The 72,089-nt window shown below is 34.2% G+C and overlaps 1 long non-coding RNA gene across 4 annotated transcripts; it reads left to right on the top strand.

The window, feature by feature from the left end:
• The first annotated feature begins 33,910 nt into the window (after positions 1-33,910).
• Positions 33,911-61,952, top strand: LOC112678410 (uncharacterized). 4 transcript variants are annotated; one of them, XR_003147553.2, is made up of 7 exons: positions 33,912-34,011; positions 34,098-34,122; positions 44,346-44,475; positions 45,761-45,938; positions 49,782-49,885; positions 50,461-50,540; positions 61,636-61,952. It is a non-coding gene; the product is annotated as an uncharacterized LOC112678410 (long non-coding RNA). The 4 variants fall into 4 exon arrangements; XR_003147556.2 differs by lacking the exon at positions 34,098-34,122 and having other exon boundaries at positions 33,911-34,011; XR_003147555.2 differs by lacking the exon at positions 50,461-50,540.
• The last annotated feature ends 10,137 nt before the right edge of the window (positions 61,953-72,089 follow it).

Here is a 72,089-nt window from a genome sequence, read left to right as displayed (position 1 = left end):
AATAAACTAAGTGGGGCTTCCTTCCGTGTAACCTCTTATACAGTAAGGACATACATGTTTTATTAAAGTAGATAATATTAAAGAAAAATAGTCTCAGAGAACACATGCATTTCAGCTAATATCACTGCCTATCAGACTGCCCTAAAACTTAATGGCTGAAATAGCAGTGATTTTATTTGCTGACAATTCTGGGGAGTTAAAAGTTTAGACACAGTTAGTTGGGTGGATCTTGTATACCATATGGCATCACCAGGGGATCTCCCATTAGGTTTAAATCAGAGCACAGATTTCAGAACTGGCAAACCTGGTAAAAATTCTAGCTTCTCTACCTCTGTACCTTTTGTCAAATCACTTGGCTTCTCTAAACTTCACCTATTCATCTGTAAAATAATAATATCAACTCTTTAGAGAAAGGATCTTCTAGCCTATTTTGGCCAGATTATCAAGCACTGATAAGCCAAAAATATCGCTGGTTAGAGACACTGTGTTAAGAGAAAAGCTCCCATTCCTCCTTTTAGATATTTCTACCTCAGATTCTTAGATGTATGTCTTCTACTCCAAATGCAATGGTAGAATCAACTAGTTAAGACAGGGCTCCAGAGGAATCCTTGTCTGGGCTGGTTCCTTACAATTGGAGGCTTAATGGACCCAGGGATTCTCTTGTGATCTGTTTCATCTCCCTCTCTCTGCAAGCATATGTAAGTGTGTGGATCCCAAGGTTTATTTTTATTTTTATTTTTATTTTTTTTTAAATTTTATTTATTTATTCATGAGAGAGACAGAGAGAGAAAGAGAGAGGCAAAGACACAGGCAGATGGAGACCAAGGTTTATTTTTAGATGGATGTTTGAAACTCCATTTAGGGCTTGGGCCTAGGCCACATTCATTGGTTTGACTATTTTTTTTTAATTCAATTAATTAGCATATAGTGTATTAATAGTTTCAGAGGTAGAATTCAGTGACGCATCAGTCTTAAATAATACCCAATGCTCATTACATCATGTGCCCTCCTTAATGTCCATCATCCAGTTACCCCCTTGTCCCTACCCCCCTCCCTTCCAGCAACCCTCAGTTTGTTTCCTATGATTAAGAGTCTCTTATAATTTGTCTACCTTTCTGATTTTTGTCTTATTTTATTTTTTCCTCCATTCTCCTATGATCCTCTGTTTTGTTATTAAATTCCACATATGAGTAAGATCATGTGATAATTGTCTTTCTCTGATTGACTTATTTTGCTTAGCATAATACCCTCTAGTTCCATCCATTTCATTGCAAATGGCAAGATATCATCTTTTTGATGGCTAAGTAGTATTTCACTGTGTGTGTATGTATACATACACACAGTGGAATATATATATTATATATATATATGACATATCATATATATATATATATATATGACATCTTCTTTATCCATTCATCTGTCAGTGAACATCTGGTCTCTTTCTATAGTTTGGCTATTGTGAATATTGCTGCTATAAACATTAAGGTGCAAATGCCCCTTTGGATCACTACATTTATTTCTCTGGGATAAATACCTGATAACACCATTCCTGGGTCATAGGGTAGCTCTATTTTCAACTTTTTGAGGAACCTCCATACTGTTTTCCTGAGGGGTTGTACCAGCTTCTATTCCCACCAGCAGTGTAAGAGGGTTCCCCTTTCTCCTCATCCTCACCAACATCTATCATTTCCTGACTTGTTAATTTTAGCCATTCTGACTGGTGTGAGGTGGTATCTCATTGTGGTTTTGATTTGTATTTCCTTGATGCTGAGTGATGTTGAGTATTTTTTCATGTGTCTTTTGACCATTTGTATGTCTTCTTTGTAGAAATGTCCATTCATGTGTTCTTCCTATTTCTTCATCTGATTATTTGTTCTTTAGGTATTGAGTTCGATAAATTCTTTATAGATTTTGGATACTAGCCTTTTACCTGATAAGACATTTGCAAATATATTCTTCCATTCCTCATCAGTTTGACTTTCACTTAAGCTTTGCTTATATTCTTTTTTTTTTTTTTGCTTTGCTTATATTCTCAGCAACTTGTGTGACTCTTACTAAAGTCATTTCTTCTTTCTCAGTAAGCTATTAAAAAATAATTTAAAATTACTCTACTAGGAATTCTATTAGAAGGAGAGGTGATTCAGACATTTCTGAACCTCTAGCTATTACTCCTTAATAATAACCCCAAAATAGCTCCATAAGCCTTTAAAGTATTACTTTGCAGTGTTTTGAGAATCAGAAAGTACTCATTCAACTTAAGTTGCCTTCCTCTTTTGTAAGTCAATTTTTTAAAGTATTTATTGTATGAAAGAGAAAGTTTATGAACTTTTGTATATGAGACTTAATGGGAACTAAATATAAAATTCTATTCTTACACAATTTTCATAAGTTTAATAGGTATCTAAACTACTAAGAAAGATGTAGCTGATTACAAGTTGTAGCAATAGCTAAAAACAACACAGGCACAAGGTCACACAGTGAGTTTTTAATTTTCTTTTTTTTCAAAGATTTTATTTATTTATTCATAAAAGACACACATAGAGAAAGGCAGAGACATAGGCAGAGAGAGAGAAGCAGGCTCCATGCAGGGATCCTTATGTGGGTCGATCCCAGGACTCCAGGACCAAGCCCTGAGTCGAAGGCAGGCACTAAACCACTGAGCCATCCAGGCTTCCCCAGCTTTTAATTTTCAATACAATTCTTGTTTTTTCAAACATTTATTGAGCCCCACTGCATACCACACTGCATTTTGCATGATATGTAGAGAAGAATGCAAACTTTACATTTAATGAGTTTATTGTCTAGTTAGTGGGTTAGGGGCTGGGAAGGATAGTGAATTATGACATAGATGGGCACCAATACTCTAAATGTGATGACTTCTTTGATAGTGGTAAGTAGATGGCACTGTGGACGCACCAAGAACTGTCTAAATTTAGATAGGGTGAAGGAAAAGCTTCAGAGAATAGCCTTGTTGTCTATCATTCTGGCTTGACACCACAGGCATGTTGCATGATATCGTCAGGCCTGATCTTCACAGATAAAGTGAAAAATTATTAGAACAATTATCAGAGAACATTAGGATTGTACGGCAGTGAAAATACTCTAGAGGATACTGTAATGGACACACATCATTGTACATTTGCCCAGACCCATAGAATGTACAACACTAAGAGTGAACTCTAATTCACCTATGGACTTTATAATGCGTCAATGTAGGTTCATCAGTGATAACCATGTACCAGTCTAGTGAGGGGTGTTGATAATGGAGAAGGCTAAGCAAGTGTGGAGGCAAGGTATAGGGAGTATATGGGAATTCCCTGTACCTTTCCCTCAATTTTGCTGTGAACTTAAACCAGCTCTAAAACTATATATTTTTTTAAAGTTTTTTTTTTTTAAATGAACTATTCATCATTTCATCTCAGTTAACAAAATCAGGCCTCGTTCTTAATTTTTCTTAGAAACCTTCATAAAAGCAGTTCTCCCCATTTTGTTATTGTTGTTGTGTGGTTGTTCATTGTTATTCATGTTGTGTCATGTTTATTATCATAAGGAAAGGGACTCTGATCTGCCTGGTTGGCTTAGAAAATTCAGTGTTATTTCTTCCTAATCTTTTTCACATATATTATTGCTCAGTTACTATTCCATTAACTTCAGGGAAGCAGAATCTCAAGCCCATAAACCATAGTATTAAAGTCTAAATTTCAATTGCGCTAATTTAGTAGGCTGTTGAAATTATGTGTTGAAATTTTTTGCAAAACTTCATACAGTTCTTGCAGTTTTTCAAACTGACATGTAGACCTTCTGGCAAAAGGTAGAAATGAGGATTTGGAGGGTATTCACTGACATTTCAAACTCTTTAGGAATATGAAATTACAAATATGAAAGCTTAAGCAGGTAATTTGGATGTTCAACCCAAAATAGAATGATTGATTTGTATATGCAAATTCTATCTTTTGAGCTCATTTGAAGTCCACACTTTTTGTATTCCAGAGAAACTCCTCAGAAGCTTCATTTACAGGAAAGGATGGTTTCCTTTGAGGGCAACATTTCTTAGAGAGACCTCTTCACCGAAGTGCAACTGACTGAAACACAGAGCTTTGACCACTTGAGACCCTGGTCTGAAAATACCGTTTTGGGGTGATATGTATACCAGAACTTTTTAAAAATAAAAAATGGCCAGAAAGCACACCCCGATATTTTGTGAGAGCAAAAAACAAAAGTGCACAGAGTTGATACAGGGCTATTCCCTGTAATAGGAGATTTGATAAAATGCCTGGCCGGTTCCATTTGTATAAATGGTCTGGAAAGGTTTATGTGCTCACATCAGTTCAGTCATTTAAATGCCGGAGTCTAGTTCTCATAGTTGAGCCTATATGAATCCGGAATCAGGCAACTAATCATTTGTATTGCCCTGAGCTGCAATAGTAGGAACAGCAGCATATAAACCAGATGAAACAGCTTCATTTACAATTACAAAAGCAAGGGCTTTCACAGAACAAAAAGCGGTTTTACTGTAGCAATTCCATTTGCTAGATGCCATCTTCTTTATTTGAGAAATATGCAAAAGCATTGAAAATGATTATTTTTTTGAGTGTATACTAATGTTTGAGTTCTTTGATATAGAAACTGGAGAGGAGCGGAGAACATTTAATTACTTTCAGCATAATTTCATTCTCACTTCCTAGTTGTGTAATCTGAAGCCACACTGCTTCCTTTGACTTAGAAAATAATGGTCCAAAATATTTGTCCACAATACTCCCGTATGCCCTAATGCCACAAGTGCTGTATTCTTTTATACTATGAGATGGTGTCCACAGCAGATGAGAGTGTATTGCAAGATATGACCATAAAATAATGATTATTTTATGACTAAAGTGATTTCTGATTATAGTCTTTTGCATATTTGAAATGATACAGACTTTCCACAACAAGATATGATTTTTCACACCAAATAAACAGTGTGTGCTGTGTCTGTGATGCTGATAGAGAAAAATCACAACAAAGAGAGTGTGTGTGTGTGTCTGTGTGTGTGTGTTTCTGACATCGACATAATTTCAGCGGTGCATGTTTTTTAGGTCAATGACCATAGGATGATGACATCCATAATAAACTGGAAATAAAAGGCAAAAAGGTCTACCATGGCATAGAATACCTTTAGAGAGAGAAAATACTGCAAGATTTTGTTTGGGGATTTTTATTTTTTCACTTGGAAAAAGGTTCTTAAATGTAGCTTTAAGGTAAGTATCTTAGAAAGTTGACTCTGTAGTCAGATTTTGACATCTGTTAACTGGTTTTATAGAACAGTTTTTAAAGCTGGCTTCGGAATCATTATGTAACTATATACAAGAACCAATAATGTCAGCATGCCATAACAACAAGTCACTGCGGTTCGATTTCAAATACTGCTGTGCATTTAATAGCTTCCTGAATGCATTGTGTTTTTGTCCCAACAATATGATTGCATTTTGGGGCACAAATTAACAGATTAGTATTGATAGTTCTTGTATTCGATTAAAAAAATTGTGTATCTTGCTCTACATTTTCAATGAGAATTTTTCTTTTCCCTGGAAAGCCATCACATTCTTAGAACAAATAATGAGAAAATGGTTTTATTGTACGGTGGTTCAATTCTCAAGATATTTGACTTATCATTATTTTTGTCTCTGTTTCCGTGAGTCTTGACTGTCAGCCTGTTTTCTCAAATGAAAGAATTTCTGATTTGAGATTTCCAAACTGAATATGAAAAACAACCACTTAAATTAAGTAAGAATAAATACTCTGGGTATTTCAAAATTTATTTTGATTTTACATGTATTTTTTTCCTCATGAACAAGTACCAAGGAATACTATTTTTCTTAGCAGTAAACATGCATTCCATTGTGATATGAAATGATGTATTTCACCCCAAAATGTACTTTGAGACATAAAACTAATTATGCTCTTTTTATGGATCCAGTATTTTAGCTTTATAGAAGGTGTTCATCAAACTTTGGTTATGATTTGTGTTCACCAAACCCCGGGCTCACACATACAGAAAGTAGTTGATAAGTCACATTATGCAATGGGAATGTAAAATTCAATTTTATCCATGTAAAAAGCCCTCAAGAAATATTTGCTGGGTGAGAAAAATACAGACAGCATTTTTTTTATACTGCTCGGGTGGTGCATCTGAATATCATAATACACTGTAATCTGCTACATACATTACAAATCCAGCCATAAGAACACACTTAAGATCTCCAAAGTTAACCTCTGAAAGGAACACAAGGCCAAATACTGCTTAGATTTTCATTTCACTACATTAGCAAAAGTGTCCTGGGGGAATGTAAAGGCCCCAGCTCATTTTGCATTTCCAATTGTCATACATAAACACATAAAATAGGATATGGACGATTTGATCCATGGTGCATATGGATTACAAATAAATATGAAAGCTTTAATTTTTCCAGGTCCTGTTCATTTTTAAAATGTCTTCTCTATTACACTGATAGGTGATTTTACCTTCTCTTAACCATGCAAAAGCTATAGTGTTTCAAAGCTGCAGATTAGTGATGGTGGCAGCTTATTTCTTTTGGTTATCTACAGCACCATCTTAGTGTCTTGGGGCATAAAAGAATATTATCTGTGTGACAGTTATGGCTGGAGCCATCTATACTGTTCATGGTATCAGCACTCAAAGTGCTCTGAATAGAAATCATTCAGTTTAAGACATTTTCTGTAGTTTCATTAAAACTTAAAATCACAAAGTGCTGCAAGTTATGACGAAGGTTATACAAAATTTTCAGGGAGTCTCTTATGTGGAAAGCATATAAGTGGTTGGATTTCTTTCTTTTTTTCTTTTTAATGTTTTATTTTGATTTGGTCTTGATGGGCTTGTTCATGTAGATTTGCTAATCTTTTGTAGAGGTATTGACCATAGCAAAGCAATCTATAAATCTGCTTTGTTTCTTTACTTAATTTTCATAACAAATAATGTGCCTCTCTGATTGCATGAAATCATCAGGAGTGTCTTCAATTACCATTGCATGCAGCCTCTGATCACAACCCCTTCCTCCATTCTGAATCTGGAGGATTTTGTGGAGAAAGGAGACAGGGTGAGTGGCAAGAGAGCAAATGCACAGCTAGTTATGTATTGCAAATGTCAGGTTACAGAGGAAGTGTATATATTCATATAAGATAATTTTGAAGCTAGAGTTGTGATTGCAATAATGGCTCATTCATATCTGCATTTCATTTAAATGCACTGTTTTGACTCACTGAACATTTGTCAAAGACAGTACAGCTAAACTTTTTCACATGACCACTGAGGTAATGACAGCATTACATTACCAGGAAACTGCATGACTTGCTGATACTTCCATTTTCCACAGCAGCTTATGAAATAATCAAAATGTGTGCATGAAATGGCGGCCTGCTCTGAATTTATTTTAATACAGATGGGCTTATGCCGCGAGAAGAAAAGTGTTGGACCCCCGACACAAGAGACAATGACTTTGCACAAAGCTGAATTTTACTAGCAGAGAAGATGGATATATGAGTATTAGACTTTTCATAGCTATAGGAAGGATAATCTTTCAATCAGATTAATGAGAAAATATATTGCATGGGCCCTACAGCACTTTTTGCTTTCCAGGCTAATGCGTGATTTAAATCCCCAAAGTACATTTGCAGCATTACAATATCCTTTGATAATAATGTCGCTTGCACAAAGACAGATAAAAATAAAACAGTCCCCCTTGATTTGCCATTTTAGATTTGAAGTATATTTTCTGTTCTTTGCTGGCAATGAAGGGAATTCTATTGAAAAGAGTCACATTTAATAAGACAAAGAGAATTTTCTAATTATGCTACCTGTCAAGATTGGAATCTATGGGATTGCAACTGCAATTGAAGAAACGAAGGGAGCAATTGCGTATAGTCCCGTTTACTTTGGTGTATGATTACTATTTGCACTTAGATATTGCTAAATGTAAATCAAGCAAACACACACAAGCACACTTTGAGGTAAACACCAAAAGGCAGGTTTCAGAATGGATCCTACCAATCCCATTTCAATTTCTGTAACCAATTTTCTGGGGTTTCCTAATTCATTTATGGAAAATAACGTAAACCACTGGAAATTTTTAACAAAGGACAACATGGCACACTGTGTTACATAACCAGCTAATATGAAAACTTGTAAAGCCAAACATACTTATGCAGCAAATATATAAAGACATAATTATGCATAGTATGTATCTACTAGAGGAAAGTAACTTTCAAAAGAATACATAGTGGGGAAAATAGATGCAATGAGTCTAGATTGCATTTATACATTTTGTTATTTTTAGCTAATTTGTATTACAGCTGTGCAGACATTAAAGAAAATGTCGCTACTATTCAAATGCTTCCTTGGAACTTATCACACGCTATTCTATGTGAGTCTCTGGGGAACAGTTAGTTCCCTGTGCCCCATCAAACATTACTCTCTCTCTCCTTTTTTTTTTTTTTTTTCTTTTTTAGCATTGCAATTGTTGAATTGTTGAAACACTATGGCACATTAGACAAGGAAAATAAATATTGTGCTTTCAATGACTTCCTCATATGTTATGTATACATAGCTGGCACATAATCAATTATTATAAATATTATCATCTGCTAAAAAATAATTCTACTGGTACTCAGATGATAATAATTATGATAAATAGGAATTTACCTAAATCACATTTTCAGAGATGCAATAAAAAGAGAAGAAAAAGTTAAGCAAAAAATATACAATAGCAGCAAGCTTATGATTAGAAATTTAGTTAAAAAAATTAACCTTTAATCTTAAAGAGAATAAATGATAGATTCCATAAGGTTCTACAAATACATAGACAAGGCATTCAAATGTTCTCAGCCTTGCATAAATTTCAAATTAGGTTTCTCTAACTACCTAAGCCATACTTTTGAATTTGTTATCCATTTTGTGACCAAGCAAAGAGAATAAGAAATTCCCAAAGCATTCATTTAAAAACTAAGTTTGGCAGATGATTTTCAAAATAAACTATTAGTGGGGCACCTGGGTGGCTCAGGGGCTGAGCATCTGCCTTTGGTTCAGGTTGTGATGCCAGGGGTCCTGGGATCGAGTCCCACATCAGGCTCCCTGCAGGGAGCCTGCTTCTCTCTCTGCCTAGGTCTCTTCCTCTCTCTGTGTGTCTCTCATGAATGTTTATTCATAAATAAAATCTTAAAAAAAAACTATTAGATACGTTAAAAGGAAATCTATCAATTATTATGACACCATCTTTTTTTTATAATAAGAAAACCATTAGAATTAATATATGATTTAGTTCACTTAATGAAGTTCTGAACATATCAAGTTAGGAAATGTTCCATTCTGGATCCACTATTTCACAATCTAATACCCCCATGTTACAGGCTGAACTGCATCCTCCCAAAATTCATGTTGAAATCCTAACATTTAGATTTCAGAAAGTTATTGTATTTAGAGATAGGATCTTTAAAGAGATAACAAAATGACATCATAAAGGTGAGCCCTAATCCAATATGACTGATACGATTATCAGAAGAGATTAGAATGCAGAAATGTACAGAAAGAAACCCATGTGAAGACCTGTGAGGCATAGCCATCTCTAAGCCAAGGAGAAAGGCCTTATAAGAAATCGACCCAGCCAACACTTTGATCTCAGGTTTCTAAGATCACCTAATTTCAAAGACTATGAAAATAAATTTCCAGGGACACCTGGGTGGCTCAGTAGTTAGCACCTGCCTTCGTCCTGGGCATGATCCTGGAGTCCCGGGATCGAGTTCCACATCAGGCTCCCTGCATGGAACCTGCTTCGCCCTCTGCCTGTGTCTCTGCCTCTCTCTCTCTCCCTGTGTCCCTCATGAATAAATAAATAAAATATTAAAAAAGAAAAAAAAGAAATTTCCAATGTTGGAGCCACTCATCTGCAGTACTTTGTTATGCAACTAATATACAACATAACAACATGAAACTGTGAAATGTGGAAGGTTCAAACCTCTTTTTTTATGTTAATGCATCTACCTCTAAATGTTTTAGTAATACGTTAATAATTGGACTCCATATCAAGCTATTCAAATGGTCTATTGTTCAGTTCATGAAAACTAAATTCTTATCAAGTTTATGGAATCGTGTATTCACAAACTGAGCCAAATTAGTGGAAATTATATGCATGATCTAAATCCTATAAGTATATTGGTACCCACTGATTTACATATTATTTTGACCATGTCATCTATAATATGATTAATTGGATATTAATAAATATTCACTTCATATTGTGCTAAACAAAAGCAACTTTGTCTACATATATGTAAAGACGGGTTTTTTGTGGGTTAATCTAATTTTCACCAACTTGATTTTGGTGGTTAATACAAATTAAGAAAGTAATTTGAATTAACAGCATGCCACAATCTCAACTGCTGAATAATAATTAACACTAAAAGTAACAATAGCTATCATGAATTAAGATAGAATTTATAGGGACACCTGGGTGGCTCAGTGTTTGAGCATCTGCCTTTGGCTCAGGTTGTGATCCCAGGGTCCTGGGATGAAGTCCCACATCAGGCTCCCAACATGGAGCCTGCGTCTCCCTCTGCCTATATCTCTGCTTCTCTTTCTCTGTGTCTCTCATGAATAAATAAGTAAAATCTTAAAATAAAAGATTGAATTTATCAAAGAAAAATAATTTGTATTAGACACTGAACTGAGCATAAACACATTACTCCATTTAATTCTTGCAACTGTATGACCCAGATATATGTTATCCACATTGTAAAGAAAAATAAGTTGAGACTTTGTGAAATGTAATAGCTTGTCTAAAAATCACATAACTAGTAAATATCAGAGTTTAGAATCAAATCTGAGATGGTATGATTGGAGAGTCAAGCTTCTAAACAGAATCCATTAGTGAAGAAATGAAAATTATAGTTCATTAATTCCCTTTATAGTTCTTCATGTTAAACAAATTTAGGGAAAATCCTCCTCCCTTAAATTTGTTAAATTAAATAAAGGAAGTTAAAAACTTAGGTAACCATGGGAACAATATAGTACCAAATCTACTTCAGATAGTTAAAACTTGAGGAGACAGGCAGCAATTAATCCACCAGAAGATAAGAAAAACATTTACTGTAGATTATATTGACTAGTGGTTTAGAAAGATGCACTCTTAGGGGCACCTGGGTGGCACAGTCAGTTGATTCTTGGTTTCAACTCCAGTTGTGATCTAAGGGTGGTGGGATCAAGCCCTGCAGGAAACCCCCATCTAGCCTCACATCGGGCTCTGCACTCAGCATTGAAGTCTGCTAGTTTCTCTCTCCCTCTCTCTCTGTTTCCCCAACTCTTCTCTCTCTCTGTCTCTCTCTCTCTCTCTCTCTCTCATAAATAAATAAATCTTAAAAAAAAGAAAAATGCACTCTATTAGAAACACACTAAAAAGTATTATTCATTGAACTTGTTAGAAGTTCAGTGAAAAATGAAAACTGGAGTTTACTCATCTATTCTGTCCTGAGTGTCTTCTACTTAAGGAAATGAATTAATATATCCTTTCCTAGGAGTGGAGGTTTTGAATAAATTTCTATTTCCAGAGTAGAAGTGCCAGTAGGGTCTTCTGTTATATAAGGCAGTCAGAAATTATGAAATAGAGAATATATTTGAATCAGATACAGATTCATTTGACTGAAAGCCAAAGAATATAAGTAGAGATGGCTGAAATCATTATTTATCCATCTCATTTTAAAAGAAGCTCAAATGTAGGCAGCCCCTAAGGTGCACCTGCTCAAGGACCCAGGGTCAGTGATCCAGGCTGTATCATATTTCTGCATTGTTGGAATTTAGACATTATCTTAATGTTTCTGACTTTGTTGTAGGGTGGTATCCATGCTCTAAGCATGAAATCCAAATTTTTAAAAATTTTTATTTAAAAAATAAATAAGCCAAGGTTAAAAGTCCCAATGGTATCTCGTTACTTTTAACACATTTTCCCATAAAAACCACCTTATGGGGATCCCTGGGTGGCGCAGCGGTTTGGCGCCTGCCTTTGGCCCAGGGCGCGATCCTGGAGACCCGGGATCGAATCCCACATCGGGCTCCCGGCGCATGGAGCCTGCTTCTCCCTCTGCCTGTGTCTCTGCCTCTCTCTCTCTCTGTGACTATCATGAATAAATAAATAAAATCTTTAAAAAAAAAAAAAAAAAAACCTTATGGCTTGTGTTTGCAGTTCATTGTATATGTCTAACTGTAAGAAAATGTATAGCTGTAAGGGAGTCTGAGAAAGTGATATTCTCACTTTTCAGTTTGCATAATACAGGGAATTAAGAAAGAAAGAAAGGAATATGACTCTCTTTTGGATAACTAATTCAAGTTTTCCTCAGTTGCTTATAAAATTAGCAAGTATTATAACTACTCCATTGAAAACAAATTCCCTATGTAGCTTCTTCACAGCAAAGTAAAAAAGCATTTGTGTTTGCCTTCAGAAAAATAATGGAGGAGAAAAACAAGGAGTTAAAAGTTTTTCATGCTGGAAATAGTCACAGAGTACTCAGACATTTGCAAAGTAGGCAAATGCAACAAATCCAGCCAATTGCAGGAACCTGATGAAAACAAGACAAAAATGGGTGTAGGAAGCAAACTTGGGTCTAAGAAATAAAAGTAAAGATTATTCATGAAAAAGTTTGAGTATGAATAATACATACTTTGTGGATGGATAAGTAAATGAATTATGAGGCTTGCTTGACTGATTTGAAATCTATTCATTGGCTAATTGCATTTATACTTTTAGGGATCCCTGGGTGGCACAGTGGTTTGGCACCTGCCTTTGGCCAGGGTACGATCCTGGAGACCCAGGATCAAATCCCATATCGGGCTCCCAGTGCATGGAGCCTGCTTCTCTCTCTGCCTGTGTCTCTGCCTTTCTCTGTCTCTCTGTGTGTGACTATCATAAATAAATTAAAAAAAAAAAACTTATACTTTTAACACTAATTTGCTTGAGCTTTGTGTATTACAAGTTTTTTTACCTGCAAAATGTAGCAAATGATATAATCCATGAAAGGCTTTTAAGGTTTTTTAAAAGAAACACATTACTGATGGTATTGAGAATGAAATTCCAATAATTTTAAGTTACAAAACTGGGATTTTTCAGACTATTAAAAAATGAGTCAAAATTGATTTCAAAATTGATGTATTCCTTGTTATTTTTAAACATTTAAATTTCTGAAAAATATTTAGGAAACTTTTCTTTTTAAAATCCTTTTGTTTAGCAATTTAAAAAATAATTTGTAAATCTTGCTTCCACTCATAAAGAAATACTGTGGTACAATTTGCTCTTCGTTGGCTAACTAGAAGGGGGGGGAAATGAGATGAACCTTACCCTAATGCTCATTTTCTGACTGGAGGCAATTTGCCAATAGGGGCAAGAGAGTATAGAAAAGCAGAGTTTGAAGTCTCACTGAGTGAAAAAAGCAAAGCTTAGTATTTAGGGAGGCAGTTTTCTAGAATTTATAGGCCAGAGTACCAGATAGTAGGGAGCAGAACAGAGAAAGAGCTTCATTGTGGCTTCACTTGAATACCAATCTGTCACATGTGAAATTCCATGAAGCTAGCATAGAATAACTATAGGAAAAAAATAGTAAAAATCTATAAGCATAATAATTCTAGAGCTCAGGGAGATCTGGGAATAATTTAAAAACCCACCAACTAAAGTGAAGATAATATACATATGAGGCTTTTTGTAGTGACTCAGAAAAGCCTGGCTTGTGGAGTGGAGAGAAACTAGCTATACACTAATGGTATCTAGATTCACTTTGTAAAAGCTTAAAATGAGCCTGAAGCAACTCTCAGAAAAACTACCTCCCAGAATAAAGCACATTCTTTAACGAAATATAACATAATTCGGCACTCAACCTTATAGAATTCCCAACATCTGGCAAGCATTCAAAAATTTATTGAACATCTGATTAATTAAAAAAAAGTAAGGGGCACCTGGGTGGTTCAGTGGTTGAGTATCTGCCTTTGGCTCAGGTCATGATCCCAGGGTCCTGGGATCAAGTCCCACATCAGGATCCACATGGAGAGTCTTTTTCCCCCTCTGCCTATGTCTCTCCTTCTCTCTGTGTCTCTCATGAATAAATAAATAAAATATTTTTTAAAAAGTAAAACAGGGCAGCCCAGGTGGCTCAGTGGTTTAGCGCCGCCTTCAGCCCAGGGCATGATCCTGGAAACCTGGGATCGAGTCCCACATCAGGCTCCCTGCATGGAGCCTGCTTCTTCCTCTGCCTGTGTCTCTGCCTCTCTCTCTCTCTCTTCTCTGTGTATGCTCATGAATAAATAAATAAAATCTTTTAAAAAATAAATAAATAAAAAGTAAAACATATCAAGAATAAATAGTCATTAGAAACAAACATAATAAATGATAGAATTAGAAGATAGGAACTTTAAAACAGCTGTTATAAATAGTATAAATGTGCTTCAGAATTTAAAGAAAAACATGTACATAACAAGGAGAGAGATATAAGATATCAAAAAGAATCAAATTAAATTCTGGAGATAAAAGATCTGGAATTAAAAGGTTTTGGAAATAAAAATGTAACATTTTGCTGTCAACAGCAGAAAAACATTGCAAAATAAAAGGTCAATAAACTTGAAGACATCACAACAGAAATGATTTTTAAAATATATCATAGAGGGGTGACTGGCTGGCTCAGTCATGTAAGCATCTGACTTTGGCTCAGGTCATGATCTTGGGGTTGGGATCAAGCTCAGAGTCCAGCTCCCTGCTCAGCAGGGAGTCTGCTTGTGTTTCTCTTCTGCCCCTTGCTTGTGCTCATGCTCTTGTGCTTTCTTTCTCTCAAATGAATAAATAGAATCTTTTTTTTTTTTAAGTGTAGCATATAGAGATAAGAGACCCAAAACTAACAATAGTCTAATGTATATGTAATTAGAAATTCAGAAAGAGATTAAGGAGAGACATAAAAAATTTGAAAAATTAACAATAGAAAATTTTCTAAATTTGGTAACTATAAATATCCAAGATATCAAGTAACTTCAAATAGAATACACACAAAAAACGACTTGTTGAAAAGACGTTTAATTTTTTTTAATATTTTATTTATTTATTCATGATAGACATAGAGAGAGAGAGGCAGAGACACAGGCAGAGAGAGAAGCAGGCTCCATGCTGGGAGCCTGATATGGGATTCGATCCTGGGACTCCAGGATCGCACCCTGGACCAAAGGCAGGCACCAAACCCGCTGAACCACCCAGGGATTCCAGAAATTTAAATTTTTTTAAACACCCATAAAAAGAAGGCACATGCACAAGAACTGAGATCAGAAGTTCAGAGTTTTTTTCAGAAATTATGCAAACAAAACACAATGAAATATCATTTGAAAAGAGTTAAGAGAAAAATCTGACAAATTAGAATTTCTATAGCTTGTAAAAATATATATACCAATAAAGATGACAAACTGAAGGGTTGTTCTATGAGTAAGGATGATAAAGTCAGTTGCTGCTGGATGTATATTATAAGAAATGTTAAAGGAAGTTCTTTAGGTTGAGAAAAAATGACTCTAGAAAGAAACTAGAATCTACCCAAAGACTGATGAATGTTAGAAATTGTTAATGTGATAGAAGGGGATAAGAAAAAAGAATGGAAGAAAGAGGGAAAGATACTATTGTAATATTCTCAAAGTGTACATTGAAGGAATGTAATATTATTTGAACCTCAATTATGATCAATAAAAGATGTATATTTTAATCCTTTGAACAGCCACAAAAAGAAGATGGATATAGCTAATAACCCCAAAGTAATCATTAAATAAAAGCTTTAAGAAAAATTCAATTAATTCAAAAGAAGTATAATAAGAGGAGAAGAAGAATAAAGAAAATATAGGACAAAAAACAAATTTATTTAGCAAACCTAAATAAATGAAAAGGCATCTCTGTTCATAGATAAGAAAACAATATTGTTAAGCTAGCATATTAACAATATTGTTAAGATACTCAAAGTGATCTATAATCTCTATGAAATCTCTATCAAAATGCTAAAGGTCTTTTTGGTAAAAATGGAAAAGCTGTCCTCTAAGTTCACATGGAATTTCAAGGGTTCCTAGACAGCCAACACAATCTATAAAAATAAAAATTAAAAAAACTGGAGGACTCAAACTCTTCATTTTCAAAACTTTCTGTAAAACTATAGTAATCAAAACAGTGTGGGTGAATGTATAGACCAATGAAATAGATATGAGACTCTAGAAATGAACCCATGGGTTCATGGGCAACTGATTTTCAACAGAGGTGCCAAGATTACTCAATATTACTCAATGGGGAAAAGAATAGTCTCTTCAACAAATAATTTGGGGATAACTAGATATTTATATGCAAAAATATAAAGTTGGACCCTTAACTCTTATATGTCAACAGTAACTCAAAAAAGATCACAAACTAAATAAAACCATAAACTGTTAGAAGAAAACATAGGGGCAAATCTTACTGACTTTGGACTTGGCAAAGGATTCTTAGATATAAATTCAAAACATGAAGAAAAAGAATAGATAAATGAGACTTCATCAAAATTTAGAACTTTCACCCATGAGGGAACATTATCAAGACATTATCAATACAACCTACAGAGTGGCAGAAAATATTTACAAACCATATATTTGATAAGAGTTTAGTATCCCAAATATATAATTAATTCTCACAACTCCATAAAAGGAAGCACATATGAAGATGCTCAACATCCTTAGTCATTAGGGAAATGGGAATAAGCCCCAATGAGATACTGCTTTGTACCTACTAAGATAAAAAGGGTGAAGGGAGGAGTGACAGGTTTTGGTGAGGATATGGAGAAATTGCACCATTTGTTTAAAAGGCTACCATTTCTCCATTGAACTACTTTTGCTCCTTTGTCAAAGATCAGTTGGCTCTATTTGTATGATTCTGTTTCTGTTCTATTGTGTTCTGTTGATCTATGTGCTTCTTCTTTCACCAATGCCACTTTGTCTTGATTACTGTAGCTTATTTTAAGTCTTTAAGTCAGGTAATGTGAGGTTTTTCTACATCAGTAATATGTTGACTCTTCTGTGTCTTTTGTTTTTCCATGTATTATTGTGTAATAACCTAGCATCCTGCAAACTGGATATATTTGTTTATTAGTTTCAGCAATTTTTGTCAATTTCCTAAGATTACAATACATAGACAGTTATCTCATCTGTGAATAATGATATTTTTCTTTCTTCCTTTCCAGTCAGTATATTTTATTTTTTTTCTTATCTTATTTCACTAACAAGGACTTCCAGTGCAATGTGAAGAAAGATAAGAGAGAACATTAAGAATATGTCCTGTTCTCAATTTAGAGAAAGACCTCCAACTAACATTAAGGTAATAGTCCATAGATATTATGTACAATGATAGCTATCGGCCTTTTGTAGATGTTCTTTATCAAGTTACAAAGGTTTTATTATTCCAAATTTGTTGAGAGTTTTTAACAGGAAGGTGTGTTGGACTGTGTAATGCTTTGTCTTATCAATTGATATGATTATATGATTTTTCTTTTTTAGCCTTGTTACGTTGGATTATATTGATTGATTATCAAATGCTGAACCAACCTTGTATATTTGGAACAAATCCCCCTTAGTCACAGTATATAATTCTTATTATACGTTGTTGCTTAGCTTTTTAATTGAATATTCAATAATAGGCAGAGACCCCAAAGAATTCTTACATAATGATGTCTTACACCTTTAGTTTATGAAGTATGTCAGGTAATACACTGAATTGAAAGTTCAAGAAGAAAGTTGGATATTCTTCAAAAAATACAAGAACATTAGGATTAGTTGGGGAAAAATTATTACAAACATAAGCGTTGACAAAAAGTGATTAAAGATGGTAGCAATAGCAAATTGTTAGACACAAGGATTCAGGTGATAAAAATAAAAAAGAATATTCACAGCAAGATCAAAAATGAGAGCCAAATTTTGAGAAACTTAAATTTGACTGTACTGGAAAAGCATATCTCAACTCAATTATTAAAACCAGTATGCCAAGCTCACAATTTCTCTCTTAAGACTCACTTAGACCTTTTCACTTTTATTCTTTACAAAACTGTACATTCAAGAAGGAGAATAATTTTTACATTCATAGAAAATATACAAATGCTTTTATAAAATTCCTTTGGCTGGAGGAACTGCTTTTATGCAGGTATTGATTGACATTTCTTTTCAGAAGTCTTCCTTTACAGGAGGTGAGGGCTTCTTATTTGAGAAAAGATGAGATGACACAAATAGAGCTATTCTAACTTATTTTCCCCAACTCATCATTTCATGATAATTTAGAAAAGAGTCATATTATAGTTCCTTCCTTTGCAGAGTTTTGATGATGATGACGATGATGATGATCCTCATTTTGTCACTTCCCCCAGCCATCAATATATCATATACTATCGCAATTTGCTAACGGTGACCTAATGTTTCACTTGTACTTATGCCTGAAAAATAAAATGCTTTACTTCTGGTTTTAACTCTGACATGTAAAAAAGCTTAGGAGTTGTCACTCTGTCCTTACAATAAGAAAAAAGTTGAACTAACTGAAAATCAACAACTTTTCTCACACCCACCAGAGAACTAACATTGTTGGGCAAACCACCACCCAACCTAGAGAGATGGACAAGTTGAGTGCTTATCTAGATATGCTTATCTAGAGTGGAAGTACCCACTAGAAACAAGTTACTAGGAGTACTTAACTGGAAATTTTGATAAATTGCTGGAACATAGAGTAGCATCAAAGTGAGATACTTGGGGCTGTAGTCTTGGACTCCTAACCCCCCAACACACACTTTGGGGGGTTTCATCACCCAGGTACCATACCATTTAGGAACAAGGGATTCCATCTGAAGATCGAAGACAGGTGTTCTTGTGGCTGTGGCAGAGGAAGGTGAAAAATAATCATTCCAAAATATGGTCAGTACATTCCACATAATAAATGCCTACACCTAGAATAAAAGCCTTTGCCAGAGTTTATCCTACCTGGAGAAATATCATTTTTTCAGCTCTATCCCCCTCTTGCTTCCTCCATGATCTGAGGGAGCTACAAAGCTACAACAATAGAGAAACGCTTCTATAGGTCACAGTGCAAAGACAAAAGACCACAAATGATTATGATTTAATCAGAATTTTATATAAAACTTCTCCTCTTCCACATATAACCACCACATAAACAAGGTATGATAATAATGGATTACATATAAAGAGATCCAAGTGCAAACTCTCTGAAGAAGAGTACTCAGAAAAGATAAGAGAGGAGATGGAAAGGACACTAGAACTTTTGCACTTATAGCTACAGTAAATATTAAACACAGTTCAACTCATAAGCAGATGGAAATAAATCCTCACACTAACAGTTTATTAAAATCAGTTCCTAATACCTGATACAAAATATCCATCTTTCAACAAAAAATTGCAAGTCATGCCAAATACAAAAAAGGAAGGAAAGAAAAAAAAGAAAGAAAAGAAAAGAAAAGAAAAGAAAAGAAAAGAAAAAAGAAAAAAGAAAAGAAAAGAAAAGAAAAGAAAAAAGAAAAGAAAAGAAAAGAAAAAAGAAGGAAACGAACAGAGGGAAAAAAAAAAAAAAAACAGTCTAAGGAAACAAAACACTATCATAACCAGACTCAGACATGACACAGATGACAAAATTGTCAGAGTTTAAATTAACTGATTAATGTGCTGAAGTGTCTAAAAAAAAAAGTAGAAAATACATAAGAATAAATTGGCAATGAAAGCAAAAAGATGGAAATTCTAAGAAAAGGAAATGCTTAAAATAAAAAATGCTGCAGCAAGAATGAAATATGCCCACAGATTAGACACAAATGAAAAATCAATAAGTGAATGCAGGTCATGAAAACTTCATAAATTGAAATATAATGGGAAAAAATAAGAATAGTGAACAGAATATTCAAGAACTGAAGAACAATTTCAAATGATGTAACATACATGTTATCAGAAGAAATAAGAATGGAGCTAAAGAAATATTTGAAGTAATAATGACAGAGAACTTTCCAAAATTAATGGTAGACACAAAAGCACAAATCCAGGAAGCTTAGAGATAATCTAGTAGGATAAATATCACGAATACTGCACAAGACATTAAGTATTTAAACTGCAGAAAAACAAAAAATAAAATAAAAATACAAAAATAAATAAAAAATAAACTGCAGAAAAACAAAGACAAAAGAAAATCTTAAAAGAATCCAGAGGAGGCAGCCCCGGTGGCGCAGCGGTTTAGTGCCGCCTGCAGCCCAGGGCATGATCCTGGAGACCCTGGATCGAGTCCCACGTCAGGCTCTCTGCATGGAGCCTGCTTCTCCCTCTGCCTGTGTCTCTGCCTCTCTCTCTCTGTCTCTATGAATAAATAAATACAATCTTAAAAAAAAAAAAAAAGAATCCAGAGGGAAAGAAAACTACTTCATAAAGTAATAAAAATAAGAATTACAGTACATTTGTTGCCAGAAACTATGCAGGCAACAAAACAATGGACTGAAATATTTAAACTATTCAAAGAAAAAAAAGCCTACAATTATATACCTAGAAAAATCATACTAAAAAATGAAGAAAACTTTTCTCTGACAACCAAAAACTGAGAAAATTCATTACCACCAGTTGTCCTTGCAAAACGTTAAAAGGAACTCTTCAAGCAGAAGTAAAATGATATAGGCCAAATCTCAGATCTACATAAATAAAGGAAGAGACATTGACATAATACTCCATTCAACAACAAAAAATGTACATTCTTCTCAGGCTTACATGAAGCATTTTCACCAAGATAGACTACATTTTGGGTAATAAAATTCACCTAAAGAAATGTATAAGAATGGGCAGCCCAGGTGGCTCAGCGGTTTAGCACCGCCTTCAGCCCAGGTGGCTTTAGCGGTTTAGCACCGCCTTCATATCCGGCTCCCTGCATGGAGCCTGCTTCTCCCTCTGACTGTGTCTCTGGCTCTCTCTGTCTCTGTGTCTCTCATGTATAAATAAATAAAATCTTTTAAAAAAAGAAAAGTATAAGAATAAAAATCATACAAAATATGTTCTCATATCATAATGAAATTAATCTAGATATTAATAATAGAATGAAAGCTTGGAAATCCCCAAATATTTGCAGAGTAATCCACATACTTCTAAATAACACATGAGCCAAGTAACAAGTTCCAAGAGAAATTCAAATTTTTCAATGTAAATCAAACTATAACATGTCAAATTACGTGCAGTGTAGTAAAAACGAGGTTTTGACAGAATTTTATGGTATTAAGTGTATATAGAAGAAAAAAAGAAAGATCTAAAAACCAATATCTTAACCTTCATCATTAAGAAACTAGTGAAAAAAAAAAGAGCCATTTAAGCCTAAAACAAGAAGAAGAAAATAATAAAAATTAGAGCATAAATCAGTGATATTGAAAACAAAACAGTAACAACAAAAAGAAAATCAACACAACCAAAATCTGGTTCCATGAAATAATAAATGACATAATTAATAACAAATAATTCTCTTAAAATCTCATATAAGGGTTGCTAAAATTTAAAGAAATGATAGTGAAAATGAATGGTAGAACAACCGGATCTTGTTCATTACTAGCGGAAATTAAAAATGGTATATTTACTTTGAAAGTTTGGCAATTTATCATTTAGTGATAAAATGAAGTGACCTATCATACCACAAAAAGACACGAGTGAATCTTAAGTACTCATTGCTAAGCAAAAGAAGCCAGTGTATGAAGTCTCTGTAACATATGATATTCTGCAGAAAGCAAAACTATGCACATGGTAAAAAGATCAGCGGTTATTAGGAGTTTAGGGGAGAGAGAAAAGGTTAAATAGGTAAAATGCAAATGGTTTTTTATGATGGTGAAACTATTTTTTTTTTATAATACTGTAATGGCAAATACATGACACTATGAATTTGTCAAAAACCATAGAACTTTTCAGCACAAAGAATGAATCTTAATGTATGCAAGTTTAAATAAATATCATTTTGGATATCTGGAGCTCCTAGTATGGAATAAGAATGTGACAAACAAAACAACTGTATCACAAATATGTGAAAAAAAGCTCACGGAAAAGGATAAGGTGGGGGTAGGGGGAAAGTGTTGGGCAAAGTAAATTTGGAATTCATTAGAGACTGTATGATTAAAGGTAAAGGCAACTGTACTAAACACGGTACTCTTAATTGATAAAGTTATTTCCCACAACAATATGTGTTCACTATCACTGTTATATATATCAAACTGAACAATAAGTAAACGTAAGGTTAATGATGGGAGTCAAATTATTCACTGTTGGATTGGAAGGTTACATATAAGCAGATGCTATAGGAGGCTAGAATGATCCATGGATTAGAGTTGTAATCATCAGTATGAACTCATTTTGCTTAATATGCATGCAGATGGTTACATACAGAAATTATGTGTAACATACGCACTGGTATGTGAATATACAGGGGTTGGTATACACACATGCGTTTCCTTGAACTGTCAAATCAGAATAGTTAGAAGCAACTAACTCTAAATCATAATAGTACATCTCATTATGAACACACGTAGTACTCAGATACTATTTTTATTACTATTCTCCAATGGAAAACAAAACAGAGCTCCTTGAAGAAACTCTAGAATGGAATGGGAAATATACAAGATGAGCCTAGAGCACTGGTAGTGTCAGAAAATAAGGAAGTGTAAACACACTTACACACACATAATGGTGGAAATGTGTCAAAGGGACACAGGAGCCAACTGGAAGAGTTATCAATGGCCAAAACTGAAGCAAAAAAATAAACAAAACTGTATTGGATTATAACTCTAAATATAAAATAAATCTCTGAGTACATAATATAAACAAGTGACTAAACAAATAAATGAGGGAGAATAGGCAAATCTCATACACAGAATTCTAAATAATTTACCTATGTACACATTCTTCTGTAAAGGAGATGGAGCATGACTCCTCACTCCATAAGTGTGGGCTGGGCATAGTGATTTCCTTCCAAAGAATGATATGAAAAAGAAAAAAAAAATAGTAACCTTATAATGGAGAAACCTGACAAACAATATCTCAGCTCGCGATCAAGATTAATATCCTCAGTGCTAAGTCAGATTGACAATGTGTTCCTTGATATGATAATAGTGGGTACACTGAAGTGATAAAAATGACACTTTACTTCTGTGGTCTCCCTTCCAAGAACATGTAACTTTCGTCTAATTATGAGGAAAATATCAGACAAATCTCAATGGAAGAACATTCAGCAAAATACCTTACCAATACTCCTCAAAACTGTCAAGGTCATCAAAAACAAGGAGAGTAGGGAAAACTATCACAGGCAAGAGCTGCTTAAGGAGACATGAGGACTAAATGCAATGTGGTATCCTGAACGGAATCTTAAAACAAAAAGAGACTTTGTTAGAAATCAAGGAATCTGAATTAAGTATAGGCTTTTGTTAATAGTACCATATCCATATTGCCTCATTAATTGTAACAAACGAACCATCATGTTGAATGATGGTAATAATAGGGGAAACCCAGTATGGGGACTATGAGAAATCTCTATTTTACCCTCATACTCTTTCTGCAAGTCTAAAATGTTTATAAAATGAAAACTTTAACAATGTACTTGATTTTACACTTTCCTTGAATCACTTTGTAACATATCTAAAATACTTCAGATAAATAAAAATGAAAGAAAATTTCCAGTTTTGGGGGGAATCAATTCTTCCTGAGTCTCTGTTTCTACACGTCATGTCAACAGGGGAACTGATTATCTTTTATTCCAGGCTATCTTTTCAAGGATTTTGTATAACGAACATTTTTTGAAGGTGGAGATAGTGTCTGCCTCCACAGGGAAGTGCCCACAAGTTTCCTACTCATTTTTAAAGATTTGTTTGGGGGCACCTGGGTGGCTCAGTTAGTTAAGTATCTGCGTCCGGCTCAGGTCATGATCACAGGGTCCTGGGGTCCTGGGATGGAGCCCTACCTCAGGCTCCTATTCAGTGGGGGGGGGGGGGGCTGCTTCTCCTTCTCCCTCTGCTGTTCCCCCTGCTTGTGCTTTCTCTCTCTCTACTCTCTCTCTCTCTCTCATTCATGAATAAATAAAATTCTTTAAAAAAAATATTTTTCTGGTCGAAATTCAGAATTCTTTTGTAATCCAGCCCACTGTGCATGCAGGCTTTAATCTGGGCCCATTGACATTGCTTAGTGTGACTTCAGGACAAGGGATACTGAAACAAATGTGCTGATGCTCCTGCTGCTTGCAGGACCATGAGTAATAATGTCTTTGTGCTTTGACCCAGTGATCACATGTCTACCATCAGCCTCCCTAAAACCATGGCAGTTTAATTTGTTAGCTTTCAAATGGGACAAAAATCTCAAACCTTTCACAGTTCTTAAGAGTCTTTATATTTGAATATTACCATTGATTTTTTTCACTTATGAGCAAATTAAACTCTAAAACATGTAGAAATTTTGTCTTAATGTTATTCTGGCTGCAATTTTCTACTAAATATGAACTTTCTTTCATTTCCCTTCTGTTTTCCATTTTATTTGACATTTTATTTTTACCACAAATTTATCAATTCACTTTTATGAACCATTTTATATATGCATTACCCCCATGTGATCATCACACTAAACAAAAGTGGCATTACTGTCTTATGCACCAATTAAATATATATGTATTTTTAATTTGTTACTGGTTAGTTAATAGCTATAGTTCCAAAACTTTTCTCCCCAACTATTCCCACTGCTTCTGACCCCCAGGTACCTTCCCAAGATTCCCACACCACAGTCTGTTGTAGCAACTAAAAGGTTAACATTGGTTCCAGCCCAAGGTCAAGAATGACTTAAAGAGTTACTGGCTTCCTGCATCCATAAGTTCAAATTCTTCAAAAGTGATAGCTAAATGTTTAATATTACATCTGGTAATTTCCACATTGTATTGACAATAAATCTGAGGATCAGAAAGGTTGGTAACGTACCAAGTTGCTTAGCATAGATATTCTGACGCCAGGATTTAAGTGGCGAACTGATTGAATCAAAAGACCTTACCTTGTCTTCCATGTCCTTTGCCTCTGCTATTCTAAGCAGGTATGTTCTCTTTTCAGTCTTTTAAGTGAGAAATGCTTATTTGCTTTACTTTATTCATATCTGTAAATATGTCCATATTAAATGACTCAAAATTCTCATTACAAGAAAGCCCTAAATGTTAGGTCAACAGTCTATAGGCTTAATACATGATGAGGAGTGTAAGACCTTAAAATGTAAAGCAAAAAAGTACAGAGCTTGAAGTATTTCATATACCAGAAAACCTGCATTTCATCTACCATGGTTTATGGTCCTTTTTCTTAATTAATTTGGTCTAAGAAACAAATACCTAGGCAAAATGATAGCACTACTGAGACTTGATGAATAATTAAGACCTAAAAAAAAATTTCAGCCATTTGAGCTACAACATATTTGCTACTAACTTGAAAAATTTAGTATTTTTTTAAGTCTACCTATAACAAATGTCCTTTTCCTCAAGCACTAAAATATCTTGGAAAAGATTTCACTTGAAATTATTATGGTTTTTCTTTTTTCTACTTTCCAAGGCTCTAATGGAATTTTGCATAGGTTAGCTGCAAGCAGCGTTTGGTAGAAAAGGCCTTTGATAACCTCTTCCACAACCAGATAGGCTCATGTAAATCTATGAAAATCAAATGACAGAATGAATGTTTGTGTTCTCTTTTTACTCATAGAGGGTTGGAGGGTAGATGTCTGGAGATTCAAAAAAGCAAAATTGAGTTCTAGATATAAAAGTCCAGGACACCAATTTTCAAGTAGAAATTAAGGTATTGAAAGAGGTTATTTAATCTTGAATTTGCAAAATTACACAATGAAAAGTAATGATTTCAATAAGACTGGCAAAAGAGGAGAGTAGGCAGTAAATATCTTTGGCAAATTCCCTTTAGAAATTAACTCCTGGACATAAGCCTTACCAAATAATCAGAAATACATGTATGATTTCAAAAATACTAACACTTAAAAAACAACACTTCTCATGAGGGGCAATTTGATTCTGTATTAACCAACTGTATAATTCAAATATGAGAATAAGCGTGTCACCAATTCATGGTTAAAAGACTGAACTGTAGCCCTCCCTCTAGACTCAACTAATTGGTTTATTGCTTTGAAGAGCTGGTCACAAGGAAAACAGTTGGTAGCAGGGGCTTTCAACATAGGTTGTTATATGAAATAACTAATTTAAGCCTTCTCAGACTCAATTACCAGCTGGTCAATATGAGACCACATCTTCAGATGGATAATGAGAGGAATGGTGCTCTAGTTTAGAATCAACAGCTACACTCCAACCTAACCTTTACCACCAATGTCAATAGATCTCAGGAGCTCTCTATTTCCTGTCAAAATCCTTAAATTGGTTTATATGATTTGTCCAAATATATGTACTTCCTCTTAGCAAAAACAAAAACAAAGATGATGGTATTAATATCAAATGAAGAATCTTTTCAAAGAAGATGCATCACATTATTTTTATCAGACTATATTTTTCAAAACATTTTATCATAGTTCAAATTTGGATTCACAATCTAGCTATGTCATGCAGACAGGAGATCAGAGGGTAGTGTATTTGCTGATTTTGAAGAAGCAAAGACAGTTTTTGTTCATTAGTATATTATGATTTTAGAAAATTGCTATGGTTGCTAATAAAATGCTGTTGACTTTCTAAATGTGATTAATCCAGTTGTTTTCAGGTTGTCCACCTATGACTGAACATATAAGGTTTATGACTAATAGGTAAAAGATGATCAATGATGTTTAAGTCTACAAAACCATTTCTGTGGATTCTTGACCTTCATTGCTACTGGAGCAATGCCTCATAATCTTTAAAGTGCACATGAACTGCCTAGGGACCTTGTTAGAATAGAGGTTCTGATTTAGAAGATCTGAGATGGGACCCATGATTCTGCTTTAGTTGTGATGCTGCAAATCCATGTATCACAGTGTTGGCAGCAATGCGCTAGTGAACACATCTGAAAAAACTAGCTTTCATCTGATACTCTGAACCCAGTAGGTGTCTTTTCAAACAAGAGTAAGTGATTACCCACCCCCGTGATACTAGTTTATTTTCCTGCTTGATGAGATTCTAGGAGAGCTTTCTCACAAATATTATAAATGTGCATGTGAATTCTAAAATCATTACTTGTAGCACCAAACTTAATTAGGGCTTTAAGATATATTTTAATCTTATTTTTATATGTATCTATCTCTTAAAAGTCACCAGTTCATACTAATATTCCAAAAACAAAGAGCTCATTCTCATCTTCCCCCTTTTCTTAGTGCTAACTTCCTTTCCCAACAGAGACCAGCCTGTTTCTTACTATCCAAATCTATTTACTAATTTGCTCAGTCCTGAACGTAACACAGGGTATTTCAGAATTGCTAACAATTCTGGTTTCAGAATTGCTAACACAAACTATGGTGATAAATACTTACGGATTGGAGTACATTTACAATTTGATTTGTCTTCAGTCTTCAGTTATATAGTCAACACGCTATTCCAAAATTATTTAAGTCCATTTTTCCTGAGTACCATCTTCTCATCTTTATGGAGTAAGTAATATTTACTTGAAATACACTTCGGCTTACTTGTTTCGGTTGATATTCCATATTTTTTCTTTCAAGTCCTCCAATTTTTGCTGATATTATAGATCTATTTCTTAACTATGTGAAACATATGGTTCTAAAAATCAGAACTTTATCAAATTTACACTCAGAAAAGTGTCATTTCCCATCTCTTTCACTCAATGCCCTTCCCTCCATCTTCTCTACCCTACTCCCACTTCTTCCTGTGGGGCACCAATCTCAATCATGTTGCTTATCTTGCTTGTGTTTCTTTTTGGATGAATGAGCACAATCTATGTCCCAGAGCAATTTATTAAAAATTATATCTATGAGAGGACAATTTTATCGTTTACTTAATTTCCATGTGTATCTGTTTGAGTTTTGAACTTTGTATTCTATTCCACTGATAGGTTTGTCTCACTATGTCCCAGTACCTTATGTTTTAATTACAGAGGTTTCTAGTATGCTTATTATTTGGTAGGAATCAGCTTCTTCATAATCTTTTATGGAAAGCTAACATATTGAAGATACTATTTTGCTTTTTCCTTCCTCATTTAACTGTATATCCCAGAAATCACTCCATATAGGTTATAAGTTCTTTGTAATTTTTTTCAATGTAATAGAATTCGCATAATTCAATCAATTACTTGGTTTTATATGAGCATTTTGTTTGCTTTCCAATATTTTCAACCCAAGCCATACAGTGAATAACCATATGGAATATCCATTCCATATTTTCAGAGATGTATCTTCAGGATAAACTACTGGAAGTAAAATTACTTTGCTAAAATGTGAGTGTTTAAATAGTTTTGTTAAACATATTTTTTTATTTTTCTTTTAAAATGGTTTACCAATTTGCTTTCCTCACAGCTGTAAATGAGAGTATCTCTTCCCATACAGCCTCACCAAGGGAATGTGTTGTCGTACTTTTTAATTCTCATCAATGTGATAAATGAGAAATGGTTTGAAAGTATAGTTTCAATTCCCATTTCTCTAATTTATAAGTGAGGGTGAACATCCTTTCATGGACTTAAAATGATAATACAGACTTAAAAATCTATGAATTATCTGTTCATATATTTGCCCTCTTTTCTATTAGTTTTTTGGGCTTTTTTCTCTCATGTTTTAACAATTTGAGAAGTGCATCCATAATTCAAGGAGTTTCTAAGTGCACTCAGTATTTACTTTCTACTGTCCATGTTGGTTCTTCACTGCCCATGTGTGCCAGCTCTCTCTCCCAGCAATGAAAGAATGTCTAGAGAGCAATCAGAAGCTCCCAGAGTTCTAAAGGCCTTGGCTGGCACTGACACAGATACCTGCCACAGATGATATTCATCAAAGCAAGTCAAAGATTCAACAAAACTCAAAGTATTGGTCATAGAGAAGTATCCTTTGTTCCACCCCTGGAACAAATTTCTGTTGCAAAGCAAGCAGATACATCAAGGTCAGGGAACTGAATCACTTTTGCAATGTACCACCAGAGATCTTAAAAGAGAGGTGATGAGGGAAGGTAACAGATTGGATGATTATAATTTACATTGGAAAATAATTCAAGACATTTTCAAGGAAGAATTTTTGAAGATGAGATGTAAAATTTAAATAAGAACCACAATAATTAAGAGGATAGTAAGACCCGGGCATAGGAACCCAAGGAGGAATGATTATAGTGCTAAAAATCTGATGAGCTAACTATAATAGAATTTACAAAAGGCCTACTTGCACACTAATCACTTGACAAACAATTCCCTGTAACATAAACCTCATAACAATCCCATGAAAAAGGATGATAACCCTTTCTTTATGAATGAGGAAATGTGTTCTTGCCTAAGATTACAAGCTTGACCCCATAATAGAATTGGAATTTTAAATCAAGTCCTTAGTTTGCTAAACCCTATATGAATCCCTCTGTATGAGGAAATATCTATTTCAAGCAATATTTCCTCCAGAGACTATCTCACAGTTCAAACATGTCTTGTGAAGTGTGTGAATGATTTTTTAAATAGCAAATTACATACTTGTTCATAGTAAAGATTGTCTTGGGTGCATAATTATATTGAAAAATCTTCTTCAACTAGCTCTCTATTTAGAGGAAGAATCCATGGGATCATAACCAGTCGTTATTTTGGTCTGGTATACTTTTCTACCAGTGGCTCTTTACCTCAGCTAAATATTTTAATCATATAGGGAGCAGTTTTAAATAATCTAGAGGGAAGGGCCAAAGTGAAACATATCAAATTGGAAATTCTAAGGTTGGAACACAGGAACTGGTATTGATTTTTCAAGCCCCCAGAATACCTACATGAGCATTCATCGTTGAGATTCTGATCTAGAATGAAACTAACCCACTGGGAAAATAACACTGATGAGCCCCCTAAAACAAAACATTAGCCTGAATTCACCATTTATAATATTCTATTCCCCAGGAAATAAGTATAATCTTCATTCCCATGCAAGCCATCATATCCCTTATTTCGGCACTTTTTTATTCATTTTATTCATATTTGTTGATTTTACATTCTTAATTCAAAAAATAATTATTATATTTATTGCAGGAGTTTTTATTGCGTATTTGATAATATTTGAGGGCCCAGTACATAAAAGGCATTGTGAGAAAATCAGTAATGAAAATTCCTCTCAAGAATTTATTGAATAGATAAAGAAAACACATACATGAAAAGAGTGCAAACATTTTCACAAAATAGAACTATATCACAAATTGGCATAAAATGCTATGAGAATTGAGATTGAGGTATATAATACTGAAGGTATTAGGGAGTTTTTGGAGGAAGTGGCTTTTAAGCAAGGCCATCAAGAATAGATAAACTTGCTGACATTATATGGATTAAAATAATCATGTTCTATATAGATCCTTACTTATAATAGCAAGGTATCTGCCATTTTGAATTGTACAGACAGCCGGAAATGTCCATGCTTCTCAACTTTCTGTAGTGGAAGTATCTAATAGTGATTTAGAAAAATCAATAGCTTTGGAAACTCTATAGCCAGCATCAGAAATTCTAAGTATTAAATGGGATGAATGAGTTTTTCCTTCTAACATGGAATATCATTTATGCTTTATTACAGTGTTATCAAACTAGAGCTTACTTTATTAAAGCAATACAAGAAAAAAATTCAGAATTAATAAAAAGTCTAAATTTTAAAAAATAGCCTTTAATTCACTTTCAATTGCTCAGTATATCAAAATACTTCATTACATGTTTCTAAGGAGTACTGTTTGGATAAAAAGATGCCTTTTGCAATTATTATATTATTTATCTGTAAATTTAAAGAAGAAAACAGTATTTGGAAAATGGTTGCTATTTTGAATGATCATCTATCCTGATCTTTTTTGCACTTCTTACTTTGTTTAAAAAATTATTTTTTATTCTTTTGTCATAGTGTGCAAAAAGGTTATCTTAATGGCTTTATATATGTTGGTTTTTAAGTATTTCTAAACACATTAGAAATACATAATTTCTTATATTTTTAGTGCTCATGGGGCTTATTCCTCACTTACCAAGAACTAAAATAAATCATATAACTGCTGAGGATGATGTTGTACAGAGAAGCTCCCTATATAAGCATAAGTGCAATCATCTTCTAAGTCATGTAAGAATTATGGAAGATCTTCCTTGGAAAGAATAGTGACCCATAGTCCATGTTAGATATTTGATTTTCTTATAAAGAGGTTTTTGAGGACCTTCAATTTATGTAATTTTACAAATAAATTGAGCAATAATATCTTAGTGAGTTTTAAGTGTATTTTCTTATTTATCTATTGAACAAACACCTAATAATCATCTACTATATGCAGGAGACTATATTAGGTTATGTTCACTATTTAGAAGAAGTTAATTCAAGATTGATAATTTTTTACAAAAAGAAAATTGGATCATCTGGTCATTTATGATTAACTGAGGCTAATATGTATGAATTGGGTCAGTAGGCAATAAAATACAGTTGGCTTAAGTTAAATCATTGATTATAGTGCTCTGAATGAAGCTAAAACACCATTTTCACTAGTTTACTTAAAATCAGCATAACCATTATATTTTACATTAAATTTTCATTCAATAAAATTACATTAAATTTATCTAAATCACAACTTAGAGAGTTAACAAACTGATGGAGATTGGCTACACTAACTTAATAAAAGAAACATGGTTTGAGACTTAATTGTTTTTAGAATAGCTACAGTTTTCTCAAGAAGGCCTAATAACCTTTTCAATCAGAATCCTATTGTCAGTTTCTTTTTCCTCTTTCCAAAGAAAAGAGCCCATCCCTAAATAAACATCTCTTACAGAAACCAGAATGCCATCTACTGGCAGCCGCCAAAATTTTAACTTTTAAACAACAACAAAAAAAAAGTATTCTTAATCAGTTTAAAAAATATATATTTTAATGAAGAAATGCCTACAGTTTGAAATAAACACCTATGTTAAATGTTTGTATGTTTAAAAGTTGAGATATTTTCTACATACAAACTGCATTTATTTCCATCATAGGAAAACCACTTTCATTGAGTCATGTAAATAACATAATTATCAAACACCTAATACCATCCCAACATTCTTAATAATTGGGAGAAGTAACACTCCCTCAAAGAAAAAAGATGCTCTGAGTGGGAAAATACTGTTTGATATTTCTAGATATTATTAGTCACATATTTACCTCTTACCTTAATATTTAGTTCCAAAGAATATTGATGGAAATTGTATATAGCATAGTATTGAGAACTTTATTGAAAACTGATTTTGTGATAAAAGACTCCAGTGAAGCCACAGTGAAATTCTCCCATACTTAGTTATAGAATTAATTGACTTAATCATATTTTTTGAGGTAAGGCTTTAAAAACATATTGTTACCAAATATATAATCATTATTTTTAAATAGATAAACTTAATATTGAATTTATACTGTGATGTCATAAATGTGTCTGTACCTATATCTATATATAGTGTATATATACATGCATATATACCAGATGTTTCATTCAATTGATTCTACAATAAAAGAAGGTAATGAACATGGAAAATCAACTTTAGATTTTAAAGTACCAATAAGCTCTTTCAAAAATAATCCATGCATCATTTTAATGGTTTACTACAAGCATATTCTTATCTTTTTTATTGTTCTTTCAAGTATAATTTTGCACACTTACAAGATTTAATTCCATGAGTAGAATTCACACAGAGATTATGAAAGCTTGGAGAATGGATGCATATCATAATCTGTCTCATAAAGCACCCAGTCCCCCTATATTTTGCAGAGGACTTGTTTCCTCAGTCACGAGTAGGAAGCTTGATAAGGAAAGCCCAAAGGCAGCAGTCAAGCCAGCCTAGGAATGTGCATAATTCATGCATAACAATGCATTTCAGGAAATCTTGAAATCTTGTCATGTCTTTTTCACTTAAAGTACGAGAGGAGTACTTAAAAAGTAAGTCCTATCAGTCCAGAAAGGCATTTTTAAAAGGCCATTATAAACGAAGTTCTCAGAACTCTGGCTCCAGCGAAGACATAAAGGTTAAAAATTGCCCAGGCAGCCCCTACTCTATGATCATCTTATTTTAAATGCAGATTGTCAGCAACTTTGAACTATGCATGTTCATGAAAAAGTTTAGAGAAATGAAAAGATATGGTAGTAAGAACAAGAGCATTTTCTTGCACAGAAATTTGAGAGCATAACATACTGTATAAGCCAGCCTTGGGATTGTGATGATTCTTATACAAGACAAAGAAGATAGTATTATTAATACATTACTTTATTGCCCACATACATTAATATTGTGTATGTTTTTAATTTAAATATAAGAATTCCCAGAGAACGTATTCTTTAGTGACATACTCAAATTTTGAATGATCTATATAAAACTCTTTTATAAGAAAGTTTTATAAGCCGCTTTTAAAATTGTAAAAAAGATCCTGAAAATTAATCCATGAAGAAAATTCAAATTAACTTATGCATGTACACAGATACATGTATCACCTGTATTGCTTAAACAAAAACAAATTATAAAGAAACTAGACTATCTTGCCTTTGTAAGAGACACTGCACTGCTTTAGATCACTGAACAATTTTTAAAATGAATTAAAATGTTACATATCATCTGCTCTCCTCTCCATCCTGAAAAAATTTTGAGGTAGCCGACTGTTTTGAAATAAATTTCCCTGCAGTTGCTATAGTGATGATAATAAAGTTCTTGCTTCTATTTGTGTGACAGAGGTTCCTAGCAGAACACTTGAAAAGGTAAGCTAATCAAAATGAAGACACTGTTAGTTCTCCTCTTCAAGGCAGCCTTCTTAAAGATGATTCACAATTACAAGACTCAACCATTGTCAACAATTTTATTGTATGTACATTATCATAATCTTTCTCAACGTAGCCCTAAAAAATTATACAGCAGAGATGAGTCCTCCTTTTTTTTTATTATTATAGGTCAAAGTCATTGGACAAAGGATATGTAAGTTAATTTTGGATATTTTTGTATGAAAATTAATGATTGAATCAAAGATACTGGTCCATTAACAATTTTTGTCCATTACAAAGCTTTATTTTTCTAACAATACAATGATTGTATGATATTTTGCTTCAATAGTATACGTTGTTCAAGTCTCATTTCATCTCAGTGTTGATGCAAACCAAAGAGCTCAAAAGCAGACAGCTACTTGTCAGACTGGATGAATCATCAAAGATGTGTCATGGATAAAGCAGCATGGCTTAGATACATGTCCTACTGCATCGATGTAAAAGTCTAATAATATTTACCTTAAAACATTTGAGAAATTTAAATAGCTTTAAAAATTATTGGTTCAGAGAGAAAATATGCAAAAGAGCTCATATGAGTATAGAAGGTATTTTATGTCTTTTTGATAAATAAGCAGAAATATTTATCCTGACTCCCAAAACCCAAATAGTTAAAAATAGCAATCACAGTTCAAGGAAGTATTTTATTAAAATACTCACCATACTTCCTAATCATGGCAACATTAAAAAGATGCATAACTCTTGTGCATTAACTAGGACCTGTAGGTATTTTATTCATAAGCATGCATTCTCTTTTATATTTTCACTAACCTTTAGGAATGGTTCTCTTGCTTACAAATAAACCATATTCTAAATGGTTTATATTCATTTTCTTCATTTTCTACTACAATGTGACAATTTATCTCAAATTTAGTGACCTGAATAACAGCCTTTTGTTAATGAATCCAGGTGCAGAGTGATGGGCTCAGAAATCACCCATTGGTCCTGGTCAGAATTCACCCATTCTAAGGGTGAAATCAAAATGTTAGCCAGTCTGATTTTTCATCTGGAGTCTTCCAGGGGATCTCTTTCAGTATCAGTGTAGGGGAAGAATTCAACTTCTTGTCCTTGTAGTACTAAAGAACATGTTTCCTTGTGGACTATTATTATTTGGGGGTCCACTCTGCCCATAGAAGCTGTTTGCATTCCTTATCTTATGGCTCTCTATAACTTCACAACCAGAATTGGAGAATCTCTCTCATATAAAATCCTTCTCACACTCTGAATCTCTGACTTTTGAAAAAGCACAGTCCTTTTTAAGGGCTCAGCTGATTAGGTCAGGCTCACCTCAGATAATCTCTCTTTTTTTTAAAGTCAACTGTGGCATATAAATTAACCTAATTATGGGAATAATTAGATTATGGTATTCACAGTCCTGGGGTGTACATACTAGAGGATGGATATATATGGGGCCATCCTATAATTTTTCTATCATGTGATACGAATGTATTTGGTTATTCCATGAAACAGAGGGGATTTTTCATCTATTTTCATCTTAATAGACTCGAGATAAAACACACATAATATGTGCTAAGAAATTGACTTTAAAAATCATTTGTAAGTTCTTTCCAAGATAAAAGATAAGTACACTGATATGGGGCATTATTAGTATTCACACAGCATTATGTAAAGGGTAGGTGGTAATTAGAGCTCTCTCTTCCTTTTCAAAATTTCCAATAATAGAAGATGATAATCATAACCCAGAATCAAATTCACCGAAAGGCAACTTAAGTATTTTACAAAAGCTCAGTGGTCAAAAATTCTAACCCTAGTTCATTTTCCTAACATTTTTTCTTTACTAGCAGATATTTGATCAGAGATTATCTAAATAGCTACACCTATATATATTTATAAAAATTCAAATGAAATTTCTGTAAATATCAGAGAACACCTAAACTGAGAAAATTAATTTCGTTGTTTACACAAATGTCCTATTACATTTACTGGTGACTTTAAACCACGTGACAAACACAGTCTAAGTGATCTTAGTGATGAAAACAATTGTATGTGAATTTCTGATGATAAGGTTAATAATTTATTTTACTATGGACATTTTAAAACTGAAATTTAAATTTAAATTTAAAACAGTATTTTCCAAAGTAGTATATGCTTATAGGTCAGCAATGTAAAGCCATAACCTGACCAATGACATTCAGGTCATGAGCAAACATATGGTCTGCCACAGTGACTCAATTAACCATCCATCAATGTAATTGCATAATACATCAGAAGAGGTAGTCTCCCACCATTGACGGTCAGCATTTGTATTAAATTTAACAGTAAAAAGCATCACTTTGATGTAGTTTATTTGCCTATATCATGTGAAATCTTTTAAAATAATGTATTTGATATTGTATTTATATTATTTGTTCCTTGGAAGAAATTTTTGACAAACTTGAGTTTGGACTGCTGTTTAGGAATGATTCCTCTTATAATAAGCTGGTATAGGTGAAAAGCACAACTTACAAGACAAGTATAGGACTTTAATCAATTCTAATCATATTAATATTGTAATAAGAAGATAGGCCATTTACACATTGTGCAAATTGTGCATAAAGTTAACACAATACAAACTTCTAAGAAAATCCATGGCTAAACTGATTAATGAAACTTTCTAGACATTGAATCTTTCTAGAATACTACACATGATAAAATAATGGCAACTATTTATAAGTAATATTTTCTTTAAAAATATGTGTATAGAAATTAACCTGGAGTAGAAGCATGATAATAAAAGAGTTTGAAATTATAAGCAAATAAACAATGTATTGGGCTTATATTTCATAATTAAGATGATTTAGGAAATGCCACATTCCTATCTGACATCTTTCTCCTTAAGTTCACATCCTGAGGAATGGTTCCACCGATATTATGTGAATTTGCCCATAAGCCTTAGTGTAAAGGGGAAAAAAACTGGAAAGGATTTAAAGAGATCTTTTACTCAATTAGTAAATAGATACTATTTGCATTACCTTTGGTGAAGGGAATCATCTTGGCCAGAGCCCATTGATATATGATTCTTGCTATGGAAAAAAATTCATGTTGCTAGATTATTTTTCTATTTTTCCAGGATTTGAAATTCCTCTGGTATGATTCTATTTTTCTGACCTACAGTTGTTTAATATAAAATCTTACTAAATATCTGGTTTTCTTTATTTTTCCCTAACTGGCCTGCCATTTTAAAATAAAGTATGATATTTCACACAAGAAGTATAAAATGTTAGCGATATGTAAATTCTAACAAAACAAAAACTGTATATGGTTTCTAATTACCAGTTGTGTTAGGTATTAGTTTAAAAAAGGAAAAAAGATGATGGGTCAAGAAGAAGAAATGAACAAGGCTTCAAAAATTGTATTTGCCATAGAAACTAAACTACTGTGGCTGTCAGCACTGATGAAGATGGCTAAACTGTTTGAAAAAGAAACCAGACATTGCAATGCAAAGATAGTTTCCATTACTAAAATTAACTTGAAAAGTCAACATCTACACAGACTATTTACCCAGTTGGTCCCCAAAACGAACTATTCTCTATTTGGAAATTGTCAGCTCTTCCTATTCTTTAAATTTGCATTATCAACAAGCCTATATAGACTACTGATAATTCTTTAGGGTCAAATGTGCTCTATTTACCATATTTTTGAGATACATAGATTTAATTAAAAAATAATGTCCTTGTATACTTTGATGCTTCTGAAGAAACAAACGCTTTTTGCTGCAACTTCACTTCTTCAACAGAAAGTCATGAGGCTGCTGAGATTACTCTTTACATCAAAATCTTTGTCACGTTGTATATGTCATACTATCCAAGAGCAGTCTCTATGAAGTTTCCCTATACAAAAGATAGCCGGCAGGTTCAGTGTCAATGCCAAAGCCATTCAAAGACATTTAACTGGTAAATTTCCACTTTAAAATTGTGAACTGAAACTGGCTTGTTTTTACCATTATGGATTAGTTTGCAGGCAACCTTGGTCCATTCAATTGCACTAAAACAATGAAATCCTTGTAAAATAGCGATGTCTGATGTTACTTCACACTTCCATCCAGTAAAGAAGGAAAGGCAAAGGTTAGATAAGGATTTCCATAATAAAATAAAATTTTTCTGTTATAAAAAATAGCTTTACATTTTATTTTGAACAGATGACTCCATTTTTTACTTGATTGAATACATGAAGGTCATAGCAGTTTAATGCTTGCAACCCCCTTTATTCTATCTCCATTTATTTATAGCTTCTCTCAGCTTTTACCTCTTTCTAATTTTGAGGCCAATGGTTTTTAACATGGGGATTGGGAAGGTGCTCTTCTTAGGATTTAAGGTAGGTAGGATCAAAATCAGAACTATAACAGAAGTCCACATTATCATTGTGGAGAAACTGAGGTGTCACGTCCAAATCAAGTTATCAGGTGAGAATAATTACCATGGAGAACTTCTGCTCTGTATGAAATTGTGCTACTTTAGGTTCAATATCATTGTTTATCAGAAAAATGCAGGTTGAATAAAGAATGAGTTACTAATAGAGTAACTATAAAATAAAAATTAAAGGGAACAATTCCAAGTGCTGACAAGGATGCAGAACAACTTGGACTGCCCTACGTTGTTGGGGAAAATGCAAAATGGTATAATCACTTTGGAAAAAATTTAGTAGTCTTATATTCATACAAAACCTGCCCGCACTTATTAATAGCAGCTTTATTTGTAATAGCACAAACTGGAAACAACCTGTCTCTCAGAGGAGGAATGGAAAAACAAAATGTGGTACATTCATATAAAGGGATATTACTTGACAGTGAAAAAGAACTGTTTAGTGAATCATGCAACAATGTGAGTGATCAAATGCATTAAGTGAAGGAAGTCAGTAGAAGGCTATAAATCCTACTATTCCTTTTATATGAGATTCCAAAAATGTCAAAACTATAAAAATGGAGGGCACAATATTAGTTACCAGGGGTTGAGAATGAAGGAAAGGTTTAAATCCAAGGAATAGCACCAGGGAGAGAGGATCAAATTTTATCATAGCTTGATTATAGTGGTGGTTATGAGTGTATGTGTTCATCAAAATTCATAGAACTGTTCACTTAATGGTGTGAATTTTTAATGCATGCAAGTTATAAAATTTGAATAATACATTCTTTGCAAATTTTAATTTTGAACAAGTAGGAGGGCTCGGTGATGGAAAAAGTATGGCTTTCTTCTTTAGAGCTGTAGAGCATTTAGGTGCAGGTACCAGAACATGATGACTGATGAAATTTCTTGGAAGCAGCAATTCTTGGAGGATAAAGGCTTGGTCAGGGAAAATACAACATAAGCCTGGAACATCCTGTTTTGACACAAATTTAAAAAGTGCTAAAAGAAGCTTGCCTGGGTGGTTCAGTCAGTTAAGCATCCGCCTTCAGCTCAGGTCATGATCCCAGGACCTTCGGATCAAACTCCATGGGCTCCCTGCTTGTCAGGGAGTCCCCTTTTTCCTCTCCCTCTCTATTTCCACCTTGTTCATTCCCTCTCTCTCTTTAGCTTGCTCTTTCTCAAATAAATAAATACATTCTTTAAGTAAATAAATAAATAAGATAGATGATAGATGATTGATAGATGATAGATAGATAGATAGATAGATAGATAGATAGATAGATAGAAGATAGATAGATAAATTGTGCTAAAAGAATGATGAGACATACCAAAAAGACATCAAAGTCACTTTGAAGGACTGTCCACTTACAAATTTGAGATCATTTGAACATTAAAATACATAACAATATTAATGGATTAGAACCCTTTGAATAAAATAATAATCTGAGAGACAGAAAGACAGGGAGGAAGGATGGAAGAAAGGAAGGAAGGAAGGAAGGAAGGAAGGAAGGAAGGAAGGAAGGAAGGAAGGAAGGGAGGAAAAAGGTTTTTCTTTACAACAAACACGATGCTAACAAGTACATTTAGTAGACATTATGAAATTAAAATTAGAAAATAATTATTAGGCAACTGTCATGATAAACATTAATAGATGCTAAGACTAGTGGGGTAAGACTTTATAAGTGGGATATTTAAAAAAAAAACTACCCAGAAAATACTTATTAATTACAAACAGGTAAAAAAAAAATAACTATACAATGAAAAAACTAAGCAGGCAAAACATTAATCAGGTGATTAAAGTTAGCATAACAATGAATGAGACAAATCAAAATCATATACTACCTGATAAAATGTAATAAAAGGAAGAGATCTCCTCTATAAGAAACTTGCCAGAGTATATAACATGAATTTAATATTAAGAAAAAAATCAGACAAATCTAAATTGTAGGACATTCTCCAAAGTAACTAGTTTATAATATTTAAATATATCAAGGTTATAAGTCAGAGAAAGACTGACTATTCTAGACTGAAGAAGACTGAAACAGCATGGCGCTATGTGGTCCTGGATTGGATCTTTTTGCTATAAAAAAATTATGGAGATAACTGGCAAAAAAAAAAATGGGTCCCCATATTGATAAAGTAATGCATCAGTATATGTATTGATGTATCAATATTACTATTGATATAGTAACATACCGGTATTTATTGCTCAATGTTGATTATTATGCTATAGTTATATAGGAGAATGTCTTTGTTCGCTAGAATGCTTATTTAAACATTTGGGGATAATAGAGTGTCATGTCAGCAAATTATTCTCAATTGATTAAAAAGTGTACTTTTCAAAAAGATTTATTTATTTATTTATTTATTTATTTATTTATTTATTTATTTATTTATGAGAGAGAGAGAGAGAGAGAGAGAATGCATGTATGCATGCAAGTGGGTGAAGGGGCAGAGGGAGAGAGAGAGAATCTCAAGCAGACTGCCTGCTGGCTGGATCTTGGGATGCTGAGATCATGACCTAGTGGAAACCAAGAGTCCAACTCTTAACTGACTGAGCCACCCATGTGTGCCTAAAAAGTGTATTTTTTTAACTAATTTTTCAAAAAATATGAGTTTTCAAGATAGCCTCTGTTGATTGGTTGTATGAATATGGGATTCTGATAAAGCATATGAAATGGTTTTCAGGATTGTCTTTTAATGGTGTAGATAAGGAAAGTAGTTTTCTACTAACTTACTATCCTTTATTGTTTGGGTTGCCTAATGAATATCAACTCTCTTATACTTCCAACTTGCACATTATGTGGACAGAATGGGTTCTTTCTCTCTTGACACTATAAAACCAGCCAAGGAGAGGAGATTAAATGAGTACAACATGGGCATGAAATAATGTGTTATCCACCAGGAGATTACACAAAGTTGTGCTGACCCTGTCTGCACAGAGGTGGCTGGCAAGAAACAGGTGAGGTGAACTATCAGAAGTGATATGAAAGAAGTGGTCAATGTGGTACACTCCTGGCATCATTCAGATCCTTCATGCCTTCCATATTTGGCTGATATCCTATTATATGAGAGCTTGAATTTTTGGCTAAGGGGGAGGAGGTACAAGGTCAGTTCTTCACAGGGTCAGTTCAGATGTTGGCTGGACACAAGCTGCAAAGTGGTAATGCAGAAGAGTTAGTGAAAAAGCTATAGTGGCCAGAGCTACTGAAGATATTTTGAGAATATTTATTGTTTACTACTGAAGGTTATGTCCTTACTCAGGAACCCAGTCTATACTCCTACTATCCAGGCTTGCCGCATAGCAACCCTTATCCAACAGAGACACTACTAACAACTTTGGGTTGATTTGATCATAAAGCTTATGTAGCAGGGAAGATTGTGCTTTCGACTGGACTATATTTGAAACTTGCAGCTTTCTAAGTCACCTAACAAATGGATTGGATCAGTAGTTGCCTTCAAAATGTCCTGTGCCTCTTTCTAGTAGTTATGAATTGCTAAAGAAATTAGAAAAAAAAACAAAAAACAAAAACAAAAAAGAAGGGGATGTATCAGGATGGATGCCTCATGTCTTTAAACACCCAAAATTTTCACATTTTTTCTGAAAGTTTAACATTCCACCCTCTCGTGCATGCCTTGTGGTTTCCTAGGGCTTCAAGCATACTTCCTAATCCTTGCTCACCTGGTGCAACTGAAATGATATTAAAATGTACTGTGAACCAGTATGACAGCATGGCATCTGCACAATGTCAAGACTGCTTCTCAGAGCCTTGGTAGAACTGGTCACTACATTAGTGAATGAAATTAAAGACAGATAAGACCAACAGGTTCTGAAGTGATAACACAAATGGTGTCTAAAACAAGCCAGTAGCAAATAACAGAATCTGGAGAATGCTGCGAATGTGTTTTCTGTTGCTGTCATCCACAAAATTTAGTTGCTTAAAACAACCTCCATTTATTATTTTCTATGGTCTTTGCTTAGGACCTCCCTTAGAGTGGTTCTACGTAGCTTTGTCTCTGTCACCTCGGCCCTTTAATCTACCCTCTGACTTTTCTTCCTTTTCATAAATAATGGCACATATTTGCAACTGAGTATCCTTCTCAACTTCCTTCCTTCTCATAGAATAGACTTTTTTTTTTTTAATTATTTCAACACTTTTAATGCAAGCTGGTAGTAGTTCCTCCAATATAGCTGTCTTTAAACGATGTGATTGTATGTGGTATAGATGGAGCCCCTTCATCTAGCTTTCTGAGGCAAAACTTTAACTCTTTTTGATGTCTCAGAAAGTGTCCTTCACTCTCAGCGTCAGCTTGATGTTTACTGCGAGGTCATGTGTAACTAACTAGCAGCACTCAGACGTTGATTGTGACCTGAGCTGATTTCTAATTTTGAAAATCTTCTGCTGGGAAACCCCAGGGGTAGGAAACAATTTTGTTTTTTAACACAGCAAATCATATCTCTGTTATGTTTCCTCTACATTTTGCTTAAATTCTGAAATGCTATTTTTTTAGCTCATCTAACTTCTTTCATATTTTATGATAGGAAAATAAATATGTCTATTTGACACTTCAATATTATTTCTAGAAATCTCAGAGGCACTAATACTTTTTTGATGTTGCTGCAGATGACAATCTTACTAATTATCCTGTGGTACAAGACTACAGTCCTCTTTACTCCAGTGTCTGATAGAAATTTCCCTTATGCTCTTTAGGACTTCACCTGTTAGCTGGCCCCTAGGCATATGCCATAGAATTTACTATTTTGTTATAATAGAACCTTACTCTGGGTACAAATCTTGGTTTCAAATTATCTGTTACTGTCTAAGAAACCACCTTAAAATCTAATGGTTTAAAACATTAAGTATTTATTTGTTCATGATCCTTCAATATTGACTGAGTATGATTGGAATTGCTTGGCAGTGTCCCACACATAGTATCTACTGGGGGCTGGATGCCCATGAGAACATCTTTTTTTTTTTCACATCTCTGGTATCAGCTAGGATAGTTGAAAGAACTAGAACCAGGCTGAGTCTCCCTTTCTACCTCTCTCCATATTTTCATCTCCTTCTCCTTCTTCTTCCTGTTTCTCATTTTCAAATGATCCCTGTATTCTACAGAAAAAAAAAATTTTTGAAGGTCTTCCAAATTTAGAGTGGACAGAGCTCCATTTCCCTACATCAACCATCCATCACTGGACACATGAGGCACTTTTTTTAACTCTATTACACATGCTCATTTGTCTATCAATGGGTTCTCTTCACTCAGAATGAAGAAATTCTACTAATTTCTAAAATCTCGACTAATCATCAGTTCCTTATTTTTTTCAACAACCCATACCTTACGCTCTCTTCTTACAGCTAAGGTTACAATATATTCTGGTTTGCTTGAAACAATCCTTGTCTACTCCTATTGGTTCAATGCAAGTATTAATAGCTTACTTTTCACTATTGAAAGTATCCTGTTTTAGAGCTAATACCCTTCTACAATTAATCAAGAGACTTCACTACTAATATATTTTAAAGAATATGTATAAGATGTATGTTTTTTCTGTTACAATGTGAACATTTGGAATACTTGCTTTATTAGTATTTATGTCTTTGGAGGCCTTTTACAATGTCAAGGCTAAAAGTGTTTCTACAGTAAACCAGAGTTTAAGAATATACAGAGTAATTAAAACCATTTCCATATTCAGTATAACTGATAATGGTAATTCCCTTGCAACTGATAACTGTATATTTGAGGCCAACCAACTCACCAGAAACAAATCATTGAATGCCAAAATTTAGTGTGAATTGGTCTTTCACTAAATTGGACATTTATCAATTTGCTTTTAGGCAAATTGGCATCCTATGAATTGATTCTTGGTAAATTTCCTAATGCTTTCTGTGTTTAATGGCCTCAAAGAGTCAACCTGTATAATTGAAGCAGTTGATTTGGGGTGGTTTGCTTTGTAGGGAGAGCAAATTAATCTGCATAAAATTGACTCCTTTATAGTTATTTTTGTCAGGAAATAATAATTACTTTTTATTTTCTTCAGTGTTTTAGATTGAAAAAACCTGGTCAGCTTAATTAATCCTATCTTTAAAAAGGAAAGGGGAAAAAAAACCACTTTATCTTAATACCAAACCATTTTGAAAGTCATCCAGGATTTTGAGAAAGCCTACTAGGTATGTGAGCATTATACTTTGCTCCTGCCCCCACTTCTATTCAAAGCATTTCTTTTCATGTGTTAATTCAATAGAAAAGAGACTGGGCTTCAAGTCTGTCTCTCTAGTATGTACTACATACTGGGAATGTGATAAATGTATTTATTCATTTTAACCAAATTCTACCACAACAAAACAATTTAGAGGCCCCATGGAGTCCATTATAATGGGATTTTACCTGTACTTTGATTGAATTAAAGAATCCTATATAGAAATCAGCTATTTAAACATCATCCACTAGGACCTGAATCACAACGTTTTTCTCTGAAGGAGCACATTATTTACCATAGTTTTGGACAGAGGCTAATTAATCCACATTTTGGATGGTACCACTGCTGGCTTCTGACAATGTGCTCTGCATCCCACCACTCACATAATGCTCTCCATAGAAAGCCTGCATGAAATTTTCTAAGCAGGAATCTACATGAATTTCTTGGAAATAACTCAGACTTTTCATTATGCCTCTGGTGTTTATAGGAGGATTATTTTGTTCACATTAAATAATATCATTTATTTAAAATCAGAAAATTGTTTACACAATTTTATCTTATCCATTTACCTTTCTCCCCAAAATGTGTTTTAATATAGATGGTAAATACAGTATGATTACTTTATATAGTCATAACATCAACCGAAATAGGATATAATGACAAGCAATAATCACCATAAAGCCATCTCATTATGATTATTTTAGCATTTGATAGAGGTTTTGCCTAAGGCAAAGCCAGGAGCTTCATTTATTTCAAAGAGATAAAAACAAGGAAATATGCACATTTGGCATTAAATATTATTATGCAATCAAGGTCTATGAAAGGTGGAGAGGAAATTTATATTCACATGTACATTCTTTCTGACCTTTGAGACTTCCTAGTGACCACAGGGACACTGTCATCCTAGCTATTCTGCAAGTGTAACTGCAGCCCAGTCTGAAGAGCCAAGGAGGATTGTACACATCTTTGTAATAACATCAGATTTCCATGTGACAAGACATTTGCTATTATATGTTATTTTTTTAATTGCAAAGCTGATGAGTTTAAGTCAACATATTTCTTGCCTGCTCCTTCTGCTTGTCAGCTGTAGCTGGATTGATAAAATGCAAATGAACAAATCATTAACGAGTACTGGTTATGAATCTCTCAGGCAGTTCAGGACCCTATCAAATCCTGCACCTATTACTTTGTGTGATTGATGTACTATTGTAAGTGATTGTTCCTGATCTTATTAAATCTTATTGATTTTTTCCCAGTTTCTATTTTATGCAGGGCCAGGCTTGGACTATTATGAATGTTGCTGAACACTGTTAATCAAGCTTACACAGCTATTTTGATGGCAAACAATTAGAACTCTGCAGCTCTACCTTGCAATTAGCTTCAGGGATATGGACCTCAGCACCATAATAATGAAAGAGACCTCCTTCAAGCACGGTAATGAGATTTACAATTATGACCCCAAATAACCTCTGAAAAGAACCAATCTGCAAATTTAGATGTGTTTATCAATAATTTCTCCATATTTATGAAAATGAATTTGAGAATTTTTCTCAAAAATATTTCCTAGCAGAATATTCTTCTGTAATATTCTTTGATAAAGTATCACAAACAAAGCTTAAACGGTTTTAATTATATAAAATTGCTGTTTTAAATACCTTGTATGGGATAGCTGACTTACACCTGCATATGCAGATAAAAAATAATTATTCAAATAATTTCTCAAATAATTGCATGGAATTCATATTTTCCAAATATGACAATAGAACTTGTTAAATGGAATTTAGAATATAAGTATCATTTGTTTTACTTTATTTATTTAACATATTTATTAAGCATCTACTATGTGAAGAGCCCTGCAGTTGAATCTATGCATCATACAAAGGTAATTGAACATGATCTCCTTCTAGACTGCTCTCATATAATATTACACATGTTTAAATTAATATGACAAAAGTATCCACATCAGTGTAATTGCATTTGAATATTTTGGAGAAAATCTCATGGATACATTCTGTTCTAAGCCTTTACATCCCTTAGATACAAATTCTTTTTTACTCCTCATTCCTAGCAAGACACATCATTTCCTTCTTTATTTAGAATGTAGTATCTGGTGAGATTTTTCTTCTTCACATCTTTTCCCTCTTGTCACTTAGGAAGATATGCTATTTCTTCAGCAATGATTTTACTCTCACTCCCTCTCTACTTCTTATTTGCCATTAGTTTTATGTTTCTAGTTTATACTCATTCTCTTTCCACTGTTCCTTTTTTCTTTGAAACACATGGGTTCCCCCTCCCTAGAGAAAACAACTAATTAACAAACTATCCCAACTTATATTTGATGCTGATGTTACATAACTCTACATTTTCTTTCACCTTTCTTTCAAAATTCTGCATCTAGTGTTTGATGACTGTGGTCTCCACTGTAAGGCATATGGCATTTTGAAGAACAGCTCTGTTGGCAAAGGCTAAAAATAAACCATTAAACTTCCAGAGTGTTTAATAGCAAGAAACATGTTAAGATAGACCTCTCCCATCCTGAAGCTTCACTATATGTCAGACATGGGGTGAGGTTGATACAAGGTCAGAGCTGTGATAAGAGTCAGGGATATTAGTTGTCTACAATTACTAACCCGTACCCCATTATAGGCTGGCCTGCATGTCTCCTGGCTAAACAAACAGCCATTCTGATTTCACTTTATTTTTCTTAGGTACCTTGCCATTAGAAGTAGAAAGAGCAAGATAGTAGTTTTAAGGTCAGAAAATAGCAAATTTGGAGTCCTGTTTAAAATCACATATGAGTTATGTAACATTAGAAAAATTACCTCAAATCTTCTGAGCCTCAGTTTCCTCATTTGATATTTAGAGCCATTGTCAAGGATTAGAAATTATGTATTATAATAATGTCCTGCTCTGCACATGATCATAAATTGCCTCCCTTCCTTATGCCATCTTCCCAGAGAATACGTCTCTACTAGCCCAACTTTAAGAGAAGTAGGCTTCATAACCACTACTCATCTACCCATTGTCCATGCTAATTAGATCGGGAAAGACATGTGACCCCAGCCTGAGCCAAAGAGAAATTCTCTGTTTTTTGCTTCTGTCTCTTTCTGTCTCTCTCAGTCATTCTCACTCTCTCTCTCACTCTCTCAATCTCTATCTTTCCCATTTTAACTAACACAAGAAGTTTATCATCAGTTAAGAGTGACATTCTATACTATAAAATTAAAGTCATAGTCTTCATCAATGCAAGACAAAGCTAAATGCAAGTTGAAATTATAGGGAACCATCTGCACAGCCTGCAGGTGCACAGCAGAAAATGGTGCAGATGTGTTTACAAAAATAGGGTAAGATACCCACGAGTGCAAAGTGATGAAGAGGCAAAGATAAAGCAGGGTGGGGAAGAGAAAGAGAGAGAGAGACTGATGTAGCACACTAGCTCATCCAGACAAGCCCTGTCCTGGTTCTTGATGTTCTCCAACTACTATAAAATCTGCCTGTGTTTTAGGGGGATCAAACTTTATAATCTTAACTCTCCTTACATTTTTGTTGTTGTTGTTGTTTGTTTTATTGAGCTAATCTTAGTCAATCTATGTTCGATATATTGCAAGTGCTGCTATTTATTTGTTCGAGTTGGAGAAGGGGGTGTTCATGATGCCCTAGTCCAGGCTTAGAGAGCAATAGTGAAGAAACCAGATAAAAACACTGCCTTTTGAATCTTCACTTGAATTTCCTCTTTTTATTTTTTTATTTAAGATTTTATTTATTTATTCATGATAGTCACAGAGAGAGAGAGAGAGAGAGAGAAGCGGAGCGAGAAGCAGGCTCCATGCACCGGGAGCCCGACGTGGGATTCGATCCCGGGTCTCCAGTATGGGACCCTGGGCCAAAGGCAGGCACCAAACCGCTGTGCCACCCAGGGATCCCTCTTTTATAAGTCTTCTTCTCGCAAAACCTTGGAGTAATTTGCATCACTTACTATTTTAAATTCCTTATCCAGTTCACCAAAGAATCTTGGTAATTCTAACTTACAGGTATTACCTATTCTTTCCACTGACTCTGCCCTGGACCAGTGCCTGGTGAGAGCATACACCTACTGCCCAGGCCTCCTTTTTTTTTTTTTTTTTTAAGATTTTAATTATTTATTTATGAGAGACATAGAGAGAGAGAGACAGACAGAGACAGAGACAGAGACAGAGACAGAGACAGAGACAGAGAAGCAGGCTCCACACAGGGAGCCCGATGTGGAATCTGATCCCGGGACTCCAGGATCACGCCCTGGGCTGAAGGCAGGCACTAAACCTCTGAGCCGCCCAGGGATTCCCCAGGCCTCCTTATCTCCTCCGTCACACACCTTTCCAGACTGTCCCACAAAGTTACAGACAAATCATAGTACCAAACTTGGACTGTGTTATTTCCCTGTTTTTAAAAAACTGATGACTAAGTGTTCTTACCATAGTAAAGTTTAAAAGAAATTGATGACATTTTACTTAGCCATAAATCCAAACTCCTTTAGCCATATATTAAAAGCTCACTAACGTCAACCAATTTTTCCTGCTAGATTTTCTACCAACTTCTAAATCAATTTTTCTACATTATTAATACTATATATAATTTTATACTTGCGTCTCTTGCTTGTGCTTATATTCTATTACTTTTTTAGAGTGAAGTACTTTTCTGAACGTTTACTTCTGGAAATGTTTAGACTCTACAATAATACTTTCTGGGTTTAAATCTTGGCCTTCTCCTTTTTTCTGTTGTGTAACATTAAGGGAGGCATTTAGCCAACCTACGCCCTGATTGTTTTATCTACTTAAAATAGTACTATCTCATAAAATTTTTCACTTGATTTTTTTTAGGATTGTGGTAGACAGCCTCTAATGGGCTGCAGAGATCCTTGGCTTTCTGGTTTTCACACACTTTGTAATGCCATGCCTTTGATTATGGGACAAACTTCTTTTTATTTTTTTTAATAAAATAAAAATTTTATGTATTTATTTATTTGAGAGAGACAGAGACAGAGAGAGCAAGCATGATCAGGGAGGAGGGCTGGTGGGGAGGCAGAAGCAGATTTCCTGTTGAGCAGGGAGGTAGACACAGGACTCAATCTCAGGACCCTGAGATCATGACCTGAGCTGAAGGCAGATGCTTAGCCAGCTGAGCCACCCAGGGGCCACCCTCGGACCAAACTTCTTGACTTGATTCTAATGTATAAAATGTGGCTAAAGTGGTGGATGTCACATGTGGCTTCCATCTTGGGTGCTCTCTCTTGTTCTTCAGAATGTTCACCTTGGAGAAAGACAGCTGTCATGTTGTGAGGTAGCCCTATAGAGATGCCCACTTGAGTGAACTTATAAGATCTGCTAAGGCCTGCTAACAACCAAGTGAGTTTGGAAGTATGTACTTTAGTCCCCATTGATCCTTAAAATTACTGCTATATTGACTGAATGACAGCTTAACTGCAACCTGAGGAAACATCTGGACCCAGAGGCCCCAGTTAAGCAGCACCTGGATTCCTGCCCACAGAAATTGTGAGATAATAAATGTTTGTAGTTTTAAGCTGTTAACTTGGAGCATACTTTAATATCCAGTATAGATAACTAAAAGAAGAATTAAATAAGATAATGGTAATTCATGTAAAGAGCTTAAATGCCAAAAAAAAAAAAATATATATATATATATATTAACCACTAATTGTATTGCTAATACTATGGGCTACATTCACATTTCTCTCTTCTGAATTTTTTGGGATCGATACATTACTATGTATAGCAATCTTACGTTATAATTTTGGACTCTTAGATTATTAAATAAATTATATAGATAGATAGATAGATAGATATAGATATATAGATATGTGTGTGTGTGTGTGTGTGTGTGTCTGTGTGTGTTATTATAATATATATATACACCAACTCTGGAATATCAAAATTGTGTTTCCATCCCTAATACTTCCAAGCATTGCTGTCACCAAATTTCATCAGCCAACTATCTGCTATGGCCTGTCAAACAGAATCCACGTGCATGATCTGGATTTTGGTATGTACTTGAGAATTTCCTGGGCCAATTCCTAGGGGGTGAAGCTTATGGAATTGACAGTGTAGTTTCTCGTGGAGAGGGACTTTGGGGGGGCCTTCATGACTACCAGGTGGTTCTGCAGAAGTCACCAGTGTACATCATCAGGGGACTTGCACTGAGTTCTAGGTTGCACAAAATTTGCCATGGAATTTAGGAATTTAAAGAAACTATATATATATATATATATATATATATATATATACACACACACACTATATATATATGCATTTTACATATACAGATATGTATATGAATTTAAAGGAATTTAAAGAAACTATATATATATATACATACAATATATATACATTTTACATATACAGATATGGAAATATATTTGCATATGCATGTTCACATATCTGTATCCATATCTATATAGGCATTATATATATTTATATATATATAATATAGATAACTATATTTATCACACATCTATATGGATATATTTATATCTTTGAGGTCGAGACTCATTTGGCTTTATCTTTTTTCAAGTGCTGTGTTAAGCCTATACAAAATGTGAATTTATTGCATGATGAATAAATTGATGCCAGATAGAATGACACACTTTGATCCATTAGGCTTGCTTTAAGAAAACTGTGCAAGCTGCAGAACTGGTATTTCTGGAATCCATTTAGGGGTTACTGTGAATTGGGTCAAAGGGAATTAAACAGATGGAATTATCTGGTTTCATTTGAGTGAGCTGAGAAAACAGAGATAGCATAGCCTTGACCATAGTCAGCAGCATATAACTTTTCATTTAATATTGGACCAAATATAAGTAATCAAGACCAATTTATATTATCAAAATTAATTTGAAATACTAATAAATACTAAGCCTACATACCACTAATTTTGAAACCTTGTGATGTGGAGGAAGAAATTTGAATTGCATTGTGTGTGCTTTAAGTGTTGTCAAACAACTAGTTTATTTGTTTATGTGCCCTTTTTCATCACATCCATTAGTTTAAATATTACATGGTTGCACAAATTAAACTGATACAGACATTCAGTTAGAAACCTGGAGGCAAATTTCTGACCTAAAAAGCACACAGATTTGGTAGACTGACAGATCTGGGCTCAAATCCAGATTCAGTCACTTGCTAAATTTGTGCCTTTGAGCAAATTATAGAACGTTTCTTAATTTCAGTTTCTTGTTGTCTAAAATGGGGTAATAATATTTGCCTCATAGAATTATTTCAGGGATTAAATCGAGTTATATAGTATCTGGTACATGGGAATCACTAATCTTGCTCATGCTATTTTTATATGTTTATATTAATGGTACACATTTAAAAAAACTAAAACAGGAGAAACACAGAAATGTACTAGTTAGCAAATATCACAAAAACATCCAAGTTCAAAAATGATCCCTGATGTCCAACTAATTTTCATTGACTATTTCATGGTGGCAGACCTTGAGTGGCCATGTTATAGTGCCATGAACAATAGCAGCCAAGCTACTAAAAAGGACTTTCTTTGCCCATCATACTTCTATGTCTCAGAACTGTCGAATTATCCAAAGGAATTTTACAAGAGAAATTATTTTAATCATTCCTGAGGATATAAGTCACTTACATTTTCCTCTTTGCTATTAAGTTTTCCTAGGTCCAAGTATATGAATATTAATTGTCATCTATTTTTATTTCCTTGTTTTTAAATTGTTTCTCAAAATAATTTGGATACTTACTGAAGAACATATGTTAAATGATACTAAAAACATTAGATTGAACAATATTATTTTAAAGATTTTATTTATTCATGAGAGACACAGAAAGAGAGGCAGAGACATAGACAGATGGAGAAGCAGTCTCCTTGCAAGGAGCCCGATTTGGGACTCGATCCCAAAATTCCAGGATCATGACCAGAGCTAAAGGCAGATGCTTAACCACTGAGCCACCCAGGCATCCCTAGGTTGAACAATATTAAAATAACAACTTGAAATAAAAACAATTTCTGTATAAGTTTATACTAGTATTTTGAAATGGGGATTTAAGAAAAAATCTAAATAATTGATTCTAAATAAACCGTTTTTTTTCTGCCACTTTTATAATCACTCCCTTGCAATTGGCCTTAATATTCCTACATTTCTCTCCCTCCTAGTGATTTTCTGATGAGGCCATGACACTAGATAAAAATTAAGCCCAAATATTCACTTACTTTGCACCTCACATAGGGTTGCTGACTAGGTAGGGAGAAAAATCTTCAAATGCTGAGTAACTCTACTCTATGACCATAAATAAACTGACCACCTACCTAACCTATTTGTCCTCTACTACATAAATATAACTATTTTATACCAACTTTTCTTTTCTTTCCCCAAAGATTTATTTATTTATTTTAGAGAGAGGGAGAGAGAGAGAGAGGCAGAGACAGAGTGCTGGTGGGGGGTAGGCAGAGGAAGAGGGAGAAAGAATCCTCAAGCAGACTCCATGCTGAGCACAGAGCCCGATGAGAAGCTCGATATGGTGACCTGAACCGAAACCAGGATTTGAACCCTTAACAGATTTTAAAGGTGCCACCCAGGTGCCCCTTTACTAACCTTCCTATTCAAACTTTCAATATACTCCCCCACCTTCCAGTGGCTCACCTATAATCCATAACTGCCACCACCAGAGACAGAGAGAGCACACAAACTGATATTCTAGGTTTAATAATACCTTCATTTTCTTCCCACAAAATCTTTCTAACACCTTCCCTTCAGTTATAATGAAAAATGTGCCCACTCAGATCCAAAGTCAAATCCTTTCCTACAGGTCTAGATTTCAGTTCCTTCTCACATTCTCAAGGATGTTACTCATATAATCATAACTTATCTCTTGAATTATTAATTTTCTTTTTTACTACTTTGTGTCCTTAATACATAGACATACTCTTGGACCTTCCACCCTGAAGATTCCACTGTTAATCTCCTATCTTATTTGTTGACTTTCATTCATTCACAGAAATTACTTCAAAAGAGTCGTCCATATTCACTCTCTCCAAACACCATGCCATTTTCTTTCTTTGACTCGTGCAGTAAAGCATCAGTGCCCACTCTTTCAGTGAAATTGGTCTCATCAGAGTTGTACAATGAACTTGTGTGCTGCAAAACCTAATAGTTACTTTTTCATTCTCGGCTTCCTCCCGTTTTTAATAATTTCCGAGATAATTGATCAATCTTTTTTTCTTGAAGCATTCTCTTGGATTTTATGGCAATCAGCTCTCCCTGTTCTTTCATACTCATACTGTTATTTTCAATCTCTTCTGCTGACTGTCCTCCTTTGCTCACACTGTAGGTCTTGTTGGCTCCAGGATTTCATGCAGCTCTTTTATTTTTCTCTAAATTAACTGTCTGCCTAAATAAGACTAATCCATACTAGACATTTTCATAAGTGCTCTACAAAAGTATGAAAGAGACAATAAGGATGTAATCATAAAACATATTTTTTTCCAATTATTGCCTTCAACTATGAACATTGAAGATCTCATAATAGTATCTATGGCAGTGGACATATCTTTCCAGTTACTTTCAGCCATCATAGTATTCAGCCAAATTAAGTTTATAATTTAATCTCATATCCAATTCCATAATTGTTTTGTACCTGCTCCTGAAACTCCTAAGGTGAAGGATATATCTAATGGCACTCCGGTGGCTCTCAGGAAACATGGAATACACCTAGCACCTATTATTTCAACTTTGGAGCTTTAGTCATCTATCTGGACACCAGGAAAGGAAAGCCCAGGGCATCCTGCTGCACTTTATATTCAATTGCCTACCGGATATTTCCCCTTGGCTGTACAATGGGTGTCTCGAAATTATTATGGTCAAAATAGAACTCTAATTTCCCAAGCCCTCCCACAAACCTATTTCTCTGTCAGTCTTTCATATCTCATTACATGTCACTATAATCTATCAGATTGGTCGTGACCAAAACATAGTTATCTTTGATTTTTCTTTACCCTTTCCCTGCTCCTCCCCCAATCCAACAGCAAATCAATGTTTTTCAATTTAGAGTTTGGTAGTTAAAAAGTCAAGTTTAGATACAGTCTTTTTAAGAGCTATAGAAAATCATAGAAGCCAATATTTTGATGAGTTGGCCATTGTAACTAGATAATAAGTCTATTTCCCCTAGTTATAGTGACAGAAGGTTGATCTGAAACTAGGACCCTGATCTCCTATTTCTTAATCACTCATTTATTTCCTGACCCTTGATTTTAAAGATTCAAATTTTTGCATAAAGTAACTACTGTTGGGTTTTTTTTTGTCTTCAATTTGTTTAATTACACTGAAAGAATCCTCTATCAATACTCTAAAAAATGATACAATTGTCTCCAGCTAAGTTACAAATTATTGAAATAAACTTCAAAGCCTTGTTCACTAGGTATGAAAAAATACATAGATGCAAATAATAAAAACAAAACAAAAGTGTTTATATACTTAAAAACTATCTCAGTCAGGTTTAAAGCTGTGTTTCCCTTTTTTCTCCTATTATTCCTCTTATCAAATGTCACCTGGACATTTCGATTCTACCTGGAAAGTATCATTAATTTTTGTCTTTTTATTTCTATTAACATAGTTACAGTCCTAATTATCTTTTGCTTGAGGTTTTCCTGTAATGCCCTAAAACTAACAAAGTTGTAGAACGTGATGTTTCTTCAGTGCTTAAGATTGACTTTGCCATGTACATCCACCATAGCTTCCTTGGAGGTCTGGAAAATTGGTGTATTAATTTGTTCAATCAATTAGCACATCTTTATTGAACTCCTATCCCTGAAATAGGCACTACCTGTGTGGAGATCAAGTTAGTATCTAGCCAAGGGGCAGATCTTAATATAGCTCGATAAGTGTTAGAAATGTAACACGTAGAAATATGGCTTCATTACTGTAAGAGCCAGAATAAAAACAAATTCTTCCCGAAGGTATTGAAGAAATTTCACTGAGACGGTGACATTTTAGGTGGATCCCAAAAAACGACTGGACACTAGACGCTTATCGAATTATAAAATGTTTGAAAGCTGCTCTGGAACTAATGGTTTCAAGATAAAGAGTTTAAAAAATTGCTAACAGTCTAAAAAATTGTGAGAAGTTTAGAAAATTGGGAATGTAGGTTAATTGGGGAATAGAAGGTGATGCAGCTCCAACATCTAACATCGCATATATAGCCAGAAGGTTCTTTATTTTCTGGCTGACTAAACTGGTGCCTTCATCTTTCTACATAGCTCCGTGTGCATCCATCCAAAATCTAGCTTCTTGGTCAAAGGAGGTTGAAGAATGCCTGAGGAGAAGTATTGGAGGTCTGGAAAAGAAGGAGAAACAGATTAGGGAGGCTAGCTTATATTTCCTTTTCTGAGATAATTTAGGTTTCATTCTTTAGGCAATAGGAAAGCAACAAAGGTTTTAAATGGTCACGTTTATGAAGGATGAGGAGGTTTACTAGTGAAAAAGCTGAGGTTAACTAAGAGACAGATGTAGTGAGATTTTGAAGCTCATGGCATTGTGAAGCTCTAGCCTAAGGCAATGGGAAAGGAAGGATTGAAAAAAACAAAATTCAAGAGTCACTCTTCAGGCCACAGAAGATGTAGAATCTACAACTTTGTCTACTGAATGAGGAAGCAGAATCTAAGATCAAAACAGGTTTTATAGATGATAAGCCCTTGGGTTGATAGAAAAAAGAAATTTAGAGAATAAGAACACAGGAAGTGAAAGAAAATGATTTACTTTGAAGACTGCGGGAAGGAGATGGATAATAGGATACATTTTTAGACAAGTATTTGTAGATTAACGTGGGATAAATTAGATGTTTTTTAATAGGTAGGATTAAAAAACCATCAGGAAACCTATTTTTCATTAAAAATAATATTTAAACATTATCAGAACCATTAATAGTATATACAAAATATTAGGACAGTACTAAACATGAAATTAAGTTTAAGCCAAGTTTAAATAAAATTGTCAATCAACTTAGCTTTATTATTGTTCTAAACTTTTTGAAAATTGTATCACTAGTTTGAATGAATTCTGTAAATTCATTCTTGTGACTCCTACTTGCATTCTGAATTCATGCTTCTTGGACTCCCTTCCCTCCCCCACCCCATACACACAAAGTCCTTGGAATATGCACACCAAGTAACTACTGAATTTTAGTGAATCTTCACTGATCAGTATGAATTTGTAACTGCCTTCTGTTAAGATGGTAAAATTTAGTTATTTGGACTAAGTAACTTCAAGCTCAAAATAACCTTGGGGCTTGAAGCTATTTCTAAGTAATATCTTAAGTGACCCTAACAGCTATGTTTAGTTCATTCTGACTCAAGTTTGCTTGAGATTGACATATAGCAAAAATAGATATTTCTGTCTTTTTTTTTCTCTCCAATGTCAAGTTAGGGTGGAAAAAAGCTATTAGAATTACAGGCATCTTGCTTTTTAAAAAAGTGCTCTCACAATAATTCTTTATACAAACTATTACTTGATGATTATCTACTATTCTAAAAATGACTGGAAAGTCCATGGCCCACAGAAGTTACAAAACATCAAGGCAATTTCACCCTTTCAAAAGCTTTCTAACACAACTTTATGAAATTTATCATTCTCTATTTGGGGAAAATATACAATGGGACAAGCTGAAGTCCCAAAAATAAGAAATAAATCTTTTATGGTAACATTAACAGGCCACTTCCAAAAATCACCAAAATTACTCTTAGATGTGGGCACTCCTGAATTTCTGTTAGCTATTATTTTGCACCATGGAATGAGGGGGTTACATAGACAATGCCTGAAAATCTCAACTGCAGGCACAATGTTGCTTCTGAGCCAGGATCTGCTGATAAATTGTGGCTACTTGTTAAAATTAGTCCCAATCTAGCTCTGAATTTCCTTTCCTCCAGGTGCTCAACAGCATAATCATCTATTCTGCAAAGAATGCCATGTTAACAGTTTTAAATATATGTGTGTGTGTGTGTATATATAAAATTTATATATTTATTAAAATGTATATGTATAATTTATGTATTTATTAAATATATATATATATATATACATCTTAACATCACAATAAAAAAAGAGAATCCAAGTAGAACAAAGAGACACGATAGCTATTCTTGAGACACTTATTATCTAGTTGTAAAGAGAGGGTAAAAAAACCAATATAGAATAGCTTAGAAGTTGTGGTTATAAATAAAAAGTGATCAAATTGGACTCCTCTCCCCCCCAACATATACACAAAGTCCTTAGGTAGGACAGAGTAATCAGTCTATTTAATTAATAAATATTTAAAAATTAAGAAAAAATGTCAAAGTTGATATTTTTTAGAGTACCATGCAATATTTTAACCAGCTTAAAACTTTTTCATTCTTTTTTTGCAGCCAATGTAGAAAATATTAGAAAATAGAAAAAAATAAACAAAAGTCATTTACAATCCTACTAACTAGAGATAATAAGCATATATCTTGTGTTTCTTTGCAGCTCTTGCCCCTATAATTATCTATTTTACAAATTTACTTCTCTTCATCTCTGAGTGGGTACTGTGGTGTGCCACCCAGATGCCCCTCCAACCCTGAGGCATTCATGTCTCCACCGCTAGGAATATTGAAATTGTGGATCCTGAGCTGATGACTCTTTGAGAGTCACCTGAAGAGATCCTTGTGAGCCCAACTCCCTTGTCCCAACTACCTGGTAGTTCAACTCCTTTCTACTCAGTCCTGCTTCATTTCCTTGAAAGTGTTGATCCCAAGCCCAAGGACAGTCCTTATAAAACTTCCTGCAAGCAGATATCTCTCTTAGAGTTTGTTTCCCAGGAAACCTCACTCAAAATCCTCTGCAAAAGATTTTTGAATCCGTTTATCCCCACTTGAAAATATGCATTATCAATTCAGCATTACCAATTGAAACCTACGTGTAAAATATTTTCAGGGACTCCATGGCCTTTTATTCTATGAGCATCATTTACTTAACAATTCCCTATTATTAAACATTTAAGACAAGGAATTCAGGAGATACAGGAGAGCTACAAGAAAGGAAGCATTGGACATAAGGAACTGGAGGTAACATGAGCAAGTGTAGGAAAGAAATGTATACTTACCTTAACAAGAGCAGAGAGTCTCAAGAACAAAAATAATAAGAAATGCAATTGACAATGGAACTCTGAAAGCAAAGATAGAGGTGCCTGGGTGGCACAGTGGTTGGGCATCTGCCTTTGGCTCAGGTCAGGATCCCTGGGTCCTGGAATTGAGCCCCTCATCGGGCTCCCCATGGGAGCCTACTTCTCCTTCTGTCTGTGTCTCTGCCTCTCTGTGACTTTCATGAATAAATAAATAAATAAATACATAAATAAATAAATAAATAAATAAATAAAATCTTTTTTTTTTTAAATGAAAGTAAAGGTAAAAAGGTAGAATTAAAATAATGAAAGGTAAGCAGATTACTTGATTAAGAAAATTGGGGAGGAGAGTTATTTTAGAGTATACATGGGAATTAAGTACAGTGGAGAGCACCTGGATGCAAGGAAGTGAGTAGGTTTCTAGCACTCCTCTTCATGTGGAGGGGAGACCCCAATGCCTGGGATTAAGTGTTGGCTATTCAATTGGAAAGGGAGCCTCAAGAAACATAATAGGCTCCTCCCCCAAATGTCAAGGTTTAATAATGGGTTAGATCTAGTGAGGAAAAAGGAAAGGGAAAATGATGATAAGACGTTTAGCCTGGGGGACAGGAAGAAGATGAAGCTTTTAATGGTGGCAGCAAAATTCAGAAAGGGTGATTCTTGGTAGGGGAAGATGAGATGATTAACTTACCATTTGTTAGGTTAAATTCTTGGTGTTAGGATTTGCAACGAAAGACGATGTGTGGGGACAGGTTCAATATATTTTTTTCCTTCTCTGTGCAAGATATGTCAAAAATTAAGAAAGTTTTTAATTGTAGCAAGAGAGAAAACAAAGCCATGTCACAGGAACTAGTACATTTAGGTATATGCAACACTGGGGTCATCTCAAAGAAGCAATTAGCATATTAACAGGAAGAAGCCTTTCCTACTTACAAATTGTGTGTATATGTGTGTGTGTGTGTGTGTGTGTGTGTATACACATATATTCTTTAAGAATGTTATAATTGTACATTTCTTTTATAGCCTTGAAAACTAAGTTCTTAGTATAAAATTTCTTGGGACAATAAGTACATCTCATATTTGTAGAAAAATAAGTATATTATTTAAATCAATACTAAATTTCATTTCTCATCATAACAAAAGCATAACTGGAATAGTTTATAACTGGAATAGTTTCGCCACGTTTGGACGTAATTCATAACATATACCTGATGTTAAATATGAGATGATAAGGATGATTTGATGAGTGAAAAACGTTAAAGTGGTTTTGAAAGATTAGTTTGGAATGTTAAATTCTTGCTACAGTCTATTTAAGGATTATTCATTTTGACAAAAAAACCATTTTGACAAAAAAGCACAAGTGTTAACTGGTAGTTTATTAATACAATCCACTTATCACTGATTCTCACCCCAGCTTGCCCACATAGTCTGTTCATTCCTTACCTTCATACCCAACATCTTAAAGTTATTTCAAGGAACCCTTAGGGGAACTTCCATGCTCTTGTATGCACTTAGTTCTGGCCTTCCAGACTGATGTTAGTGGCCTAAGAAGCCATTTAAGAGTCCCTGTGTTCTTTCCTTGCTTCCAAAACCCATTCAGATAAGGGTACCATTTAAGTGCCAAGGGTGCAATCTTTCAGTGTTTCAAAAGTCACAGGTCAAATGTCAAAGTTGTACCAGTTTTTCTGCAGCCTCAGTGAGCCTAAGGAAATAGAAGAAACCATTTCATAGGCTTCCTTACATTTTGTCACTTTGCTTCTTAAAGCCTCTCCTTCCCCCCACACAATCATACCCCATAAATAAATTTCTTTGTATTTTTTTTTTCATTTAGAACTCTTTTCCATCAAGCCCTGAGAGAAGTTCATGCTATCTGAGACAATTACTATGTTATCAAGCCCATGATTTCCTTCCTCTTGTATGGAGCTCTTAACTCTTTGCTCCCCAATGTCCTTAATAAAAAGCAATGTTGGTGAAGAAGACATCCCTCCTCATATCCCCTCTCAGCAACAATTTGGCATCCGTTCATGGACAAAGTGCCTTTATGGGAGCTTTTTTTTCCCATCAAGTAATTTGCTTACCCTTCATTATTCTATGTCCAACCATTTTATTCTTACATTTAATAGAGGTTACAAAAGGGTTATATGATGCCCAGGAAATTCAGGGGCCCATGAACTAGCTGCATACATTTTCTTAGAATATGATATTTATGATAATTTTTCTCAGTCTGCATACACATGAAGCTAATCCTCAGAATAATCGAGAAAGCCCATATAGCAATAATTTGTGCTATGCACAGAAAGCCTAGATGGTAAAGGCACACAGAGCACAAGGGAGGAGAGAAGAATGCTTCTCTTCTTTATGTCAGCTAAGTGAATGTCTTAACCTGACTGTAAGAACCAGGCTAGCCTTCAGAGTTAATCTAAGTTAGGACAACTTTGAGACAAGTGGCCCTTTCTCTTCACTCCCTCTTATACATTTTTGCTCGTACTTGTGTATATGTTATTTGCCAAAAGTTCCCTTTTGGGGTAATAACCAGGACACTATAATTTCAGGAACAAAGGACAAGATACAAAGTGACTGAGGCTTATCTTCCAGAGCCCACAATTTGGACTACAAAGCTGGTTCTATCTCTTTGACAAGTTGGGCAAGGAATCTTGGCTGAGAGATGCTCTTTATACACATTTGTATTTGGGCTTCTTTGGTGCCACGGTTTAAAAAAGCAAAGGCATCCTGACTTTGCTTATTCTTTCCATTTTAATATAGAATGAATGATCCCTGAGACTTCTTAGAAAATATAGTGTAGCTGAATCAGAACTTCCTTTAGAAATATTTAGAATTCTCACTCAAGGTATCATGTCTAAAACAATTATTTAATAATGCTATTTCTACTATTTTATAGCTGCTGTGTTATTACATTTATGGCCATTATTATCACACTAATATGTGTTGATTTTTATTTATTTTTATTTTTTATTGAACTATAGTTGACACACAAGCTTGTCTTCATCCATCCTCCATGCTAGAAGACATTAAAGAACACTGCTGGTTAAGTGACCTGCAACCCCTTATTGGAATCTCTGGGACAGAGGACTTGCTGCCTCTTGAGGAAATAAACCTATAGAGAAAAAAAGACATGTTTTATGAGTAAGGGTCTCACTATTTTGTGAAAGAACTAAAAAAGAAAGTGGATATTTGTATCACATGGAAAAAAAAGAAAGTGTACTAAATTCCTAACAATCACCTTCTTGTCAAAAGATGTAAGAAAAATTAAAATGTAAACATCTGTACTTTCAAAATTAAAGCAACTCAAACTTGAACAAGGATACATTTTTTACTTAAACCATAGGGGTAATTTTATTTATTTATTTATTTATTTATTTATTTATTTATTTATTTAGATTTATTTATTTGAGAGAGAGAGAGCATGGGATGGGGAGGGGTAAGGGGAGAGGGAACAGAGCACAGAGCCCAAAAGGGAGTGAAAATATTCAATAAATTCACAATTTCAGGAGATATTTCTACTCTGAAAAGCAGTAATAAATTACAGAGTCTAAATGTTACTTTGTATATTATGGGTTACCTAATAAATAGTTGTTGTCTTAACTCTGACAGTGGCTAGATAGTTAACAGTAATGATTTAAAAAGATATGACATGTAAAATAATATTAATAATATTTCTTTTTTCTCCTATTCAAAAAATCAGTGATTATCATATACAGCATCTGTCTTTCAAAACTATCAAGGTACAATAAAAAAAGTGGGTTTTTTTACTTACATTTTCCAGTAAATTTTGATAATACATGTATATGAATAAATATAATACATATGCAGATTGTATAAGATAAACAGTAAAACACTAATGTCCAACTTTTACAATATGCAACATAGTAATTGATGATTAATATAGAGGAATAAACAAACCCATATTGCATAGTATTTGTAAATAGCTTGTAATTTGCTATACTATAATAATAGTATAATTTGTAATAGTAGTTTGTAATCATGTATCAGTATCTATGCTACTCTTAGTTAATGATATTTATTTTTATATTAAGGACTTAATTTGCCTCAAAGAATCTATTGTTTTTCTTATAATATCTGGAAATCAAAGAATCCCTTCGGGTACAAGAACGGGCTCCTTCCTAACATAGATAAACGTAGCTTTTGTATTTATTAGGCTTATACTCAGTTAAAAAAAATTAAACAACTGGAAATGTGCAAAGAAAGCCTATTTTTACTTTAATCATTAACAACAAAAGAAATTAGCTATTCATTTCAAGCCTTCATTTTAGCTGTGTCTAGCATTTTATGTACATTTTTTCATATAATTATCACAACAGCCTTATAAGAAATACATGTTAACGGCCAATGCTGCAAATAATGGAAATGAGTTGCGGTAAGATGAAACTTGTCCAAGGACTTGGGGTCCTTAGGACTCAAACCTAAGTGTACCTAATTCCATAGCCAGTGCATCTAGCTTCTGCACATTGGCTCACTCTGCAATTCTACCTTTCTGTCTGAATTCTGCATCATAAATCTTGCCTGTGAGATTTCATAAATCTCCTGCCACTGTTCTCTAGACACCTGAACTGAACTAGCAATACATACCATCTAGCCTAAATAATCATGTTACAATATAAAATAAAGTTTCTACAACAATATGGGGAGTACCTTCTTCATATCCTCACACTCCTGTTTTTTCTTCTCCAATGCACAGCTTAGCACCCTCCTTTCTCTGGGGAGATAGCATTGATGCTATGGGCGCGGAAGACACTGATTTTCTTCCTCCTAAGGAAGGAATGCCACAAAATATACTGTGTTGATAGGTCTGAATAAACAACCTATCGTGTAACTGAAATACAGCTTGTTTTTACAGGAAGGACTATTTTCAAATTTGGGAGAGGTAAAAATATATGATGAGAATGTGGCAATAACAGGAGAAAGAAAAATTGGAAAAGATTTGGTCTAACTTGCTTCCTCCTCTTTGCAATCACCTTTATTAATTTTCAATAATTGCCACAGTAGCTGCTTTAATAGTTATTATTTGGTATACAAGCAGTAGTAACTTGTCTCATTGACATCTTCAGGACAGAAAACTTTAACTCATCAAACCCAAGAAATTCTGCATTTCCCATTATGCAGGTTAACTCTTGAATAACGGTATATCATCCACCAACCATGCTCCTAAAGACACAGGTATCAAAGTACCCATGCCACATAGGAAATGTTGTTAATGCTTGAGATTGATACTTATTCCTTATATTTTGGTTTTGTTTTCAAAAGAAGTTGTGTATGTGTGTGTGTTTCCTTCATTTTCCCTTTGCATAAAGAGCAATTTCTTGTAGAGTAAGAGTAATATTTCAATAGTTTTGCTGATTCTATATGAGCAGAATCCAAGTAATATATAGTATACAAAGTTTAGTACGCATTAGTATATATGTTTAGTATACATACATATATAATAGTATAAATATAGTATGCATATATATGGTATAGATATGTGGTTATATATATATATGGTTATGCATTAAGTGAAATAAAATCACCCAATCATGAGTGATTTCATGTGTAATATTAGATATTCTGTGACTTTGAATTGTTTTCAATCCAGTTTGCAGGGCACAGTGAATTGAAGGGAATCAGTGTGATACCTCAAGAAAGTCTTCTTTCTTTCAGGAGGGGACTTGACATTTCGGTAAATTAGAAAGTAGAGGGTGCTGGTGCCTTTCACAAGATGTAAAACGCTTCACTTGGTACTAATGTACGTAAAGCAATTAGTTACTTGTCATGCTGGGCATTCCCTAAGGCAGTACACTTTCTCCATTAGTATTTATATCTACATGCCATTATACATTGGGTAGCACTAAATAGATGAGATAGGTTCAGAGAATTACTCAAGTCTTGTGCCATCAAGAAAAGAGATATTAGCAAACACTATTAGCATACAGGTGGAGTTGGATCACTTAGTTTCCAGTGAGATATTTATTTTTAAATGCTTGCTGAGAATGCAACCATTTAAAACTGATTAATTAACCCTTAGAGAAGTTATTTCTTTATTGATCGGTAAATATTTTTGGCTAGTGAACATGATCATGACAGTTTTGTTAGAAGTCATCTCCTCTCCCTTACCCTTCCTTGAATATACGGCCTTCTCAGCTTGAAAATTCTAAGCCTTCTTGTATTGGGGAAATATTACATTTATGAAGAGAAACTCAATTAAGGGATCTTAAAAATAAAGCCAATCATGTCCCATCACATATTAGGCTTAGGGTATATAGCCAAAATGAAAGCAAGTTTACGCTATTTCATGTTATCTCCCTCTAAATACATTCTTTCTCTCCCCCACCCCACCCCCATTTCTCTCTCTCTCTTTCTCTACCCAAAGATGTTGAATATTCATTTGTCTTAAAAGATAATCTATTTTCAATTTGGCTCTTTTCAAATATATGTTCTATTTAAAAAGCTATTAAGTTTTGATTCATCAGCTTTTTCAGTGAAATTATTAAAGCATCATCTGCCTCATTCACCAGACTTGCAGAAAATATTTATGAGTGTCTCATCTATTCAAAGTACTGAAAATGATCAGAGAGTCTGTCCTCTGGGTTAGCTCCCATAGGGTTCATATTTTGTTTAGAGCTTGCCACACCATATGACACTTACCTCTATGTGGGTTTCTCTCTCATAACTGTTCACAATGCATTTTCAGGCCAAATAGAATAAACTTGATAAATATTACTGAAACACTGAAATGCTGAAGCCCTATATCAGAGTTACTATTGATATTCATCTCAAGAATTTGAAAACATTCTTAGTTATAATTCATTTAAAAAGCAGGGCTGTTTCCCAAGTAAGTTCCCATGCTCCATTAGTGGGGAAGTAGCTAAGATAATCGATTCATAGTCTTATAAATATCAGACTTGTTTTTGTACAAATATGTTTAATTATCAAAATTAAGTATTTTATATTGCTGTTGATTGGTAGTATTACCACTTACACCAATTCTTTGTTTTATTGCATATTTAGAAATCCAAACGTTATGCAGAGAAGGTAGTGCAAATAAAAGCTTTCAGATATACAGAAGTTATGAATTTTAAAGGATTTATTGTATCACCACCCACCTACCATAATTTGGGGATCAGTACATACCTATTTGATATTTGGTAATCAAAACCCATCCGTGGCTTAAAACATATAATATTTCTTTAAATCATGCTTTCTAAACCTTGGAAATTAACTATCATAGGAACTAAGTAAAAGTCACCTTTCCTTATATTCTCATAGCCACTTGGAGATAGTAAGACAGAGGTTAATGAAAATTGGATTATAAAATATAAACATATAACTCCTAAAACAGTAAGACAAAGATGTTGCTGCATGGGCATTGGTGTTTAAATTCCTCTTCTGTGCATGGGTCCCTGCACAGTATTGTAGTTGGGGCATTCAGTACACAGAGAAAACATGCAATGTCCTTGAAGAATCTTTTCTATTGTGAATCGTGGGCAGGGAGAATTTAGCCTTGAGTATGTACTCAAGACAAAGTCTATAGAGAATGAAAAAGACTGAATAGTCTGGAAATATATCTAGATCAACATCCTTCGAAATAACTCAGAGAGAAAAATTCTTGTCAGAGAGATTTAAAATACTGCACATGATGAGCCACTCAGGACAGGATCTAAGGATTGTCAGCCTTCTCTCCAACTATAAAATCCTACACAGTCTTGTTTCACCACTGCTTTCAAAATATTAATTATACAAATGTGCTGCCAAACACTGCGCCAACCTCAAGAAAAGTCTTAAAAAATTAGCCAATGTAACAGAGTTGATTAAACAGTGAATCATGGGATCCCTGGGTGGCGCAGCGGTTTGGCGCCTGCCTTTGGCCCAGGGCGCGATCCTGGAGACCCGGGATCGAATCCCACGTCGGGCTTCCGGTGCATGGAGCCTGCTTCTCCCTCTGCCTGTGTCTCTGCCTCTCTCTCTCTCTCACTGTGTGCCTATCATAAATAAGTAAAAAATTAAAAAAAAATTAAAAAAAAAAAAAATTAAACAGTGAATCACTACTTCCTGCTGAATATATTTTTGCTGTTTTTCTAAGGACTTCAGTCACTGTAAGCAAAATATCAACTATATCTATCAATCTCAAGGTCAATTATGAAATTACCAAACCATATTTTTCTATATGTTAGGTTATTAAACAAATCATTTTCTAAGCATTAAAAAAATCTTTTCCAACCTGTATAAAATGCTGTCAACTTTTTCATCTATGGCAACACAATGGGATAAGAGTAAATATTAAATTTATCTAAATATTATTTTTAAACTTTTCCTACGAAAATAAAGGCATTGATTGAATTAGTTGCAGGTGTTTACCTGCTGTTTTCTCAATAGAGGAGAGAAGGGAGTATGGAAATTGGCAAACAATCCATTTAACAGATATTTATTGAGCAATTACTTAGTGAAAAATACATTGTTAGGACTGACTATATAATTTGTGGGGCTCAGTGTGAAAGGAAAATTTAAGGACGCTTGCTCGAAATTTAATAATGTCAAATTGTAACAGCAGAACATTAAACAAAGCACAGGGCCCTACTAAATGTGCAGTCCAGTGTAACCACACAGGTCACATGTGAAGCTGACCCTGCTGCTGGACAACATGGAGTTCCAAAAGATGAATATGACATTTCTTCCTTGCATAGAAATGAGGAAGGGGCACCGGTATGGTTCAGTAGTTGAGTGTCTGCCTTTGGCTCAGGATGTGATCCCTAGGGTCCTGGGATGGAGTCCCGCATGGGCTCCCCACAGGGAGTCCGCTTCTCCTCCCTCTGCCTGTGTCTCTGTCTCTCTCTCTCTCTGTCTTTCATGAATAAATAAATAAAATCTTTAAAAGCAAAACAAAAACAAACAAAAAGAAATAAAGAAGGGCATAGGTGGGTTTATTGTGTCAGCCCTCACCTGGAAGCTAACCCAAACCATTGCTTTTTTCTTGAAGATTCAGGAAGGGCTTGCAAAAGAATTAGTAGCAAAACAGGATCCTGAAAGGTATGTTGGGCTTAACCTGGTGAGAATGGGGAAAAGAAATTATTTTTGACAAGGGCATGTAACTGAGCAGAAACTTGGGGAAAGACCAGAGCAGGTTGTGCTGGATATAGTGTGTAGGTCAAGTTCACGTAGAGTCGACAGGAGTGAAAAAATTATAGGTTGGGATCAAAACAAGGAATTACATGAATGCTAGTATAGTGAGTTTGAATTTCACCTTGTAAGCAAATGGAAGCCTTTGAGTAACATGATCACAAACAGGCTGCAGGATGAAACGTGAGTAGAAGATGGGCAGAGATACTAGCGTCCAATGTCTAATTAGTAAGCCAGTTATACCAGTTACCAGGGCCTGGATTAGGGAGACACCTTGGATGTGGAAAGCAAGGAATAGGTAGTATCAAAAGCATTGCAAGTGAAGCACTGCTATACGGGAGAAGTGGTGGAGGATTATTTAAATGACCGTAACTCTCAAGCAACTCAGCAGAAAAGAAGAAAAAGCAAGGTTCTTGGACAATTCAGAAATCATCAGCTGAAAAACTAGATGAGTCTGTTAATAAATTTAGAAGTAGGAAATGCACGAGGCAATAAGTAGGGATCATTTGGTCATATACTAAAGGATAATAATTGTTAATGAGGATAATTATACCATTTGAGAGCATGATGATTCTGTGAGTAGGCTTAACAGTAAAGAACAAAATATTTTTATGTTGTTATCTGTTTCTGTAGCAAGACAGTCAAGGATCATGTATATGCCTCATATTGTCTGGGTTGAAAGTGTTTTCAGTGAATTAAGTAACATCTCTTTCCATATTTAGTGCTATATGAAAGCAATAATAATGGTCTTTCTTTTTGAATCCCTGAAACCCCATATTCTTCAAATCGACAAACAGTGGAAAACACTGAGGGAAAATACAGGCAAGAGATGTCCTCAGGTAACTCAGAGTGCCATAGGGAAAACAGATGATAATACTTATTCTAATAACAGGTTGGCGCAGCCAGGGAAAAGAGAAAATAAGTCTTTTTAAGTGAAAAGAAGTCAAAGATTTCTTCACAATCATGATTCTTGCACTGAATCTTTAAAGGGGTAATTTTTCCATTCATGAATGCATATTTAATTATCTGAATACATTAAAATGTCATGGATTCTATAGCAAATTATTTTTTATGGATCTTCCAAAGATAAATATAACAAAATGAAATACTTGAGTAATAAAATATTTTCTGTTCAATGTTTGTATACCTTTTTGCCAATAAAAGTGGACAAAGTGATGTTTCAAACCTTAAAATATAGTATACTGAATGCATAAAAGCATAATACTCTTAGCTTTTTGCTGATGTGATTTTTTCATTTTATAAACTTAAATATCTCCTTTCATTTTAGCTCAAAATCTTCATTGTATACACATTTATAATGTGCTTGAGCATTGAAAATTGAGCCATGTATATTTTAGGACAAATATTGGGGGAAGTTATGTTCAATACTAATGTCTATACCATTTAAACAATGGAAGCATCAGGTAAGTAACAACATTTGGACAGCAAGTCAATATGACTATGAAAGGTCTCCAATAATGAGCAAATTCAGACCAATACACAGTTTGAGTATTTGGCCTTCTTATTGACAAAGGTTGCTTTCAATCACACTGTATCTATTACCATATCAATCATCACTCTAAATGAATACAATGTTATCATTGACAAAGACATCACTTAAGCCGAGAAAGTAAAGATTCTAAATAACAAAATAATGAAAGGTAGGTTGTTCACAGCAGGAAAATGAAAAATATACCTTAAGAATCTATTCACAGGAAAGTAAAAAAAAAAGAAAAAAAAAAGACGACCAATATAGAAATATTAAAAAAAAAAACTTCATTGCTCAGAAGGACCTTGAAATGGAGTACAATTAATATTACATTGCTATTTGTTAAAGTTAATGCAGAGGGGCATTTTCTTTGGTATACAAATTAAGATATGGGATTGAACTGATAAAAATGATTTACATGCAGGATTAAAATATTGGCAGCTTTATAGAGTGAAATGTCACTATTTTGCTGTACCTTCAAGTTTTACATTTCCTCCTTTGAATCCCTGTCAGCCTTCATGAACAGTAGAGAGTTTAATCAATGCTTGAAGTAGCAGTAGGATAACATTGAATATTTCACTTGCTAATAATCAAAATGATGTTTAGTAAACATCATAAAGTAAACTGACACATATAGGGCAATTATCAAATTACAAATTAAATAGGGCTCCATGTTTTAAAAAATGCTGTGCATTTAAAAGACTGTATTTCCACCAAATAAACTGTTTTATATTTGCTGGTTTTAGCCTAAGGCATTTGGCTTGCCATAAGGAATTCAAAGATCAGGAAATTCAAAATCTTTAGATCACACTTGAAACCATGTTAAAAAAAAAAAATCTGTGATGCCAAGCTCTTGTAGGATGAGACTGTGTGTGTGTGTGTGTGTGTGTGTGTGTGTGTGTGTGTTAATGTTCTTCAAAGGCTTGGATTTAGTTTGAAATTTTATTTCATTGTCATGAAATATCCTATTAAGATTGACTCTGATTCAGATAAAGAAAAGAAAGGATGTTATCATAACATAAAAAATGTGAGATATTTATTTAGGTTAATTTGTTAGATATCAAAACATTATTCAGGAAACAAAAGAGAGGGAAGGATGCATAAAATAATGAAGGAAATGAAGAGCAAAATTTCCAGCAGATTCAGCTGAATGAAGGGACCATGTGAAATAGCATGACACATCTGGCTATTAAGGAAAATCATACAAATGAGTGTGAGAAATGGCTGGACAATTTTATGGTGGGGGGTAGGGCGAGCGTGCAAAATGTGGAAGCATAAAGGTCACAAAGAAGGGAAATGGGAGGAAAGAGGCTTACAGCAATCTACCTTTATTAGACCAACGATTACCACTCACTTAGAATTGCTTCTCAGGCCTATAAAATAGCTGAGCTTTAAGTAAAAAGGAAATACTGTTGCTGTTTATGAATGTTTTAAATGACTGGAATGTATGTCCTCTTCAAAGGTTTTGAGAAAATATTCTAACTGGAAAATGAAACTTATTTTGTTTTCAAAATCATTCCTGTAAATTTTTTTTTTTGCTATTATAAGTGCAACAAATAAAGTCTTTAAAACTTTTGCATAATAAGGACAAATAACAAAAATTAAGAGATTTTTTTTCAAATGCAATTTTTAATACATATTTTTGCATAACACAAAGCTGGTAAACATATCTTCAACAGGTAAAGAAGATAGGACAATTATCCTTGATGATAGTTAAAACTAATCTTTTTTTCTTATACTTTCTATGTTAGAAGCACGTCTCTCATACTTAACTCATTTCAGAAATTTCATTCTTTTTCTGATTGGCATATATCCCTCACCGTACATACTAGATCCTTCTTGCATATATAGGTCTTTGCTTCCTTAAATTGAATTATACAAGGTGGATTACATTTTGACTTTAGTCCTTACGATGGCATTGCTATTTACACCTTCACTTTTGCTTCAAATTCTGACCTATTTACCCTTGATATAATTGTATCAGAAAATAGATTTTTCACATATTTTATAGACTGAATATTTAACATAGAGAAGTAGCATATTATTCCTCTAACGAGTGGGACTTAACACTGGTCTGGGCCCTTCCTTAAATCACAACTTGAGCCCTCATACAGTATCTTTCAGAGCTGAATGCAAATGAAAACTTTGGTTATTCCATGAAGCATACTGCCACAAACTTGTAAAAGCTTTATAAACACCAGAACACTATATTTAATAATTCCTTTTAGAAGAATTAATTTGTCATAAATTAAAAATAGGGGGGAAAAAGTGGAAAATAAAAAACCTGCAGTGAGATACATTTTCTCATCTTAACACAGAAGCTTTGGATGATCAGATTACCCCACCAGAGTGAAATGGGCATAACACAGACAGATTCTTATCTGATCACAATCTAGAAATAGAAACCGGGAGACACCACCAGGAGTCCTAATTAGCGTGAAGAAAGAGACCGCATGTAGAGCTATTTTAATTTCCCCAATATAAAATAAAGAATTTATGAAAGAAAAATTGGTTTAAAGAAAACATGTTGTTTAAATGTAGGGGAAAAAAATCTCTGAGAAATGAGCAAAGAGAACTAGCAAGCAGAACAACATTCTCTACTAATGGATTCAGAAAGAAATTCTAATAGGGGCACATTATAAAACCCTATGTGCCAGTGAAAAGGGAAGAGAGGAGAAAAACAGAAAAGGATTTGAGTAACTCTTCTACCTGGGTCTCAGAAATAGCATATAATCCTTAGCGAGGAGGAAAAAGTAAACTAATAGGAGAAATAAAAGGATCACTACATCTCAGTCAAGCAGCATTGTAGAGATCAAACAT

The sequence above is a fragment of the Canis lupus genome, chromosome 29 (genome assembly GCF_003254725.2).
Source record: "Canis lupus dingo isolate Sandy chromosome 29, ASM325472v2, whole genome shotgun sequence".
NCBI classification, from domain to species: domain Eukaryota; kingdom Metazoa; phylum Chordata; class Mammalia; order Carnivora; family Canidae; genus Canis; species Canis lupus.
This window is presented reverse-complemented; position numbering and strand designations above follow the sequence as displayed.